This window comes from Homalodisca vitripennis, unplaced genomic scaffold, assembly GCF_021130785.1.
Source record: "Homalodisca vitripennis isolate AUS2020 unplaced genomic scaffold, UT_GWSS_2.1 ScUCBcl_402;HRSCAF=2325, whole genome shotgun sequence".
Classification (NCBI taxonomy): Eukaryota; Metazoa; Arthropoda; class Insecta; order Hemiptera; family Cicadellidae; genus Homalodisca; species Homalodisca vitripennis.
Genome location: NW_025776579.1, coordinates 17905 through 89993, shown reverse-complemented (window position 1 = coordinate 89993; position 72089 = coordinate 17905). Strand labels below are relative to the sequence as shown.

Below are 72089 nucleotides of genomic sequence, written 5' to 3'. Positions count from 1 at the left end.
ATATAATAATATTAAACTTATCTACAATAATATTAATATATCTCTCAAGTCAGCACATTGTGCACTTGAAAGACTCGGTACAATTAATTCCAAAATTCACACTAAAACCTAAAAGTCATACGGCGTAGCGTCTTTATTTATATTATTTAAATTGTAACCGAGAATCAAATCAGTTTTCGTGTAATCTCAACCGGATTTTTTTATATAAAACCTATTTTCTTGCGTAAATCTGCGCGGACTACTCAATAGTTAAAAAAATCTATAATCTGAAAATAAAAAACGCTGTTATAAATTATTTATGCCATAAAGTTCCATAATTCACAATGAATATTTACGGTTCTTTTCGTGTAGATGTATTTAGTCTGCGGTAGATAGCAGCACACGTGACGTAAACCGGGATCTCAATTCTCCAACCTAATAAGGGAGGGGGGTATTACATGGTAGAAGGGTGACGACCTGCCCAAGGACTGGCCCTAGTACCATGTAATGCCCTAACCTGGGTGCGCATAACAGTGTCACTGCAGTCATTGCTGTTGGTTCTAGTAACAGTGGTGGATGCACGGCAACTGTTTTAAGCACAGGCAGTCCCAATCCCTGCCAAGGTTGGTCATTTCAAGTTTTTAAAATAATATTTTAATAACCATTTCATTTGTGATATATTTTTAGGGGGCCTTCTTAATATTCTCACCAATCATAAAACAATCTGTAAAAAGGATAAAGTGTTTTTTATACAAGTCCAACATGGCCAAGCAAGCATGTTGCTTTCCTTAACCATTATACATTTGTTAATTACTTTTTACTGTGCTATGAGCAAATCTTTATACTACATGCAAATTAGTTCAGAATTTGTAAATTTGTGAAGAAATTCCTACATGGACAGACATGCCGCTTAGCTTGGCAAAAAATTCTAATTTTGCTGTAAAAATGAAAACAAATTCAAATTCGTGGTGTAATTTCTTTTATGGAATTCCTGCATGACGACCTGGCCTGTCATTGATCCGGCAACATGTATTTCTGAAACACAATTTTTGTATTAAATGTATATTCTCATACTGCTGTAAAAATTTGCACAAAATTCGTACAAAAAGTTACATACCTATATGTATATTTAAATAAAAAATAAAATTCCCATACGCCCGAGCCAGAGACATGGAAATCATTATACATTAAAGCTCGTTCTTCTGTTCGCACTGGAAAGGATATTTTAATTTGAAACTGTTGTCAGGATCGATTACAATCTGAATGCTTAAATCATTAAAATCTATAAATAATCGGTATCAATAAGCGTTACTTACTCTGCGGTACTGTCCTTCCTCTAGATGTAATTCAATTTTAATTTGCCCAACTTGAAAAAACTGTAACCTAAAGAATACTTACTAACGGTAAACAAATTTAAGTAAAAGATGGTGATTGGTGTCTGATGAAAGTCTAAAATGGGGTAAAACATTTGTAATAATTGTGGCCGGCAAGATGTGACTGTATGACCCTGTTCCTATCGTAAAAAAAGAATACCTTACGGTTTTTATACCTGCAGAAGAGGATAGAATTCAATCCTCGAAACGTTGGGTTCTATTTTTGTAACGTTATCTTTGGCGAATCCCTATGGTTATAGCAATGTATGAAAATATTCTTTTCACAAGCACTAGTGATGTGAGCATCGTTATTGTTGACTTCCACAAATCCCAAATTCCCTACGACATTGGTGCCATTCTCCAACGTCTAATATTTTATATTATATTTCTTATTTTATAGCTTTACAAAAGTTATAAGTAGCCCTTTTTAGACATTACCATACCATACTATACCAACCTTCCATATTATATTGTATGAAATGAGTAGGTACCATATCAAGATTGTGTAAGGCAAACGCTTTAAGACAATCTACATCACGTGGAAACAAATTTCTTGTAACGAATAAACTAGAAAGATTACAAGAACATAAAGTTAAACAATAACAAAACAACCAAATTCTGCAAGGACACCCAGGAACTATTTCCGATCAAACTCAAAGAGGCGTCTGTCTGTCTCTGTAAACAAACAACTGTTGGTGTGAAGCTTGCCATTATCTTACTGTAAAATACTATATTATCTAGTTTGGAATGTTGACGGAAAGTTAGAAAAATTCTAAAAGAAAATGAAACTTGTATGTTAATCCGAAACTACACTGTCACTAATGAGCACGTGAGTTGATTTTAAAACTGTTGGGAGACATTTGCACTGAGTAATGCTCTTCCCATCTTAGCTCTTCCTCCCCATTCCCCTCTACCTTATCTATGACAAAGAGTTTTAAAGCAAATATTTATGTTTTTGTTCTTAGTTTAATTTTAAGAAAGCTTCTTCGATGAACCGCTGGGCTGTCATTTGCTTTTATAAGGAAATATAATTCAAGGATTCCCAAATTCCAGTGCTTGGTAACAAGAATGTAAACATAAACTAAATGTGTATGTGACAGGTTATTTAACCATATTTGCCTTTTAAAGTTACTTGTATTCTTTTATGATATTTGTCTTTGTGAAATGTACAGTGAATTTTATATTCGGGTCCTTAAATACTCGCAGATATCGTTTACCAACACAGATTGTCATATTATAACTAACCTGGACAAAGTGGTTTTCTTTTTTCTTGAGGCCTTCAATCAACCATGAATTCCCTATTAACTTGTACGCGCTGCATGATTTTTGTGTCCGAAAGCGATAAAGGCATAAAGTGATATGATTGCGACAGATGGTTCCATTCTGAATGCGTTAAATTGAGTTCGTCTAACTACAGGCGCTACTCTAATTATACGTCATTGAAATGGCATTGCAACAGAGTTGACTGTATCAATGTGGGGAGAGCTCCCACGTCCTCTACAGGCATTTTAGAAGATATTCTGAAGAAAATGAACTGTCTAGCAACCAAAGCCGACATCGAGCCGATTTCAAACGACATTGCTTCCCTGAAAAACTCTCGAAGGTCATGGAGGATTTCGAGTCACGTCTATGTAAGGTAGAAGTCGATGTCAAACATCTACTTGAAGATGCCCAAACAAGGAAACATACTCCCACGGTGTCTGTTGATGAAGTTTACTCCGAGATGGTCGATCGCACAGCTATACAATCCAACATTATTATTTTCAATGCTCCTGAAGGCCAAAGCCCTCAGGTGTCTGTCAAGAAGGCTTACGATTTGGAACTAATTAAAAATATTCTGACGGCTGCTAACGTCTCTATAGACAAATTTACTTTCTATCGGATTGGGAAAATCCTCATCTGAGCATCCTCGTCCCATCAAACTCATCTTGAATACGCCAGCCAAAGCAAGAGATTTCTTCAAAAGATTTTCAACTGACGGATTTCAAGAATCTGATCTTTGCTTAGCAGAGGTCTCTATTTCCTACGATAGGACACCCAAAGAACGGAAGTATCTCGATGGGCTCCGTCAAACCCTGAAATCTCGAACTGAAAACTGTGAAAATGACCTCACCCTCAAGTACATAAATGGTACCCGACACATTGTTAAAAAGTCAAAAAACTACCTTCCAACGGATCAATTTACCTAGACATCTACTATCAAAACGTCAATGGACTGAGGTCCAAACTTACTGAACTTCGTCAATCGGTAGCTTCTTGCATGCACGATATTTTGGTACTCACTGAAACTAACCTTACACCGAACATATGCACAAGTGAGCTTGGCTTTCTTAACCACCAGGTGTTCACGAAAGATAGAAGTCCTGAAACCAATGAAAAGGCTAGTGGAGGTGGGGTTGTGGTTGCTATATCACAAAACATAAAGTGCTCAGAGGTTCCCACTGATACTCCTTTGGAAGCTGTCTTTGTTTCCATCCATCAGTGCCCTGGTGTGAAAATGCTTCTAGGTGGCATATATATTCCACCCAACAAATCCGCTGCGACTTACATTAGCTTTCTGGTGCACTTGAAGAGATTATTAACTCCAATGGTTTTCTACAACATTATTTTGATGGGTGGTTTTAACCCACCGAACATGGACTGGACCTCCTCAAATGTGAATGGCATTGGACCGTCACAACACTTGCGAAATATGGCGACCATGCTTGACCTTACGCAAATAAACTGTGTTCCTAATAGCAGAGGTGTAATACTCGACCTTGTGTTCTCCTCTTATCAAGATATTGCGACCTGTCGTGATCCTGATCCAGTACTTCCTGAGGACGACCATCATCCTTCACTGTCTTTAAAAACGTCACTGCCAACGTTGTCTTGTCCAAATGTCACTTACCACACTAATGTGAGACGCTGTGACAATGTGAAGGTCCTGCAAGAGCTACAGGACTTGGACTGGGAAATCGTCACCTGCCATGAAGACATAAATGTAGCTTTCAAGGAGTTTGTTGACACCATATCGGAGAGTGTATTGAGAAGCTCCTATCTCAAAGTCCGGTTGATCAGTCTTTCCAGCATGGTTCTCCAAGGAGCTCATTCATCTTACCATTCAAAAGAAAGTCCTACATAAACGGTATAAAACTTCTTTATCTCAGTCTAGTTATACTCGGTTCGCCATAGTTAGAGCACAATGCAAGACCCTATCAGCAACCTGTTTTGACCAATACATCAACAAGGTGCAGATCTCAATCAATGAAAACACAAAGGCTTTCTGGAGTTATCTGAAGAAAGTAAATACCACCTGCACTGCGACTACCATGCACCTTGATGGCAACTCGTCTCAATCCAATAACGTCATAGCAAATATGTTTGCTGACTTTTTTGCGTCAGTGTATTCTCTTGATGATAACACATCACAAATGGAATGCTCAAATTCACTTTCCCAAGACATAATATCCTCCTGCCACTTTAATACCGAGGATGTATTGAAGGTGCTCAACAGTGTCGACGTCACCAAGGGCCCAGGTTCAGACTCAATTCCTCCATCCGTAATTAAACACTGCGCAAAACCGCTTGTTCAACCTCTCACAATACAATAAATCTCTATCCTGCGGAGTTTTCCCTGAGATGTTCAAAATAGGTCATATAGTGCCCATTCACAAAAACGGCTCTTCCAGTGACATAAGAAATTATAGACCCATAACAATATTACCAATCTTGGCAAAGGTATTTGAGAGACTTGTCCTGAATAAGATTATTTTCCAAGTCAGAAATATGCTACATCCAAGTCAGCACGGGTTCCTGCCTAACAAATCAACAACCACAAACCTCGTACAGTTTCAATCCTAAATCATAGAGGCTTTTGCACAAAGACAGCAGGTGGACTCAATAGAGCTGGACTTCTCAAAGGCTTTCGACAGGGTATGCTACTCCATCTTGATCCGCAAACTTGAGGCTTATGGCTTCACAGGACCTCTTCTCTACTGGCTTCACAGTTACCTGCGTGGGCGCATGCTTCAGGTTAGATACAAGAATACCTTGTCCCACACCTTTCCAGCTTCCTCTGGCGTCCCACAGGGTTCTCACCTAGGCCCCATCATGTTCAAACTATACATTCATGATGTCGTTAATGCCCTCAAATGCAACCACCTGCTCTTTGCCGACGATATAAAATTATTCATGAAGATTTCTACCGACCATGATGCGGCTCTGCTGCAGAAGGACATCAACTTGGTTGTCCGTTGGTGTAGTACGAACAAAATGTCTTTCAATATCAGCAAATGCACCTCTATTACTTTTCATCGCACCATGAACCAAATCATATATGATTATTCAATCACGGATAAACCATTGGTCAGGGTTAGTGAAACCAAGGATCTTGGTGTTATATTTACCACCAATCAAAGTTGGGAGCAACACGTTATGACCACATGCAGCAGAGCCCTCAAAATTCTTGGTCTTCTCTTCAGAGTTTCTAAGCCTTTCTCCGACCTGCGCGTCTTTGAGGACGCTGTATTGCTGCTTGATAAGACCACACCTTGAATATCGTTGCGTCCCCTCACCAGTTGTACTTGAGGGATAGCATTGAGAGGGTGCAGAGGAGGTTCCTGAGAATTGCGGGAGTGCGCCTTGGATTTAGGTATCTGGATGTCCCAGTACAAGAGATTTCGTCTTATCTTAACTTACCTTCACTTGAAACAAGACGCTTCATCCATGACGTTCTCTTCTTGTACAAGCTGGTTAACGGAATCATCGATTTCCCAGACCTGCTACAGAAAATAAATTTCCAAATTCCCACTGGCACAAGATCTAGAGTCCTTTTTGCAAGAGCTTCGGTGACAACTTCCTATGCAGCCAACAGTCCTGTGATTAGGATGCAGAGACTTGGATGCTTGCTACCAGAACACATGGACTTTTTCTGCGCTTCCTTGGCTTCCTTCAAGAGAGCTCTATGTGATTCTCAGTGCTTGACCTTTCAACTATGAATTTCAAAACACACATGCGGCACAAACGCGGACGCGCACGCACACTTGTGCTCGGGTTTGGTTTTTTATGGTGCCTTTAGGGGACCATACCCATAAGTGCCTTATTGCCTGGATTTAGTTTTTTTTAGTTTTGTGTTAGTCATTGTTGCTTATTACTATAATTATAAATTATTATGCTCGCTTTTGTAATGGTTGATTCGTTGGAAATAAAATAAAATTAAAATTAAATAAGGGAGCCATATGTACTAGTTGGCCACTTTTTTCATTCCACGAAAACTATGCTGAATATTAGCCATTGCACACCCTTGCCGTAGGTCATAGTGTTTTTCAAAATGTCTCATTTTAAAGTAAAGAAAAACTTTGTTTAAAGTTTTGTATTTACGATTGATGATTTAAAAGGATAACAGGATATTGGACATTTGCCATCATTATATTTTACACAAAGTACAACACTTCGTTTCGAGGATTGAAATCTACACTCTTCTTCATGTGGAAAAATTCATGATCATTAATAAAAAAACAATTCGGTCGTGAACCCTTGTGAAGGAGATCCAATCTGTCGCAGATTTTATAACATACTATTAGTATTTCATTCACAGCTTTGAACAAATATAAACCAAATTTTAATATAATTTGGAAAATATTGCGTATTTTATTCAGTAGAATTTATAAACTTAAGGCAGTTCCATGAATAAACTTTATTTCATAAGAACAACTTACGAAAATAATTCCCTACGGTCTAACACTAACATTAATTTAATTTGACTTTCGCAATTACATTCATAATTATACAGAATCGCTGTATGGAATCATCAATTACACCGTATAAATCGTCTACGGTAACGAAGGTTTTTTTTAAAAAAAAAAGCAGCTGCAAGTTCTAAAAGACATTAGAGAATTTTACGCTTCATTGCCGCAAATGTAGTAGCGTAGCAAGAATCTTCAAGGATACGTTTACCGCTTTTTTTTTGTTACGTACTGTGTGGTTGAAAAGTCCCGCAATGAAATACCCATCACGTTAGTCAAACAATGAACTGCATTGTTCAAAAGTGTTTCTATAGAAACAAAATTTATAATTATTTCAGTATTTCGTCGCCTTTAACCGTTGTGACTTGTATTAATTTTCATAAAGGTCGGTATCCTAATATAACATTAAACGTATTTAAAATAATATTTCATACATCCCTCAAGTCAGCACATTGTGCACTTGAAAGATTCGGTACAATTCAGTAGATACATACAAGACAAAAACCTAAAAATCATACGGCGTAGCGTCTTTATTTATATTATTTAAATTGTAACCGAGAATCAAATCAGTTTTCGTGTAATCTCAACCGGATTTTTTTTATATAAAACCTATTTTATAGCGTAAATCTGCGCGGACTACTCAATAATTAAAAAAAATCTATAATCTGCAAATAAAAAAACGCTGTTATAAAGTATTTATGCCATAAAGTTCCATAATTCACAATGAATATTTTTTTTACGGATCTTTTCGTGTAGATGTATATAGCCTGCGGTAGATAGCAGCACACGTGACCTAAACCGAGATATTCTAATTCACCAACCTAATAAGGGAGGGGGGTATTACATGGTAGAAGGGTGACAACCTGTCCAAGGACTGGCCCTAGTACCATGTAATGCCCTAACCTGGGTGCGCATAACAGTGTCACTGCAGCCATTGCTGTTGGTTCTAGTAACAGTGGTGAATGCACGGCAACTGTTTTAAGCACAGGCAGTCCCAATCCCTGCCAAGGTTGGTCATTTGAATTTTTTTGAGTAATGTTTTAATAGATCTCTTAGACATTTCCTTCGTGACATATTTTCGTGAGATCGTTTAAATTTTTTTTCACTAATCAGAAAGATGTGTTTCGAAATGACAACCAGTAAAAAGGATAATTTTTTTCATGAATATTTAACATGGCCGAGCAAGTATGATGTTTGGACACAACATATCATTCACATTCGTTACACCTTTTACTGTTTTTTTAAGCAAATATTTATACTATATGCAATGTAATACCAGTATTAGTGTAGTATTATTATTAGTACATTAGTGCCATAAAGTAGGTACTAAAGATATCCCGACAAGAATGGCTAATTCTTTTTTTTAATTCCATGAAAACTATGCTGAACTTCAACCATTGACCTCCTCCGCCGTAGGTCATGGTGTTTTCCAAAATCTCATTTTAAAGTGAAAACAACTTTGTTAGTAGTTTAGTACTGAAGATGGTGATTTGAAATAATAGTCGAATTTCGGACATTTGCCATCGTTATACGTTACAAAAAAGTATAACAACGTTTCCAGAATTGAAATCTACCCCCCTCTGTATGTAAACAACTTTAATCAATTAAAAAAACACCAATCAATTTGATTTTTAGTTTATAAACATTTTTACTGTATCAGAGTTCAATAGGGCATTTAGAGCTTCGGAAACGTAACCAGAAGAATTTAGTCGTGAACCCTTATGAAGGAGATTCAAGCTGTCGCAGTTTTTATAATTTACTATTAGTATTACATTCACAACTTTCGAAAAAATGCAAACAGAACTTTAATACGATTTGTAAAATATGGCGTACTAAGGTGTGAAAGTGCTGTATTAAGTAGAATGCATAAACTTACGGCATTTACATAAATACACTTTGTTTCATTAAATCAATTTAATACTCTATAGTCTAATGTTAACATTAATATAATATTGACTTTCGCAATCACAATCATAATTATACAGAACTGCTGTATTAAAGCATTAATTAACGTAAGTGAGTAGACCTCCCGCGCGTTGAGCGCTAACATGGGCTCTTATGGAGTTATTTTAACACGGGCTCTTATGGCGATATTTTAGCATTGTCTCTTATGGGAGATACATTTCGGTGTTTCCTAACCACAGACTTCCTGTTTCCGGCGACTTATCTCAACCTAGACTTCCTGTTTGTCACACACCTCTGACTTTCCGTACTGCTTAACCACCCGTCCACAGATCCCGTGTCGACGCCTATTGACACTCACCTTTTTGAGTACCTGAGAGTCTTAACACCCGCACCCGCGTATCTGATGGCTCCTACCGGAGTCCGACACTATCCTACTACCCCCGTACTCGGAGCCTGGCGTAACGCCTATACCCGGATTTTGACCGCCTAACCTTTACCGGCCATGCACGACATATTCCGTCACCCATATTTTCGAGTACCGGAGTGTATGAAAAACTGCACCCACATTTCTAACGGCCCCTGCCCAAACATTTCAAATGCCTCCAATACTCTTAACCACATATATTGCCCACACTGTTATTTATAACACTCCACTCCAGGACCTAGCCGCCCATCTATACCCCCCGTCTCTTACAGACCCACACCTGAACAGTCCCTCACAGGGTTCCAACTTATACCCAAATCGGTACTCTGACCGCCTACCTCTTATCCTGAATGTCGACATACAAAATTTTAACCGTGTGCTTTCACCCTGCCGAGACCCTACACTTTTCGATTGCCTCCAGTACTCCTAGCCGAGCGTATCGCTCTTACCCGAATTTTGACCAATTTACAGTCCAATTTACCACATAAGCCTGCAATCGCTCGTCTCCTGGACCTGCACCTGCATTTCTAATGGTCGCTACAGAAACCTCACACTACCCTATTACCTCTCATACCTTGGCTCTTAACCACGGATATTGCACATACTACGATTTCTAACTCCCCGACCTTTACATGTGTATACGCCTACAGCCTCCCACCTCTCTCGTGTACCCAAGCGTCTTCGGCCCTCATCCGCACCCTGCCAGGGCCCCATACTTTCCACTCCTAGTCAGGCGTAACGCCTATACCCAGATTTTTTACCATTTTACCGACCAATGTATCGAGTAGGACTACAATCGTCCGTCTCCTGACCATGCTAAGACCTACGTTTCTAACGGATCCTGTAGAGGCTTCACACTTTCCTATTGTCTCCCATACCTCGGCTCTTAACCACGGATATTGCACATACTAAGATTTCTAACTCCCCGACCTTTACGCGTGTATACGCCTATAGCCTCCCACCTCTCTCGTGTACCCAAGCGTCTTCGGCCCTCATCTGCACCCTGCTGAGGCCCCACACTTTCCACTCCTAGTCAGGCATAAAGCCTATACCCAGATTTTGATCATCTACATTTTACCGACCAATGTACCACATAGGCCTGCAATAGCCCGTCTCCTGGACATGCTAAGACCTACTTTTCTAACGGATCCTGCAGAGGCTTCACACTTTCCTATTGTCTCCCATACCTCGGCTCTTAACTACGGATATTGCACATACTATGATTTTCTAACTCCCCGACCTTTACGCGTGTATGCGCCTATAGCCTCCCATCTCTCTCGTGTACCCTAGCGTCTTCAGGCTCTCACCCTCACACTGACGGGACAACACTTTCCAATTGCCTCCCGTACTCCTACCCAGAGGTATCACCCATACCCAATTTAGACCACCTACACATTACCGACTAGTATCCACAAAGTCCAACAGGCATCCATATAATATGTCGTACACCACGTCTCTTAGCCCTTACACATACTCCACGACTCCACACTTTAAAGTGTTTACTACGCGTAGCGTCACATTCGAAAATTGTCTTCCCACCATTAATACCCTGTACTGGTTCCCACACATATAGTTAACACCTTTACCGTATTAATCTCCATATACGAGTATTTACCGAGCATATCGCACAATCTTAGTTAGCCTTACCTTCGTAGGGTTCAAACTTGCATTTCGTTCAATTTCTAACATACTGAGGTCCCCATTATAAAACACCAGGCCTAACACGGCACTCTCATTTTACTGACAAATATTCATACATTACCTGAAAGTGTAATGCAAATATTTACCGAGTACTTTCCCAACAGGATATTCTCATCCCGAGGTCCTAGTCTCAAGCTAACAGCTTATAACACGAGGCGTACCTTCTGAGCGACTACTATTTGCCGATCAATGCCCGTGCATATGTTTCAATACCTGGACACCTAATGTCTACGAAGTACTTCATATACTCTTATCCCACGCAACCCATCACGGGACCCTAATTTCTGTTACCTTTCACTTGGACGTCTATCACTTTCATTCCGGGACCCAACTCTCAAGCAGACTTAAACGGTAATTAAAATAACCGTATTTCATTATTAACAAAGCACCATACATTTATTTCAACTACTGCTTAGACATTTAGTTTCCATATTAATCAAGTATTTTGTTTTCACTTAACCCACGCCTCCCTTTACGTCACTCCAACTTTTTACCACATTAAATCCACCATCACTTTCTAACGGCCAGGCTCTCATTTTCATAATATCAAGCGAGCGTAGCTTAATACGGAGTACCATCCCATACAATTTAAGCTTTACCGTGTGTAATTATATATGTCGCTTATACTTGGACATCTAAAGACCCATCATACCTCACTCTGGTTTCCTAGCTGTTCCCTTACTTTAATTTATTTATAAAGAGACGCATACAGAGGTATTAGTCCAATCGTCTCGAGACCGCGTTATACTAATGTTTATATTATAATCTATACTAGCACTTTATGAAATCTCGACCACAGTGACTTACCCATTGCACCGGCTCATGACACTGCTCGTAACGGACAGTTTGCGGTTTGCGGTTACCTGCATCCTCGGACTCTGATAATTCATTCTCTACAACAATATTAAAACTAATAACAATTATAACATCTTCAGTACAGCACGGGATATCTGCCATCCTGAATACAGTCGGAATAATACATAGGTACTGCATTCGGTGTGTAATAAGTTTTAATTTTTTCTCCCGAGTGTGATGTAAAGAGCTTTAACTTATTTATAGTCTATTTTCAAAAACGTATACCGCTTCGTATACTTTGAATTTAGTTAATCATACCGGACGCAATGATTGAGGTTTGCGGTTACATGTAAAAACCCAGACGAGTAACGGTACAGCTGCAACCGCAATTTTAAGAGACCTCATTGGTCGGAATAAACGCGTCTCTGATTGGTCTAAAATAGCCGCCAAGCACTCTGATTGGTCGGTGTTCTACACAGTCGGCAGAGATTTCCCCGTCTCGTCAGTCTGGAGGTGGACGTCAAAGAGGTAAGACCTATGTCGCTCTGTTCCTTGATATTGCACAACATTGTGTAAAAGTATCAAGACAATAAATAAATAAAAATTTTTGTAAATAAATAAAAACATTGCTTACCTACCTAGTTACCCAGATATTATTTTTTAATATATTACTGTTGCAATGGAATCTCAGCCTATTGAAGTGGTCCCAGAGCTCTCATTGGACGGCTCCCTATAATAGCGGCAACATTCTTCTCTCTCGTTAGTTTTTCAGTGGACGTCAAAGAGGCAGGACGTGTGTTGAGTGCTCTGCTCAGTGTTATCGAGTGGTTGAATTTTAAATGCTATATTGACGCTTTCTTAGAGTGAGTCAGCGGCGTTAGTGTGTTTTATATTTATTAAGTGCTTTTTTACTATCATAGTAATTTTAATAAAAGTAAATTAGCTTATAGGAGTTTTATTACATTTTCAATTTATTAAGTGCTTGTACTTTATTTAGCGATCACAGACATTAAACTCCTTTACACTGTGTGTGTTTTTAAAGTGTTTATAATATTGCTTCTTTAAATCTAATACAGTGTTATTGTGTTTTTCTGAAAGTGAACAAGTTGATTCGTTGTGTTACTGTGTTTGAATCGTAGTGACAAACCCAACATAGATTTCGTTCATTTATTTGTGTGTCGTATTTATAATCAAGTTTTGTGTAATTTATTTCGGTTATTACATCATACCACAGTGCACTGTAAAAAAAGTTTACTGCGCATGCGCAGCTCCTACACTTATTTAAGCGCGTAACGTTGTCATTCTTAGACGTGACGTTGAACAGTCAACACCTATTCCAAAAGCTTGTATCAAAGCTGCTTGCTGTATTATTTTAGAGCTAATTACATACAACATGGATCCCGTAAAAGTTTTGCATACCGGTGAAACCTACTGTAGAAGGTTTTAGAACATATGGGTCAGAAACAGTTTTCAAGTTTAACCCAGTACCCAAAGGAGTGTCCGAACTTGATTGGATTAAAAAGGGTTTTGGGAGTATTGTCGAAAAGGCGAAAGCCGGTACTACCGAATATGACTACCTAGGCTTCACTTTAGATTCTCTGAATTTTAAAACCAAAGATTCCGGATATATCGCTTATAGACCTGCAAATCAAGTTCACGGGGATATAATTTGGGATATATTTGGGAAACTTATCCAAAGTAATACGGATTCGATTAAGTCCATGGACACATTTAGAGTTAAGTGCACCCGCACCAATATTCCAGTAGGCAGTGGTGGCCCCAGAAGACCTGGTTTTTATAATAACTTTGAAGAAGAATGTAAAGCACGTAGAGGTATCGTAGTCATTAAGAATAGCGATAATCTGTGTCTGCCCCGAGCTATAGTGGTAGCAAAAGCCTATGCCAAAAAAGATCCTCAATTCAAGGCTATACGTGAAGACAAGGGTAAGCGACAAACTCTTAGAGCCCAAAAATTGATGACCAAAGCCGGGGTCCAAATTTCAGAACAGGGAGCTGGGATCCCCGAACTTTCAAAATTTCAAAACCACCTCAAAAAGTACAACATTACAGTTTATAATTACGATAATAAGGGTCGAGATGTGTATTTTTCAGGTAGTAACGATGATGCTTTGTACAAAATTAACTTGCTGTATCATAACCATCACTACAACGTAATCACATCCCTCACCGCAGCCTTTTCATGCCATTTTTTCTGCGAAGCATGCCATGTCCCTTACGACCACAAAGGTGAACACAGGTGTTCAAATATCTGTCCTGCGTGTCAGACCCTATCTCCACCGTGTAAAGAGGAGCATGGGGGAATTTTGTGCCCTGACTGTAACATGACCATGAAAAATCAGAACTGTTTTGCGGCTCATAAGACGGTGAACGTTGTAAGTCCGTAAAAAAATGCTTACAGTGCCAAAGACTTGTGTTTTTGAACAACCGTAAATCAAAACATGTGTGCGGTGAAGTCTTTTGCAAAATCTGTAACGAATTCATGCCCCCAAACCATCAATGTTACATGCGGGTCGACACAAACAAACCAAAAACCAAAGACTTTCTTTTCATTTTCTTTGATTTAGAGACCCGTCAAGATGAAATTTTAACGGAAGAATCTAGAGTTCATAAAGTTAACCTTTGTGTTTCTCAACAATTTTGTTGGAAATGTATTGATGGTAAATCTTGTGAAATGTGCAAAGACCGAACAAAGATCTTTGATAGTGATCCTGTGAATCAATTTATGAATTACGTAATGGAGGAGAGAAAAAAATTCAGAAATATATGTGTAATGGCTCATAAACGGTCAGGGTTTTGATTTTCAATTTCTGTTAAAGTACGTTCTCGAACAAACAAAATTCACTCCAGAGCTAATTATGCGTGGCACTAAAGTCATTCTTATGGAACTGGATAACGTCAGATTTATCGATTCGCTAAATTATTTCCCCATGGCCCTCTCTGCACTACCCAAAGCCTTTGATCTACCCCCAGAGAAGAAGAAGGGTTACTTCCCTCATCTTTTCAACACTTTGGCAAACCAAAATTATGTAGGCCCCATACCACCCAAGGAGTACTATTGCCCTGAATCAATGTTTGAAAAGACTTACAAAGATTTTGAAAATTGGCACAACGACCAACTTAACCAAAATGTAGTTTTTGACTTTCAAAAAGAGTTGGTCGAGTACTGTATCTCCGATGTGGAGATACTGGCGCAAGCGTGTATTAAGTTTAGAAACATGTTTTTGAAAGAATGTAATGTAGATCCGTTCATGGAAGCCGTCACCATTGCCAGCGCCTGTAATCTGGTGTTTAGACGGAATTTCTTAAAACCCAACACTATTGGCCTTGCTCCTAAAAAACGGATACCGTATGGTTGATAACCAATCGCCTATTGCTTTACAATGGCTGAGCTGGGAGGAAGAACAGCGTAGTGTCCGCATTCAGCATGCGGGGAGGGACAGAGAAGTTAAAATCGAGGGATTAAAAGTAGACGGTTTTGACGGAGAACGAATCTATGAATTTCAGGGCTGTTATTTCCATGGGTGCCCAAAATGTTTTCCATTTAATAGAGAAGAACCACTCAAAGAGGACCCTTCCGACTCCCTGCACTTAAGGTTCGAGAGAACCAAAGCTAAAATGGCTCGTCTCCGAGCATCTGACTATGAAGTAATTGAAATGTGGGAGTGTAAATTCAATCATTTAAAGAAAGAACAACAATTGGATTATCTAAATTTTCTCCCCATTCTAAGCACGCTCCCACTCAAACCCCAGAGATGCCTTCTTCGGGGGAAGGACAAGCAATGCAAAATCTTATCACAAGTGCGGGGACGGGGAAAACAATTCAGTATGTAGACGTTTGCTCCTTGTACCCGTTTGTCAATAAGTTTTCTCCTTATGTTTTATCCCATCCAAAAATATATGTAGGGGACAAGGAGTGTAGAGAAAGAGGCATGGAGGCCGAAGGTCTCATGAAATGTAAAGTATTGCCTCCACTAAATTTGTACCACCCCGTCCTTCCAGCACGCACGCATGAACAATAAATTAATGTTTGTTTTATGCCGTACATGTGGTCTAGAAATGCTAAACACAGACTGTAACCATAACATCGAAGAAAGAGCATTGACAGGGACATGGACAATGCAGGAAATGAGAAAGGCCGTAGAGAAGGGGTATACCATTTTAGAAATGTACGAACTTTGGGATTATAAAATTATTACTTACGAAGACGGTGGTCTTTTTACGGATTTTATTAACAAATTTCTCAAGATTAAACAGGAGGCATCGGGCTACCCCTCTTGGTGCCTCACTGAAGAGGACAAGGCTAAGTACGTTCAAAATTATTATGAACACGAAGGTGTCAGACTTGACCCTTTCAAAATTGAAAAGAACGGAGGTCTTCGCTCCCTTGCTAAATTGATGTTAAATTCCTTCTGGGGTAAATTTGGTCAAAGGGAAAATCAGACAAAAACATCAATCATAAGAGACCCTTTTGAATACTTTCAGTTGCTGTCCAACCCTGAAATAGATGTAAATACTACTCAAATTATTAACGATACTGTACTAATTGTCAACTGGCAGCATATTGAAGAAGCCGCAGAGGCCCTAAGGACAGTGAATGTTGTGGTTGCAGCATTTACAACGTCACATGCTCGATTAAAATTGTATGAACACTTAGAAAAGTTAGGGAGGCAAGTTCTTTACTATGATACAGACAGTGTCCTTTACGTACACAGGGAGAGTATGCACAAGGTCCCCACAGGGGACTACTTGGGCGAAATGACCGACGAGTTGGCTGACTATGGTCCAGGGTCATACATAGTAGAATTTGTTTCCGGAGGACCCAAGACCTACGCCTATCTTGTCTGGTCAACAAATAAAAACGCACTAGTTGAAGTTTGTAAAATAAAAGGCCTTACTCTAAATTTAAAAACTAGTGAAAAATTAAATTTCGAAACATTGAAAGCATTAGTTCTGAGTAATTCATTTGACTCAGTGGACATAGAAGAGAACAGAATAAGACGAACCAAGGACAAAGACATTGTTACAGTCAAAGAAACGAAGTCTTTTAAAATTACAGGACCCAAAAGGAGACTCGAAGGACCCTACGATACTGTACCGTTTGGGTTTAAGAAACAAAAATTAATACTCTAACATGTTTAAAAAAACTACATTTTCACCAATCACAACGTTAAAATTTCATTACAAATCCTGAGACATACATAGAGAGAAATTAAATGTAATTATAACCCACCACATCCGTTGGTTGTGACCGAACGTTCGTTAAACCGCTTCCTTCAGATGTGTACTAGTATTGAATTATGTTATGAGAGCTGACCACGAGTAAAAATTTGAGATTATTTTATTATACAGGTATTTCAATTACGTACAAAAGAACTTTTTAAATACTAGATAATTGTACTGTATTATTACAGCCATTACATATAATTTTGCACTCCAGACCCTTCTTTGGGTGGTTGGCCGAAAGTGCAAAATACAAGTGTTTTGAGTGTATATCTGCCCCCGTCATCTTTACCTTCAAATGTCACGTTAGTGTGAATGTTTGATCACCCTCGCGTCAAGGGAGCGTCTGCTTCTAAGGCCGGCGTAAAACCCGTAAGTCCTGGAGCAGTTCGACCTCTTTCACGGCCGGCTTAAAACCCGTAAGTCCGGGAGAGGTTGACCCTTGGACAGTGTGGAGGGTGAGCCTGATTCGAAGGAGTGAATGTGGGAACTCAGTAGGATGCGTGGACTTGGGCATGGAGATGAACAAGTCTATGCTCTGAACGGCTCAGCATGAATGAGGTCTCTAAGGCAAGCCTAAACCCTGTAAGTCCTGGGACCGTGATTGTGTAATATAGTGACCACATTGAATGTGTACTGATGATGGAGCCGATATACGCTGATTCTCCTCTTCTTAAGCCCTCTGATGCAGAAAAACTGTTAGATACGTCATTACATAGTTATTTGCTCGAATGTTAGCATTTTATATTATTTGTTTATTGTTTTTAATAACATAAATACCTTCCAGTCTACGGATAAAATCAATTATCACAAACATTTTACTATATCGATTTTTCTACCTCACTTAAATATGGTCTTATGTGTGATCTCAGGTCAACTTCAATACATACACGCTGACATATCCATCAAACAATATTCACTCTGTAATTTCACCGCAAAATCAGAAGGTCTATGAGCTTTAAGTAATTATGTCCCTTATGATAGTTTCCAAATATTGTGTAATTAACAGTACTAGTACTAAAACAGACTCTGTCATAGCGCATACGCATGTACACACACGCAAACACCCACATGCACTACACAACCTTACAGGTGGATACCAACAGTTTTATTTATAAATTTGTAGATGACTCGTCTCATGTTCATTCGCAAATGAGCACTCAGAGCGTTAACATGGCAACCTTCCTTAAGCTTGAATCTAGAAATGTGGTTAACAGAAGTGAGAGGTTTCGTACCACACGTGAAGAACTAACGTTTATACTGACCTCTCCCATTGACTCAATAGATTGGTCCCTGGCATTTTCAGAGTACATTGTCGATCATGTAAAAGACGGAGCCTCACCTACTGATCACTTTGGAATTACAATTAAACATCAAGGTATAGCAAAAGAAGGGATTATACCTTTTATGGCAGCATCTAAATTAACCTCTTACGTGTTTGATGATGCGTTTGAGAAGACATTCGTTAATGTGGAACATTGATAGGGCCTTTAATTGTGACAGCAAACTATAGTAAAAGTACCTGAGCAGTTTCTTCAGTAATAGGCATTTAGTATATCTCCTTGTATTATTAGTAAAGAGACAGAGAGAGGTTAGGCACTGAGTTGAGGATCACTTTGTGTTTGCTTTGAATAGGTACACGGAGGAGGAATAAAAATAAGTACAAAGACCCATTTTACGTTTTTTAGTAGAGTGAATTGAAAGACTTCTCCGAGTATAGTGAACTGATGAACTTGCAATGGATAAAAAATAAAGTATAAAATGTATCTCACCGAGAGGTGAGGTACAAAAAAAAAAAAAAAATATGTTGGGAGGTAGCAGATTTGTCATGGAATGGCTACCACCGTAAAGAGCGATGGTTGGGGCTCTTTACACACGTGGATAGGCCTACTGGGAAGGAGCCACGTAAAAAATCTCCTAACGCGCCATGGTCCTACGCCCTGGTCACGCGGCAAGCACGTGTGTACCTAGCGTGGTGGGGAAACGTGACCACTCGCCACAACACGGTTGTTAAAACATATAGACCTTACCGAAACATACGAGTATTTTCTAGGACGTCAGATGAACATATATAGCGACACCATTTAATATACATACCAATAGCATGTCTTGACTGGTTCATCATCCGAACCCTCATCTACACTCTGCGTCTAACATTGTTGGCAGTTTTACCTGTAGTGAAAATTATTGGTCTCTCTCAACATGTGTCGCAATAAACAAACGTTATCAGCTGTTACCGTAAACAAATAAATGTACATTTGATTTCACTCATCTATTTTACATTCATATACATCCAGCAGAGCCAGTATGTGACCATATCCAGGTCATAACGGGATCAGCTCGTGATCAGCATAGATATGGCAACATCATCTCAAATGTCATTTGACTATTTTAGTGCAGAATGTTTTAAATGCTTAAACAAATGGGTAAATAAAACAAACATTTCAGAAAATATTTTGACAGTAAAGAGGTCCTTTACCCGCAGGTTAGTGAGGCGGTAGAAGGCATCCAGCGAGACGGTGCAGTTGTTCATGTGCAGTTCCTAGAGTAGTTGCAACTGCTTCCGCTAAACCGTCTAAGCAACAAGGATGGGACAGTATTTGATCACCGGGCGACAACCAGTTACTTCTGGATTGGTTGTTGCCCGGTGATCAAATACTGTCCCATCCTTGTTGCTTAGACGGTTTAGCGGAAGCAGTTGCAACTACTCTAGGAACTGCACATGAACAACTGCACCGTCTCGCTGGATGCCTTCTACCGCCTCACTAACCTGCGGGTAAAGGACCTCTTACTGTCAAAATATTTTCTGAAATGTTTGTTTTATTTACCCATTTGTTTAAGCATTTAAAACATTCTGCACTAAAATAGTCAAATGACATTTGAGATGATGTTGCCATATCTATGCTGATCACGAGCTGATCCCGTTATGACCTGGATATGGTCACATACTGGCTCTGCTGGATGTATATGAATGTAAAATAGATGAGTGAAATCAAATGTACATTTATTTGTTTACGGTAACAGCTGATAACGTTTGTTTATTGCGACACATGTTGAGAGAGACCAATAATTTTCACTACAGGTAAAACTGCCAACAATGTTAGACGCAGAGTGTAGATGAGGGTTCGGATGAACCAGTCAAGACATGCTATTGGTATGTATATTAAATGGTGTCGCTATATATGTTCATCTGACGTCCTAGAAATACTCGTATGTTTCGGTAAGGTCTATATGTTTTAAACAACCGTGTTGTGGCGAGTGGTCACGTTTCCCCACCACGCTAGGTACACACGTGCTTGCCGCGTGACCAGGGCGTAGGACCATGGCGCGTTAGGAGATTTTTTACGTGGCTCCTTCCCCAGTAGGCCTATCCACGTGTGTAAAGAGCCCCAACCATCGCTCTTTACGGTGGTAGCCACATTCCATGACAAATCTGCTACCTCCCAACATATTTTTTTTTTTTTTTTGTACCTCACCTCTCGGTGAGATACATTTTATACTTTATTTTTTATCCATTGCAAGTTCATCAGTTCACTATACTCGGAGAAGTCTTTCAATTCACTCTACTAAAAAACGTAAAATGGGTCTTTGTACTTATTTTTATTCCTCCTCCGTGTACCTATTCAAAGCAAACACAAAGTGATCCTCAACTCAGTGCCTAACCTCTCTCTGTCTCTTTACTAATAATACAAGGAGATATACTAAATGCCTATTACTGAAGAAACTGCTCAGGTACTTTTACTATAGTTGCTGTCACAATTAAAGGCCCTATCAATGTTTCCACATTAACGAATGTCTTCTCAAACGCATCATCAAACACGTAAGAGGTTAATTTAGATGCTGCCATAAAAGGTATAATCCCTTCTTTGGCTATACCTTGATGTTTAATTGTAATTCCAAAGTGATCAGTAGGTGAGGCTCCGTCTTTTACATGATCGACAATGTACTCTGAAAATGCCAGGGACCAATCTATTGAGTCAATGGGAGAGGTCAGTATAAACGTTAGTTCTTCACGTGTGGTACGAAACCTCTCACTTTCTGTTAACCACATTTCTAGATTCAAGCTTAAGGAAGGTTGCCATGTTAACGCTCTGAGTGCTCATTTGCGAATGAACATGAGACGAGTCATCTACAAATTTATAAATAAAACTGTTGGTATCCACCTGTAAGGTTGTGTAGTGCATGTGGGTGTTTGCGTGTGTGTACATGCGTATGCGCTATGACAGAGTCTGTTTTAGTACTAGTACTGTTAATTACACAATATTTGGAAACTATCATAAGGGACATAATTACTTAAAGCTCATAGACCTTCTGATTTTGCGGTGAAATTACAGAGTGAATATTGTTTGATGGATATGTCAGCGTGTATGTATTGAAGTTGACCTGAGATCACACATAAGACCATATTTAAGTGAGGTAGAAAAATCGATATAGTAAAATGTTTGTGATAATTGATTTTATCCGTAGACTGGAAGGTATTTATGTTATTAAAAACAATAAACAAATAATATAAAATGCTAACATTCGAGCAAATAACTATGTAATGACGTATCTAACAGTTTTCTGCATCAGAGGGCTTAAGAAGAGGAGAATCAGCGTATATCGGCTCCATCATCAGTACACATTCAATGTGGTCACTATATTACACAATCACGGTCCCAGGACTTACAGGGTTTAGGCTTGCCTTAGAGACCTCATTCATGCTGAGCCGTTCAGAGCATAGACTTGTTCATCTCCATGCCCAAGTCCACGCATCCTACTGAGTTCCCACATTCACTCCTTCGAATCAGGCTCACCCTCCACACTGTCCAAGGGTCAACCTCTCCCGGACTTACGGGTTTTAAGCCGGCCGTGAAAGAGGTCGAACTGCTCCAGGACTTACGGGTTTTACGCCGGCCTTAGAAGCAGACGCTCCCTTGACGCGAGGGTGATCAAACATTCACACTAACGTGACATTTGAAGGTAAAGATGACGGGGGCAGATATACACTCAAAACACTTGTATTTTGCACTTTCGGCCAACCACCCAAAGAAGGGGTCTGGAGTGCAAAATTATATGTAATGGCTGTAATAATACAGTACAATTATCTAGTATTTAAAAAGTTCTTTTGTACGTAATTGAAATACCTGTATAATAAAATAATCTCAAATTTTTACTCGTGGTCAGCTCTCATAACATAATTCAATACTAGTACACATCTGAAGGAAGCGGTTTAACGAACGTTCGGTCACAACCAACGGATGTGGTGGGTTATAATTACATTTAATTTCTCTCTATGTATGTCTCAGGATTTGTAATGAAATTTTAACGTTGTGATTGGTGAAAATGTAGTTTTTTTAAACATGTTAGAGTATTAATTTTTGTTTCTTAAACCCAAACGGTACAGTATCGTAGGGTCCTTCGAGTCTCCTTTTGGGTCCTGTAATTTTAAAAGACTTCGTTTCTTTGACTGTAACAATGTCTTTGTCCTTGGTTCGTCTTATTCTGTTCTCTTCTATGTCCACTGAGTCAAATGAATTACTCAGAACTAATGCTTTCAATGTTTCGAAATTTAATTTTTCACTAGTTTTTAAATTTAGAGTAAGGCCTTTTATTTTACAAACTTCAACTAGTGCGTTTTTATTTGTTGACCAGACAAGATAGGCGTAGGTCTTGGGTCCTCCGGAAACAAATTCTACTATGTATGACCCTGGACCATAGTCAGCCAACTCGTCGGTCATTTCGCCCAAGTAGTCCCCTGTGGGGACCTTGTGCATACTCTCCCTGTGTACGTAAAGGACACTGTCTGTATCATAGTAAAGAACTTGCCTCCCTAACTTTTCTAAGTGTTCATACAATTTTAATCGAGCATGTGACGTTGTAAATGCTGCAACCACAACATTCACTGTCCTTAGGGCCTCTGCGGCTTCTTCAATATGCTGCCAGTTGACAATTAGTACAGTATCGTTAATAATTTGAGTAGTATTTACATCTATTTCAGGGTTTGGACAGCAACTGAAAGTATTCAAAAGGGTCTCTTATGATTGATGTTTTTTGTCTGATTTTCCCTTTGACCAAATTTACCCCAGAAGGAATTTAACATCAATTTAGCAAGGGAGCGAAGACCTCCGTTCTTTTCAATTTTGAAAGGGTCAAGTCTGACACCTTCGTGTTCATAATAATTTTGAACGTACTTAGCCTTGTCCTCTTCAGTGAGGCACCAAGAGGGGTAGCCCGATGCCTCCTGTTTTAATCTTGAGAAATTTGTTAATAAAATCCGTAAAAAGACCACCGTCTTCATAAGTAATAATTTTATAATCCCAAAGTTCGTACATTTCTAAAAATGGTTATACCCTTCTCTACGGCCTTTCTCATTTCCTGCATTGTCCATGTCCCTGTCAATGCTCTTTCTTCGATGTTATGGTTACAGTCTGTGTTTAGCATTTCTAGACCACATGTACGGCATAAAACAAACATTAATTTATTGTTCATGCGTGCTGGAAGGACGGGGTGGTACAAATTTAGTGGAGGCAATACTTTACATTTCATGAGACCTTCGGCCTCCATGCCTCTTTCTCTACACTCCTTGTCCCCTACATATATTTTTGGATGGGATAAAACATAAGGAGAAAACTTATTGACAAACGGGTACAAGGAGCAAACGTCTACATACTGAATTGTTTCCCCGTCCCCGCACTTGTGATAAGATTTTGCATTGCTTGTCCTTCCCCCGAAGAAGGCATCTCTGGGGTTGAGTGGGAGCGTGCTTAGAATGGGGAGAAAATTTAGATAATCCAATTGTTGTTCTTTCTTTAAATGATTGAATTTACACTCCCACATTTCAATTACTTCATAGTCAGATGCTCGGAGACGAGCCATTTTAGCTTTGGTTCTCTCGAACCTTAAGTGCAGGGAGTCGGAAGGGTCCTCTTTGAGTGGTTCTTCTCTATTAAATGGAAAAACATTTTTGGGCACCCATGGAAATAACAGCCCTGAAATTCATAGATTCGTTCTCCGTCAAAACCGTCTACTTTTAATCCCTCGATTTTAACTTCTCTGTCCCTCCCCGCATGCTGAATGCGGACACTACGCTGTTCTTCCTCCCAGCTCAGCCATTGTAAAGCAATAGGCGATTGGTTATCAACCATACGGTATCCGTTTTTAGGAGCAAGGCCAATAGTGTTGGGTTTTAAAGAAATTCCGTCTAAACACCAGATTACAGGCGCTGGCAATGGTTGACGGCTTCCATGAACGGATCTACATTACATTCTTTCAAAAACATGTTTCTAAACTTAATACACGCTTGCGCCATGTATCTCCACATCGGAGATACAGTACTCGACCAACTCTTTTTGAAAGTCAAAAACTACATTTTGGTTAAGTTGGTCGTTGTGCCAATTTTCAAAATCTTTGTAAGTCTTTTCAAACATTGATTCAGGGCAATAGTACTCCTTGGGTGGTATGGGGCCTACATAATTTTGGTTTGCCAAAGTGTTGAAAAGATGAGGGAAGTAACCCTTCTTCTTCTCTGGGGGTAGATCAAAGGCTTTGGGTAGTGCAGAGAGGGCCATGGGGAAATAATTTAGCGAATCGATAAATCTGACGTTATCCAGTTCCATAAGAATGACTTTAGTGTCACGCATAATTAGCTCTGGAGTGAATTTTGTTTTGTTCGAGAACGTACTTTAACAGAAATTGAAAATCAAAACCCTGACCGTTATGAGCCATTACACATATATTTCTGAATTTTTTTCTCTCCTCCATTACGTAATTCATAAATTGATTCACAGGATCACTATCAAAGATCTTTGTTCGGTCTTTGCACATTTCACAAGATTTACCATCAATACATTTCCAACAAAATTGTTGAGAAACACAAAGGTTAACTTTATGAACTCTAGATTCTTCCGTTAAAATTTCATCTTGACGGGTCTCTAAATCAAAGAAAATGAAAAGAAAGTCTTTGGTTTTTGGTTTGTTTGTGTCGACCCGCATGTAACATTGATGGTTTGGGGGCATGAATTCCGTTACAGATTTTGCAAAAGACTTCACCGTACACATGTTTTGATTTACGGTTGTTCAAAAACACAAGTCCTTTGGCACTGTAAGCATTTTTTTACGGACTTACAACGTTCACTCTTATGAGCCGCAAAACAGTTCTGATTTTTCATGGTCATGTTACAGTCAGGGCACAAAATTCCCCCATGCTCCTCTTTACACGGTGGAGATAGGGTCTGACACGCAGGACAGATATTTGAACACCTGTGTTCACCTTTGTGGTCGTAAGGGGACATGGCATGGCTTCGCAGAAAAAAATGGCATGAAAAGGCTGCGGTGAGGGATGTGATTACGTTGTAGTGATGGTTTTGATACAGCAAGTTAATTTTGTTACAAAGCATCATCGTTACTACCTGAAAAATACACATCTCGACCCTTATTATCGTAATTATAAACTGTAATGTTGTACTTTTTGAGGTGGTCTTGAAATTTTGAAAGTTCGGGGATCCCAGCTCCCTGTTCTGAAATTTGGACCCCGGCTTTGGTCATCAATTTTTTGGGCTCTAAGAGTTTGTCGCTTACCCTTGTCTTCACGTATAGCCTTGAATTGAGGATCTTTTTTGGCATAGGCTTTTGCTACCACTATAGCTCGGGGCAGACACAGATTATCGCTATTCTTAATGACTACGATACCTCTACGTGCTTTACATTCTTCTTCAAAGTTATTATAAAAACCAGGTCTTCTGGGGCCACCACTGCCTACTGGAATATTGGTGCGGGTGCACTTAACTCTAAATGTGTCCATGGACTTAATCGAATCCGTATTACTTTGGATAAGTTTCCCAAATATATCCCAAAATTTATATCCCCGTGAACTTGATTTGCAGGTCTATAAGCGATATATCCGGAATCTTTTGGTTTTAAAATTCAGAGAAATCTAAAGTGAAAGCCTAGGTAGTCATATTCGGTAGTACCGGCTTTCGCCCTTTTCGACAATACTCCCAAAACCCTTTTTTAATCCAATCAAGTTCGGACACTCCTTTGGGTACTGGGTTTAAACTTGAAAACTGTTTCTGACCCATATGTTCTAAACCTTCTACAGTAGGTTTCACCGGTATGCAAAACTTTTACGGGATCCATGTTGTATGTAATTAGCTCTAAAAATAATACAGCAAGCAGCTTTGATACAAGCTTTTGGAATAGGTGTTGACTGTTCAACGTCACGTCTAAGAATGACAACGTTACGCGCTTAAATAAGTGTAGGAGCTGCGCATGCGCAGTAAACTTTTTTTACAGTGCACTGTGGTATGATGTAATAACCGAAATAAATTACACAAAACTTGATTATAAATACGACACACAAATAAATGAACGAAATCTATGTTGGGTTTGTCACTACGATACAAACACAGTAACACAACGAATCAACTTGTTCACTTTCAGAAAAACACAATAACACTGTATTAGATTTAAAGAAGCAATATTATAAACACTTTAAAAACACACACAGTGTAAAGGAGTTTAATGTCTGTGATCGCTAAATAAAGTACAAGCACTTAATAAATTGAAAATGTAATAAAACTCCTATAAGCTAATTTACTTTTATAAAATTACTATGATTAGTAAAAAAGCACTTAATAAATATAAAACACACTAACGCCGCTGACTCCACTCTAAGAAAGCGTCAGTATAGCATTTAAAATTCAACCACTCGATAACACTGAGCAGAGCACTCAACACACGTCCTGCCTCTTTGACGTCCACTGAAAAACTAACGAGAGAGAAGAATGTTGCCGCTATTATAGGGAGCCGTCCAATGAGAGCTCTGGGACCACTTTCAATAGGCTGAGATTCCATTGCAACAGTAATATATTAAAAAATAATATCTGGGTAACTAGGTAGGTAAGCAATGTTTTATTTATTTTACAAAAATTTTTATTTATTTATTGTCTTGATACTTTTTACACAATGTTGTGCAATATCAAGGAACAGAGCGACATAGGTCTTACCTCTTTGACGTCCACCTCCAGACTGACGAGACGGGGAAATCTCTGCCGACTGTGTAGAACACCGACCAATCAGAGTGCTTGGCGGCTATTTTAGACCAATCAGAGACGCGTTTATTTCCGACCAATGAGGTCTCTTAAAATTGCGGTTGCAGCTGTACCGTTACTCGTCTGGGTTTTTTACATGTAACCGCAAACCTCAATCATTGCGTCCGGTATGATTAACTAAATTCAAAGTATACGAAGCGGTATACGTTTTTGAAAATAGACTATAAATAAGTTAAAGCTCTTTACATCACACTCGGGAGAAAAAATTTAAAAACTTATTACACACCGAATGCAGTACCTATGTATTATTCCGACTGTATTCAGGATGGCAGATATCCCGTGCTGTACTGAAGATGTTATAATAGTTATTAGTTTTAATATTGTTGTAGAGAATGAATTATCAGAGTCCGAGGATGCAGGTAACCGCAAACCGCAAACTGTCCGTTTACGAGCAGTGTCATGAGCCGGTGCAATGGGTAAGTCACTGTGGTCGAGATTTTCATAAAGTGCTAGTATAGATTATAATATAAACATTAGTATAACGCGGTCTCGAGACGATTGGACTAATACCTCTGTATGCGTTCTCTTTATAAATAAATTAAAGTAAGGGAACAGCTAGGAAACCAGAGTGAGGTATGATGGGTCTTTAGATGTCCAAGTATAAGCGACATATATAATTACACACGGTAAAGCTTAAATTGTATGGGATGGTACTCCGTATTAAGCTACGCTCGCTTGATATTATGAAAATGAGAGCCTGGCCGTTAGAAAGTGATGGTGGATTTAATGTGGTAAAAAGTTGGAGTGCCGTAAAGGGAGGCGTGGGTTAAGTGAAAACAAAATACTTGATTAATATGGAAACTAAATGTCTAAGCAGTAGTTGAAATAAATGTATGGTGCTTTGTTAATAATGAAATACGGTTCTTTTAATTACCGTTTAAGTCTGCTTGAGAGTTGGGTCCCGGAATGAAGTGATAGACGTCCAAGTGAAAGGTAACAGAAATTAGGGTCCCGTGATGGGTTGCGTGGGATAAGAGTATATGAAGTACTTCGTAGACATTAGGTGTCCAGGTATTGAAACATATGCACGGGCATTGATCGGCAAATAGTAGTCGCTCAGAAGGTACGCCTCGTGTTATAAGCTGTTAGCTTGAGACTAGGACCTCGGGATGAGAATATCCTGTTGGGAAAGTACTCGGTAAATATTTGCATTACACTTTCAGGTAATGTATGAATATTTGTCAGTAAAATGAGAGTGCCGTGTTAGGCCTGGTGTTTTATAATGGGGACCTCAGTATGTTAGAAATTGAACGAAATGCAAGTTTGAACCCTACATACGAAGGTAAGGCTAACTAAGATTGTGCGATATGCTCGGTAAATACTCGTATATGGAGATTAATACGGTAAAGGTGTTAACTATATGTGTGAGAACCAGTACAGGGTATTAATGGTGGGAAGACAATTTTCGAATGTGACGCTACGCGTAGTGAGTGTGGAGTCGTGGAGTATGTGTAAGGGCTAAGAGACGTGGTGTACGACATATTATATGGATGCCTGTTGGACTTTGTGGATACTAGTCGGTAATGTGTAGGTGGTCTAAATTGGGTATGGGTGATACCTCTGGGTAGGAGTACGGGAGGCAATTGGAAAGTGTTGTCCCGTCAGTGTGAGGGTGAGAGCCTGAAGACGCTAGGGTACACGAGAGAGATGGGAGGCTATAGGCGCATACACGCGTAAAGGTCGGGGAGTTAGAAATCATAGTATGTGCAATATCCGTAGTTAAGAGCCGAGGTATGGGAGACAATAGGAAAGTGTGAAGCCTCTGCAGGATCCGTTAGAAAAGTAGGTCTTAGCATGTCCAGGAGACGGGCTATTGCAGGCCTATGTGGTACATTGGTCGGTAAAATGTAGATGATCAAAAATCTGGGTATAGGCTTTATGCCTGACTAGGAGTGGAAAGTGTGGGGCCTCAGCAGGGTGCAGATGAGGGCCGAAGACGCTTGGGTACACGAGAGAGGTGGGAGGCTATAGGCGTATACACGCGTAAAGGTCGGGGAGTTAGAAATCTTAGTATGTGCAATATCCGTGGTTAAGAGCCGAGGTATGGGAGACAATAGGAAAGTGTGAAGCCTCTACAGGATCCGTTAGAAACGTAGGTCTTAGCATGGTCAGGAGACGGACGATTGTAGTCCTACTCGATACATTGGTCGGTAAAATGGTAAAAAATCTGGGTATAGGCGTTTACGCCTGACTAGGAGTGGAAAGTATGGGGCCCTGGCAGGGTGCGGATGAGGGCCGAAGACGCTTGGGTACACGAGAGAGGTGGGAGGCTGTAGGCGTATACACATGTAAAGGTCGGGGAGTTAGAAATCGTAGTATGTGCAATATCCGTGGTTAAGAGCCAAGGTATGAGAGGTAATAGGGTAGTGTGAGGTTTCTGTAGCGACCATTAGAAATGCAGGTGCAGGTCCAGGAGACGAGCGATTGCAGGCTTATGTGGTAAATTGGACTGTAAATTGGTCAAAATTCGGGTAAGAGCGATACGCTCGGCTAGGAGTACTGGAGGCAATCGAAAAGTGTAGGGTCTCGGCAGGGTGAAAGCACACGGTTTAAAATTTTGTATGTCGACATTCAGGATAAGAGGTAGGCGGTCAGAGTACCGATTTGGGTATAAGTTGGAACCCTGTGAGGGACTGTTCAGGTGTGGGTCTGTAAGAGACGGGGGGTATAGATGGGCGGCTAGGTCCTGGAGTGGAGTGTTATAAATAACAGTGTGGGCAATATATGTGGTTAAGAGTATTGGAGGCATTTGAAATGTTTGGGCAGGGGCCGTTAGAAATGTGGGTGCAGTTTTTCATACACTCCGGTACTCGAAAAGATGGGTGACGGAATATGTCGTGCATGGCCGGTAAAGGTTAGGCGGTCAAAATCCGGGTATAGGCGTTACGCCAGGCTCCGAGTACGGGGGTAGTAGGATAGTGTCGGACTCCGGTAGGAGCCATCAGATACGCGGGTGCGGGTGTTTAAGGACTCTCAGGTACTCAAAAAGGTGAGTGTCAATAGGCGTCGACACGGGATCTGTGGACGGGTGGTTAAGCAGTACGGAAAGTCAGAGGTGTGTGTGACAAACAGGAAGTCTAGGTTGAGATAAGTCGCCGGAAACAGGAAGTCTGTGGTTAGGAAACACCGAAATGTATCTCCCATAAGAGACAATGCTAAAATATCGCCATAAGAGCCCGTGTTAAAATAACTCCATAAGAGCCCATGTTAGCGCTCAACGCGCGGGAGGTCTACTTTAGTGTAATACGTAATAAGTAACTACGCCACACTTAGCTCAATTCGTGTATGCTAGAGTTATCGAGAGAGTATAACTCTACTGTAACCTAGATATTTGACACTTTGTACGTTAGCTCGCTTAACTTAGTCCCATGTATAACAATAGTTTTTGGGTGGCATGAAAGTTTTCACTAGGAAGAAAGGGTCAGAGCGCTATGCGCCTGGGTGGTATGTAATACACGCACTACATCGGGCAGATGGTGTTGCGGCCACCGGATTGAAGGCGCTCGCAATACCCGGGAAAGAATTACAGTTCCCTAAAGAGTAAAGACAGTCGTTTCGTTCGATACTTCATCGTTGAATGAAGTAACCAATTACAATTTAAATATACCGAATCTTCTAATTTAATCGCAGCTACAACTCATCACAGGTGTACCAACCTACACTACCTGTGTGCCCTAATCTAACAATGATTCGGAAAATACGGTTTGGCAGTAAAAGTTTTACTCCTTGACGGAAAAGATTGGCTTTATTGTAGGAAAGATATGCGAGGTGTGTGAAAACTACGATCGGATTTATTTAGCAAATATGTAATATGAAAATTCAAACTTTTAAACATATCACAATAAAATTACAGTTGAAAACATTTTCTATTACAATTTTGTGTGTGTTTCAATTGTATGAGATGTTGGAGCTTTATTTGAGTCGCAAAAAATATGTTTCATATGTATTAACTTTGTTTATAAGGAAAATCCAAAAATACTAAAGAAGATGGTCGTAGTGACCGTTATATTTAGTGTTAGGTACTCGTTCCTTACATTTTGAAACAAATAATACTAATTTACTTGTAAAGAAATCGCTTGCTTCTTTGTAGGGTGTGGGAAGGTATTATTTTTGGATTATTGTATAAACCAACCACTTTTTCTTTCTTTCTTTTTTCTTCTTATAACTAATACAGGCTATGTGTAAAAAAATTAATTCCTAGTATCACAAAAATGTATTCAACAGTCTGTGCAACTATAAGGCTATATAACTGTCAGTTGGCCTTATGACTTACCGCAAGGCTACACATTTTAATACTCGTACATCCATTCGAAACACACGAGTAAGTTTGCATCCCGTGGAGTCAATTCATAATTAATGACATTCATTTGGAAAACAGTTAAATAAAAGATTTTATAATAATAATAATACACGCATTCTGATATTCCTCATCCATGACGCTGTAGATGTATTGCAATGAAAGCAAAGTGAAGACTGTCTTATTTTACCAGGCGAAGTTACGGCTAAGAATCCCTTTGTAACACTTAACCTGGGGACCAACGGCTTAAAGGTGATTTCTGGACCACCACCAATGGCCGGGCAGGCGGGCTGCTTGCAAGGACAGGATCGCTTAGTAGTCACCCATCCAAGCAGCAGGAACGCTCGATGTGTGGGACGTCAGGCTTGATCAGGATCGGTGGGATAGTAAGGGTCAATGGGCAGTTTGCGTGGAACCAATAAACAAAGCGCGTGAACTAGTCACACGTCACATATTACACTTAGCCTATGACGTCACCAGTGGTCGGACTGTGACCAGTCTGACTTGATTCGAACTGTACAAAACTATGACTCTTAAAAGGCCGCTGAGAAGGCTTTGCGTCATTTTTCTCGTTTTTCTGTCTAGATTCCGAGGTTATCCTGAGACATCATTGGCAAAGTCTATCATTCGTGGCAGGGAAAAATTTATTTTTATCTGTTTGTCTGACCGCACGATTTATCGGAAAAGAACTAACCTAAAAATTTGAGTTTTTACATGAAGCTTCATGTCCATATAGACAACATGAGTTCGAAGATGGTGCATGACACTCCATGGAATTTGGATGAGCGTTAGCAAATATTTTTTACATTGTTCTTATGGTGGCAACGAGAAAATAGAATAAACAAATGTTTAAGCAAAATGGGTCTAATCGTATGAGATTTCAACGTGTCAGTTGTATTCACAGACTAAAAGAAAACTTAATAGAGAGGTCAAAGTTACAACTCGGTGATTTTATTTTAGCGCAACCTTTCGTTATAACTTATATTATTATTATTATATTAGCTCCAGTATGAAACCTAACTTTATGAGTAAAATGTGGATGCGAAATGTGGAAAGAAACGTCTAGAAATATTGCATCTGTAGAAAATAAATTTTACATGAAAATTTATTTACACATAGGCAAGAATGAATAATTTAATAATGGTGCCTGCCGGGGATGTAAAAATTTCTTTTTGTATGATTGTCTGTCTGTCTATCAGTCCGCTGGACATCTTGAGAATGACAGGATAACAGGATTTCGGACATTTGCCTTCGTTACATGTTACAAAAGGTATAACACAACGTTTCGAGGGTTAAAATCTATACTCTTCGTCATGTGGGGGAGGTATTAGTTCACACAAAAATACGTAAGAGGTCTACTAAACTATTCGTCCATCGATCTCACCCAAGACACTACTAAAAATCTGGTCTCATTGCCAGACTCCACCGCTTAAGTAACAATCTCCCTGTAGAAGTTGATCTCTTTCACGACAGTTTGAAAACAGTAAAAAAATAAGATTTATCAGCGTCATTAGATCGGTACGGCTGTTCTCATTCTCCAATCCAAGTCCATTCTAACCCAGATGCAGTATTTGCCCATTTTTAAAAAAATTTCTGCTATCTTGATTTGTTATTATTTATGACGTTAAAGGATTAGAATTTATGGTACTTTGGGATTATACCGACCACACACCCGTATGAAGAACACAAAAATATAAATTTATAGAAACAAACATGATAGAACGAAAAAACAACTCTTTAATTACAAAATTACAAGCATTTCCAGGTATTGTGATCGGTATTGTTGTCGCTGTTATCTTATCTTTCTCGAGAATCCCGATTACGGGAGGCCGCGCGGCATCACATGATTATTTAAGGTTTTTTGCACGGTACATAATTACCTTTCCATTACAATTTAATTTATATTTCTGATCAGCCCTTCTAGAATTTGATATTTTACTGATAGGTACGAGGGATGTTTTTCTTTCATCGGAGGCACTCGCATTTTGGGTGGCGGAGTGTGATCAAGAACGAAAACAAGCTTTGAGTGTTTTTTTTTTTAATAAAGAGTTTAGTTTTTGATTGGTAATGTTTGTTTTTGTTGAATTTTTGTATTTGGAGAGATGTACGGGTAAAACACGGAAGTACAAAGCGACGCACCAGCTGAAAGGGCTGCGAGATTCTGCAATCACGTTATCTACTAGACCGCTCGACTTTGACCTCTGTCTGAGGATGGGTAGGGGTTTGCGATAAGACAATTCCTGTTTTATATTGACGAAATATTGTTCTACGCTAATCTAGTAATCAGTAGAAGCAAAATGTCAAATAACGATTCATGTCTGGGTGTGGTCGGTATAATCCCAAAGTACCGAATTTATTATTGTTTAAGTTATTTTGAAACCCTTATGACCATTGTTTATCGTCAAGTTATCTTTAGGTATCATTGTAATTTATTATCTGTTTACACTAGTTTTAAGTATATCGTTGATATCACATCGATAGAATCTTGAATTGGCAATGTTATTCTTTTTGATTTGGTAGCACATAAAGATTGTTAAATTATTAATGTTTTTGCTTTCTTTATAGTTTACTTGTTGTTTTTATGATTTTCTAAGTATTAGTGTTCAATAGAGATCGAACATTACTTGTTATTGTGCAATAGAAGTTACTAAATTTGTCTAATGTAATGGAGTTTCCGTTGAGAGAGTTAAATAAATAACAAACGGAATTTGACCAAAAACACTATAGCTGAAGAATGGTCATCTCTTCTTCAGTTCTCTTCACAGCGCACTCGACCTAGTCTCTTAGTCCCTAGGCTCTCCAATAGACCTTGAAGTACCGTAGTTGTTTTAGGTGACAGATGGTGTGGAATGTTCCGGCTGAATTTCGCTTGAGCACTTTTCGTTTGTAAAACATCCAAACTGCGATGCTGCTCTTAAAAGGTTCGATCGACAGAAAACGCTCCGCCGGATCAGAAAAAACGGAAATGGAGACATAAATAAGGAAAAACTCGTGCAGTCTGTTGCTCGACAAATGGCGGTGGGATTTATGTTTTCTTTAATGCGGGCACACAACACAACAAAGGCGCGTGGAGAAGCGTGTGGTGTGTGAGAGTCGACCCTCTGGAGTGAGAGGGTGGTGTGAGACCAGAGCGATATTGCCAGTAAATAGTCCGCTGTCAGGACCTCACCCAGGCACTCTCCTTGCCGCCTCGCAACGGGTTATAAACCGATCTGAATCGAAAACGTTTTTGAATAAATCACATTACGCGCGCTTTTTATGTTCTCAACACATGCGTGATCAGAGTGGTACTGAGATTCGCAATTTGCTCCTGAGGGCGCCCGAGTTAAGTTCCCGCCATTTCAGTATTTTATCGTCTACGGTTCAGGAGTACGGCAGATTAGATTTAAAATTGTATATACACAGAGTGAAAGGTAAAAAATGCCGACATCGCAACATGTTTCTAAAGGGGGAATTTTATGCAATAAAACATTATTTCTTTCCAAATTTACCTGGAACTTTTCTGTCAAAAGCAGCCTTACAGGCTGCAGTATAATAAGCTAGTACCACGACAATCGAATTGACTATCGATTATTATTATCGAAACTATCGAATATAAAAAAGCATTTGATCTATAGATATTTATAATTAATAATTACTAGCTTTTTTATTTTACAGAAAAACAATATTGTTTAGTACAAACTTAAAGGCCTACAACGTAATTTGGTTCGACTTTATTATTACAAATTAATTCAAACAGAGTCAAATCATCTGTATGGCATTACAGTAATGGCCGACGGCCGCAAGTACAATGCCGATTTACATGTGTCACAAGGTGTCAAGGTCAAAATAGTAAAAGGTAACTACATTTAACCCTTGTTTTTTATATCTTATAAACTTGACATAGGCCTAGATAGTTTCTTATTCATCGCTAACTTATTAATTTTTAATATATAAAAACAGCCGAACTGAACTGTCATTTGTTAAACCCAACACGCAATTTGGTTCCAGTAGTTATATCGAAGATTCGTTACTCATAACGAATAATCATGAGTATCGCTGATTCGATTGTCTGTCGTGGTGGCCGCTTATTATACTGCGGCCACACATTTTTACTATTGATACTTGAGAACAAATAAATTCAGTAAATGCGTTTTAAAAAGCATTTAACAAAATAAATTTCAGTATTTCAATAATGATGACCTGGACAGGTCCTTCTTAAAATCGTGCTCTCTTTCTGTCCGCATGTACGATAGACAGGTTTGAGAGACGAAACCTGGTACATAGGTCTTGGTTAAAAACCTACTGATTTTGGTTTAATAGGTAAAAATAAAATAAAATTTTTACAATGGTGCTATGGGGAACTATGATGGTAACAAGGAGATCGCGGAATAAACAAATTAGTAAACAAACTGAGTACAATCATTTTTTACAATATAAAGTAGTAACCCATGTGATACAATTATTTTTGTTAGAATGATTGGTAAAACTTTTGTTACATTCCGTCGGGTCTTTGGGTCCTTCAGACTTAAGGTTTGATATCTTGACCCTTAAATCAATAGAGTTGTTCTTTGGACCAAGAGGAACCTTTGTACCAAGTTTCAAATCTCTAAGGTCTTTCTACCAAGAGTTATCTTATCGCACAGAAAGTCACATAGACAGACAGACAGTCTACCGTTTGACTCAAAAAGCAATACTGTTATTTCCTGGACCAAGAGGAACCTTTGTACCAAGTTTCAAATCTCTAAGATCTTTCTACCAAGAGTTATCTTATCGCACAGAAAGTCACATAGACAGACAGACAGTCTACCGTTTGACTCAAAAATCAATACTGTTATTTCCTGGACCAAGAGAAACCTTTGTACCAAGTTTCAAATCTCTAAGATCTTTCTACCAAGAGTTATCTTATCGCACAGAAAGTCACATAGACAGACAGACAGTTTACCGTTTGACCCCAAAATCAATATAGTTCTTTCCTGGAACAAGAGGAACTATGTACCAGGTTACTAGTTCTATTAGGAACTATCACAGGAACGGATAGATGACACAATTTTTAACAAACCATTCTAAAAACTAAACTTTATCGTTCTTTGTTTTACTGTGCCACGTAAAACTTGGACGATAGTTGTTATTTTATAAATTGACAAATTCAACATATGAATAATTGCTTTACACAGTTCAGGATCACCCGTAGAAATAAATTGCATACATAATTAATTACTATTAATACATCATGTGTTTCATGAAAATATTCTCTTCACGATCAGGACAGTATTCCTTAACTGTTTCACCCATTTGTTCTGATGTACATAGATATCACATCGTATCAGCCCTATCACTGCTGTAATCTCAACCATAAAAACGTCCCTGATAGTGTTTCTCCGTATACGTGCGTGAGTCAGTAAGATCTGATATTGTTCTGAGAATTCTGACAGCCCTATAGACCTTGCGCTGCTGTTCCCCTCATACTCGCTCCTGGGGAACCGCAATATCGCCAGTTTTATTATTTACCACGTGAGAGAACACATGTAAATGTCTCTATCTGCCATAAACATACCCTCTGCCCTCCATCATCTCTTTCACGTCACCATTGCTGTGGCAGAACTGTTCTTAGTTCAGTTCTATAGTTCAGCGAAATATTTGTTCTTAAAACTACCTATGAAAGGCATTAATAGCCAACAATATAAGCTTGGGATTTCACAATGTTTATTTTGGTAGGCCCAATTTTAGGTAGGTGAATTTCCAACTAATTTTCACCAACCATGTCCCCAAGCCCTATAAACCTATCCTTTTGTATGTCACATATCATTTACAGATTTCAAGCAGACGTAGGTTCAGTTTCAAAATTGTATTGTACGGACATCATTGAGCAAATAAGTCAAGAATTTTAAACATTCTTCTGTTTTACATCTCTTCTTTCATTCTCACACAATAGGGGTTAAGATTGTTGAATAAACTACCTGGATATACACTAAATGAATCCGCTGGATCAAAATTTAAAAAGAAATTATAACCAATTTTAATTACAATAGCAATTTACTCAGTGAATGTATTTATTGTTATAGCAACTTCTCTGCAATTGGTAGTAAAATATATGCATTCATTTCCATATTGTATCGTTCTCTTTAGATAAGTATAAAAAACTATTTTACTGGCTTTTTAAATTTTGTAAAAAAATAGTCTTGTTTGGATTTATGAAGACCAAAAATTAGAACTCAGTCGGCTTAATGTAAACCATAGGTAAATTTAGATTTTTTACAGTAATTAATTATTTAAAAAATTAATGTTACCTCTAGAAATATTTTTATATAATGTTTTCAAGATGGTAGTGGTTTGAAGTTTAGAAAAGGTTAAGCTATTATATAGTTGCAGGGCAAAATTAAGAAAAGTTTTAGAATTTTACACTATCTATACAATTTTTTTATGTTTACTGTTTCACAATTTTGAGAATTAATCATGCAGTAAAAATGCAGAAGCTACACATGTGACTAGCTTAGTTACCTATTAGTCAGCAAAGTATTGTAAATAGCAGAGTTAGTTCTTTATACATTGTTTCCCTTAATATTTCAATAATGTTCTCCTTTTATTCTAACCGGATTTGTAAAAAAATATTAATACAGATATCAAATAAACCATCAGAAAGCTTTGATAGTAAGTTTTAAGAGTGTAAAGTTTTAGACTTTTAAGGACAACACTTCTTAAATACTCTATACAATAATACACTTATTTATTATAAGACAATCTAATATATCAGGTTAAAATTTGCACAGATAAATAAATTGGGTCTAAAAATACACGCCGTCCTCACTCTAGCAATATTTACTCGAAGAAGAAGTGGAAAAAATTAAAGTCGTGGCCAAAGGGCATCTATAATATTGTTGTATTAGTATTCTGTTAACTGTTCCCAAATCTTAAACATTCTTCTGTATGCCATACACTATTCTACATTGTTAACGACTACTAAGAAACGGTTTAACGGTGTTATAAGAGAAACTAGAGTCAAAAATCTTATCATGTTATCAGTGAAGCTATCAGAGTCAAATTCTTATCGTGTTATCAGTTAAACTATCCGAGTCAAACATGTTATCAGTAAAACTATCCAAGTCAAACATCTTATCGTGTTATCAGTGAAGCAATCCGAATTAAACATCGTATCGTGTTATCAGTGAAACTATCCAAGTCAAATTCTTATCGTGTTATCAGTGAAATTATCGAAGTCAAACATCTTATCGTGTTATCAGTGAAGCTATCCGAGTTAAACATGGTATCGTGTTATCAGTTAAACTATCCGAGTCAAACATGTTATCAGTGAAACTATCCCAGTCAAACCCCTTATCGTGTTATCAGTGAAGCTATTCGAGTCATACGTCTTATCGTGTTATCAGTGAAACTATTCAAGTCAAAAATCTTATCGTGTTATTAGTTAAACTATCCGAGCAAACATGTTATCAGTGAAACTATCCACATCAAACATCTTATCGTGTTATCAGTGAAGCTATCCGAGTCAAATTCTTATCGTGTTATCAGTTAAACTATCCGAGTCAAACATGTTATCAGTGAAACTATTCAAGTCAAACATGTTATCGTGTTATCAGTTAAACTATCCGAGTCAAACATGTTATCAGTGAAACTATCCAAGTCAAACATCTTATCGTGTTATCAGTGAAGTTATCCGAGTCAAATTCTTATCGTGTTATCAGTGAAACTATCCAAGTCAAACATCTTATCGTGTTATCAGTAAAACTATCCGAGTTAAACATGGTATGGTGTTATCAGTGAAGCTATCCGAGTCATACTTTTTATCGTGTTATCAGTTAAACTATCCGAGTCAAACATGTTATCAGTGAAACTATCAAAGTCAAAAATCTTATCGTGTTATCAGTTAAACTATCCGAGTCAAACATGTTATCAGTGAAACTATCCAAGTCAAACATCTTATCGTGTTATCAGTGAAGCTATCCGAGTCAAATTCACTTATCGTGTTATCAGTTATTATCATCAGTTAAACTATCCGAGTCAAACATGTTATCAGTGAAACTATCCAAGTCAAACATCTTATCGTGTTATCAGTGAAGCAATCTGAATTAAACATCGTATCGTGTTATCAGTGAAGCTATCCGAGTCATACGTCTTATCGTGTTATCAGTTAAACTATCCGAGTCAAACATGTTATCAGTGAAACTATCCAAGTCAAACATCTTATCGTGTTATCAGTGAAACTATCCAAGTCAAATATCTTATCGTGTTATTAGTTAAACTATCCGAGCAAACATGTTATCAGTGAAACTATCCACGTCAAACATCTTATCGTGTTATCAGTGAAGCTATCCGAGTCAAATTCAAATCGTGTTATCAGTTAAACTATCCGAGTTAAACATGTTATCAGTGAAACTATCCAAGTCAAACATCTTATCGTGTTATCAGTTAAACTATCCGAGTCAAACATGTTATCAGTGAAACTATCCAAGTCAAACATCTTATCGTGTTATCAGTGAAACTATCCAAGTCAAACATCTTATCGTGTTATCAGTGAAACTATCCGAGTTAAACATGGTATCGTGTTATCAGTGAAGCTATCCGAGTCATACGTTTTATCGTGTTATCAGTTAAACTATCCGAGTCAAACATGTTATCAGTGAAACTATCCAAGTCAAACATCTTATCGTGTTATCAGTTAAACTATCCGAGTCAAACATGTTATCAGTGAAACTATCCAAGTCAAACATCTTATCGTGTTATCAGTGAAGCTATCCGAGTCAAATTCTTATCGTGTTATCAGTTAAACTATCCGAGTCAAACATGTTATCAGTAAAACTATCCAAGTCAAACATCTTATCGTGTTATCAGTGAAGCAATCTGAATTAAAAATCCTATCGTGTTATCAGTGAAGCTATCCGAGTCATACGTCTTATCGGGTTATCAGTTAAAACTATCCGAGTCAAACATGTTATCAGTGAAACTATCCAAGTCATACGTCATATCGTGTTATCAGTGAAACTATCCAAGTCAAATTCTTATCGTGTTGTCAGTGAAATTATCCAAGTCAAACATCTTATCGTATTATCAGTGAAGCTATCCGAGTTAAACATGGTATCGTGTTATCAGTTAAACTATCCGAGTCAAACATGTTATCAGTTAAACTATCCGAGTCAAATATGTTATCAGTGAAACTATCCAAGTCAAACATCTTATCATGTTATCAGTGAAGCTATCCGAATTAAACATCGTATCGTGTTATCAGTGAAGCTATCCGAATTAAACATCGTATCGTGTTATCAGTGAAGCTATCCGAGTCATACGTCTTATCGTGTTATAAGTGAAACTATCCAAGTCAAATTCTTATCGTGTTGGAATCATAACTATCACCCATCTCTACACACATGTCGTGATGCATGGTGATAGAAAAAACATGGTGAGAGGCTGTGATCTTACACAGGCACAACACAGTAGTGGTGCTTAAGTCTACAGTGTTCCAGCACACAGCCTAACGCAATATGAGGAAAAACCCAACATATAAAGTTATTGTATTGGTCAATCACTAGCAAGGGATCTGAGAATGGGAACAAACTGAAGACAAGACTACACACCTGGATCAGATCTAGAAACATTATGAAGACAAGACTCCACACATGGCTGAGATCTAGGGACATTCTGAGGACAAGATTCCACACCTGGATGAGATCTAGGAACATTCTGAAGACAAGATTCCACACCTGGATGAGATCTAGGAACATTCTGAAGCCAAGACTCCACACATGGCTGAGATCTAGGAACATTCTGAAGACAAGATTCCACACCTGGATGAGATCTAGGAACATTCTGAAGACAAGATTCCACACCTGGATGAGATCTAGGAACATTCTGAAGACAAGACTCCACACATGGCTGAGATCTAGGAACATTCTGAAGACAAGATTCCACACCTGGCTGAGATCTAGAAACATTCTGAAGACAAGATTCCACACCTGGATGAGATCTATTAACATTCTGAAGACAAGACACACCTGGCTGAGATCTAGAAACATTCTTAAGACAAGACTCCACACATTGCTGAGATGTTGGAACAAACTTAAGACAAGACACACCTGGCTGAGATCTAGGAACATTCTGAAGACAAGACTCCACACATGGCTGAGATCTAGGAACAAACTGAAGACAAGATTCCACACCTGGCTGAGATCTAGGAACATTCTGAAGACAAGATTCCACACCTGGATGAGATCTAGGAACATTCTGAAGACAAGACTCCACACATGGCTGAGATCTAGGAACAAACTGAAGACAAGATTCCACACCTGGCTGAGATCTAGAAACATTCTGAAGACAAGATTCCACACCTGGATGAGATCTAGGAACATTCTGAAGACAAGACTCCACACATGGCTGAGATCTAGGAACATTCTGAAGACAAGATTCCACACCTGGCTGAGATCTAGAAACATTCTGAAGACAAGATTCCACACCTGGATGAGATCTATTAACATTCTGAAGACAAGACTCCTCACATGGCTGAGATCTAGGAACAAACTGAAGACAAGACACACCTGGCTGAGATCTAGAAACATTCTTAAGACAAGACTCCACACACGGCTGAGATCTAGGAACATTCTGAAGACAAGATTCCACACATGGCTGAGATCTAGGAACTAACTGAAAACAAGACACACCTGGCTGAGATCTAGAAACATTCTGAAGACAAGACTCCACACACGGCTGAGATCTAGAAACATTCTGAAGACATGATTACACACCTGGATGAGATCTAGAAACATTCTGAAGACAAGATTCCACACCTGGATGAGATCTATTAACATTCTGAAGACAAGATTCCACACATGGCTGAGATCTAGGAACAAACTGAAGACAAGACACACCTGGCTGAGATCTAGAAACATTCTGAAGACAAGACTCCACACCTGGATGAGATCTAGGAACATTCTGAAGACAAGACTCCACACATGGCTGAGATCTAGGAACATTCTGAAGACAAGATTCCACACATGGATGAGATCTAGGAACATTTCGAAGACAAGATTCCACACCTGGATGAGATCTAGGAACATTCTGAAGACAAGACTCAACACATGGCTGAAGTGTTCTGAAGACAAGACTCCACACATGGCTGAGATCTAGGAACAAACTGAAGACAAGATTCCACATCTGGCTGAGATCTAGGAACAACAGAAGACGAGATTCTAAATCAAAGGCTGGTCAGGTACCAGTTCCTGATTCTAGAACAGCCGCCAAAGATCAATATCTACTTAAATACAACCTTTGAATGTATTAGTTACGCATTGCTTGTGTAACTAATACGATCAAAGATGCAATTGCCAACCTGATCCATTGGAAAAAAACCACCATCTAATCCATTATTGTTCAAAACTACCTAGTTGATGCTTTGATAATGCTTTTGATCAAGCACACTTGACCATATTCCATTTTGGAAAAGCCCCAATGTGTCATGGGAGATATCAATGTGAATTAGCTGAATCATGACATTAAAAATAAACACATGCTGGCAGTTATGATGTAACATCAGTGTTATTAATCACATATACAAGGTTGTGAATTGTTTCATAGTGTTAGTGGAATTAGAGCTTTAGAGCTTCTCTCATGCTTGGATATCTTAATATTCTTGCAGTCACTAAAGAATGACCTATATCCCCTAATAAAGAATCGTCCACTAACCGTGTAATACTTAAAAAAATTAGGTTATCTAGTGATTGTTCTGGTTTACTTAATAATGACATAAGATAATACAATTTTATGTCTAACTAGCTGTTTCCCGCAGCTTCACACGCTTTTTGTAAGCTTTGACCGTGTTTGAGGACTTCTGGTTCAAGGGAATTATATTTTCAACGCCGATGTAGAATTTGCCTTGTTGCCAAAACCAAAAAATCTGTCAAAAGTATTTGTATAGCCATTGTACACGTACATTTACTTTATTCTAAAGTGGTCTAATACTCAAACTTTAAGTTCAACCAGAAATATATTTTAAAGACAAAAATATACATCATAACTTAGCGCCTTCAAGTAGTGTTTGGCTATTTAATATACGTAGCTGTTTCGTAATTGCAGTTTATAATGTGCAGGCGCTTTGAAAACTTTTATCCTTTGCAGAAACTTTTAATGTATTGTAATGTAGATTTCAAATTTTTTAGATTTTTTAAAAAGGTTAACACTTTTGTTATTAAAGGAATTTCATTTTTGCAAATTCATTCCAACAGCTTTCTATCTTTATTGGTCTATAGTTATAGGTTCTATTTTTGATATTCAATATCGGGACAGTACTTTTTGGGGTTAGGGTAGAATGTTGGTTTTAAGAGGCATCTTATTATTAAGTCCAAAAAGAAAGAGCTGAATATAAAAATATATAATTTGTATGTTTTGAAAGAAGGCTATATTAACAGAATTATATTTAATTTAAAATATTCATGCTATAAAATTTACATTTTCAAATTCATAAGTTTTTCTTTTGGATGTTGTAATAAAACTGTCCTATTTTAACTCATTATATTCACTCTTGGAGAGATCTAAAAAGGTTTTCTACTTTTTCTGTCTTAAGGGAAGTTATATTGAAGTGCTTTGAGTTATAAATAGTAAAATATAAAACCAATAGCACTACCTTAGTCATGATAAATGTATATACTTTAGTTCCTTCATCCATTAAATGAATCAACTGTCAAATGCAGAATCAAGTGAGATGTCTCGTTTTAAAGATATAATTATAAATATGCATTCAAAGTGTTTAATACTTTTGATATTTTCGTTAGTTATTCAGAAAAAATTTTAAACTTTTTTATACTCCATCTTATATACTAAAAAGAGTTTAGTGCGTATTAATACTTTTAAACTAAGACATCTCCCATGATTCTGGAAAAAAATATTGGTGTAGAATTGTTTAAAGGATGAAACTCAAGATCATTTAAGAACCTATGAAAGAATAACAGGATTAAAGTCACTTGTCTTCACTAAGTATCACAATAACATGAAAATACTTTGTTTAGTTGGTTATTGATGATAGAAGGTTTGACAAGATAACAAGATTTTGGACATTTGCTATCATTACAGGTTATAAAAGGTATAACACAATGTTTCGAAGATTGGAATCTATTCTCTTCGTCAGGTGGGGAGGTATTAGTACATACAAAAATACAGAACGGAAAGAAGAAAAGGAGGGAAAGAAGAGGGTTCAAATATACCCAAAAGCTGCTTGGAGTCCAGTCCAGGCGTTTTATAAAATAACAATTATGGAAATTAAAAAACAAAATTGATCAAATGTAATATGATTTTTCTGCTCTATCGACATGATAGCTTGGTGTTGTAATGTATTCTGATACTATAAAGATCTTTATTTGTATAGTCAATACTCAATAGTCTTTATTTACTACAATTTCTTTGAGAAATGTGCTTGTGTCAAGATTCTTAAATCTAGGTACAAAGTCAAGTTGTGTTGGTTTCTCTTCTTTAGTCCAAAAATCCAAGGAAGGCAATGGTCAGAACGGTAAAGGCAGCCGCTTCCGGCTCTATTTTTTGGTCCCAGACCTTTGTGTCATGGATTCCAGGAGTCTTATTGTTACAGATGTGGAAGAAAGACTTGACACGGATTTTCTTGTCAGTCTCCCACTTTCACGTGTGCTGGTGTGACGTATGCTTGTGAGCTTGACTTCTCATGCTCGTGACTTGCATTCTGTGCAATAAAAACACCTGGACTGGACTCCAAGCAGCTCTGGAATGATTTTTTAATTTTAACCTAGATTGTAATTATGTGTTTGGTTAGTTTTCACAAGAGGTAAAGTTATTCTTTCAAACTTTCCAATGTCAATAATAAACTTTAAACAAAGAATATTGTTCGCGTTATAATTCACTTTAACTTCTTGATGTCTCTTTCTGGTAGCTAATAGGACAGTAGTGTAATGTTCTTAAAGCCCATATCACCTACTTTTTGAAAGAGTACAAAGTTACATGACTATAGAGTTGTATCTGCTTTAAGTTGGTCAGTCATATAACTATATCTTCAAATTAAAAACCTTTGTTTTTAAATTTTTTAAATGTTACGAGTGGTTAAATATACTGTGTAGGAGAATTTATACAAATTTATAATTTTCTACTAAATTTACTCTTTGAAAATAGAGTAAACACTTTTGCAAGTCAAAGTTTCATCGAATAGACACTGCGAAAATGACATTTTAATAATGTGACGTAGAGGAGGCACTATTTCTTCCTAGTAGTTTTAACCTTGAAGAAGAAAGAGGGAAACTGCTTCCATTGTGGTCATATATGGAATTAATAAGACAAGTATTTTAGAAGTTGATTATTTGTGAGTCTACCCAGCATTAAAAAGAACAGGCCATATTTGTAGACCAATAGTTGAAGTGTTCAGATATTTGAAAATTACCCTGAGTCAGAACTTCATTAACTAGAGAATTACGAAAGTGTTTCATTCTTCATTGATGCTACATTTGCATCTTTCATAATTTCTAACCTTAAAAATAGCCCTTTGATTGTTTGAGACGTAATAATTATAGTCCGAAGTTGACTGTTTTTTTTGACACCAAAGTCCTTTTCTAGCATCAGGTTCGGCTTGATCATCATGGCCAGTACATTCTAAGTACTAACAGTGCTTAGTCTTCCAAATCGCTCATAGCTGCTTTTAATTTTGATTTTAGTTTGGATAGAATGTTTTCTGCGAAATTGCAGATTTGAGTGAGGGTTTCATTAACGTAGTCAAAGAACTCTTCCACAAAAGGATGTCATAAACATTTTTCTACGTCTCTTAACTAAAACGGTTTAGTTATCCAGGTTTATCTGAGAGACATTTCTATTGGTTTAAGTGAACGTAGATTTTGTTTGTAATACTAACCTTATAGAGCTTAACTAAGTGATTTGATAGTCCTGTGATGGTTAAATCAGCTTAATTAAATTTTTTCTAAGGTTGCAGCAAAGTCAATTGGTGTTTTTGAATTAATATATTCCACTGGTTGGGATCTTTAGCTTAGTAAAGTTAATGTATTACTTGTGCATCAGACCATTTAGAGATGATTGTGAGCTAAGCAGTTTTAACTCTTCTTAGTGTTGAAGGAAATAAATACTACTACAAATAGTGTGCATGGAGTTGACCAACAAGGTGCTGCGTCTCCTGACTTAAGCATGTCACAACACTCTGGTATGATTTTTGTAATTTTACCTAGATTGTAATTATATGTTACATTAGTTATCCATCTAAGAAATACATCAGATTGCAGATCTTGAAATGTAGTGTTACCGATTTCTTGTACTCAAAAACTTCATTTGTGAAAGAATTAAATTTTAGTATTTTCTAATCACTCAGTCAAAAAGGGTATGTATTGAAAATTTGTTAAACTCTTAATGGTGGCTGAATGGAAATTAACAATAAAGGTAAACAACATTATTTTAATAAGAAAATTTTAATATCAAACCATACATTACATATAATGGTAGTTTTACGTATAAAATAAGGCACACTTAACAATAAAACATTTAAATACACCTAGACTAGAAGTGAAGGGTCAGGTCTCTGTAATGAAGGGATGTTGCAATGCGTCCTCGGCCGATATCCGAGTGTCAGGGTCGACGTCCAGGAGTCTGGCGAGCAGGTCGAACGCAGAGCGAGGGAAGTAGCTGGAGGACAGGTCGAGCCTACACTTGTCCTCACACAGGCAGCCGTGCTCGAGGGTGTTGGAGTGGTGGCAGTCCTGACACAACGGTTGGTCAGCCTTGGGTAGTTTGCCGCTAGTCTTGCGTTGTCTCAGGCTCTCGCACAAGATTCGCAAGTTCAGTGGCTTCCGCTTCTCACTGCAGACCACATTTCGACCTGAAACATCCATAACTCGTTAGTATAAGCTCACAAATTATTGACTCATTATTGAAATTTGTTTGTAGCATTTGTAGAGAGCAGTGGTGTAATTAGGACTTGGCTTTTTGGGCGAGAAATGTATCCGACAGAAGAATACACCAATGGACGGAGAAGGTTATGGATTGAAAGTGAGTAAAAGTAAATTTAATAGGCCTAATTCAAAACAAAATATTTAACTGCTGTATTTCAAACAAGTTGGATTGTTATTTTAAGAATATTTATATACAGGGTATTCAGTAAAAGTGTTCCAATACACTGGGATTATGTTCTACACATAAAAATGAGCAAAAATGTCCATATGAAGGTATGTCCTAAAACCTTTAAATAGGTTTTACCTTTTAAATACATCTTTTGAACCAGTTAAGATAAAGTTATGAAACTTGAGATTTGTATTAAACTTTGGTACATCTTTTTGAAAATAACATATTAACAAAATCCATCTCCCGGTTTCAAAATTGCGGACGTTAGTCGGTTGTGAGTTATTTTGATGGAATAATATAAACGTCCACCATTTTGAAACAGGTAAAAGGATTTTATCAATATTTTATTATCAAATAGGTCTACCAAATGTTAATACAATTCTCAAGTTTTGTAACTTTATCTTAACTGATTCAAAAACTTTTTTAAAATTAAAAACACATACAGACGGATAGTGAGAAAACTAAAGGTTTTAGGACATACCTTTATACGAACAAAATCCCAAAGTATTGGAACATTTTTACTGAACACCGGCTCTTGAAGAGGGTTCTTCCCCAATCATCTCCCTCCCATAGTTACACCACTGGTAAAGAGTAAGAATGAATATGTTTATAAAAATATTACAATGCAATCTGCCAAAATCTAATTATCACCATCAGTTAACACATTCATACAATAACATCTAACATTTCATAAAAGATGGTAGAAGCATAAAGGTAGTCTTAGATTATTAAAATAGTACATTCAAAAAAATTAACAAAATACCATGAAAAACAGTAGTTTGATAAAAACAAGACAATGTTGGCTTGACATTCCTGTATACTTCAGCTATGTCTGAGATTTATAAAACCCTCTTTTGTTGGACTAACGAAATTTCCAATTTTTGCTACTTGAACTCGACAGTGACAAATGTTGTAGTGGGGAAGATGGGCAAATGACTTCTGCACCCACCGCAGTCCAGCAAAGTGTCTGGCCATCATGGCGTGAAATTGGAGGTTGAAATATATATATTTTATGAATATGATGTCATTTGATGTACACCTATGTACTTTTATGAAAGAAGTTGTTTTCAATTTAATTGAATTTCTGAATGTTGGCAGTTTCAAATACTACATCCGTACAGGTTAAAACAACAAAAGACGCTCACTACTTACCAATCTTTTTCGCTAGAGTGGTTATGGCTGTCTTCCCGAAGACAGTGATGATCTCACACAAGGCAGAGATGTCGTCAGGTGAACGGAAGAACGGATAACAGCCGCTCAGGATACACAGCATGATCACACCTGCAGACCACATGTCCACCGCTGCAACATCCACTTGTGTAAGTCACATGGGGAAAACATTAATTACTTGCACGATTAACTAATTACTTGTGTCTGAGAAAGTACGACTATTTCTAGAGAATTTGTTTTTAATCAGCTGCGAAAAAGGATAAATGAATGATAAAAGCACTCAAAAGATCACACTGTGCTAGAATTTGAAAAAAACCAATAAAATTACGATATTGAGAGTATTTTGGCCACATTTTAAGCAAAAGATTTTAAACAGAAACTGATCTGACTAAACTTTGCTCTACACAGTGGGGCTGAAATTTTTCCCAGATTGTAACTATTTTGATCATATTTAGACACATTGTAAATCGAAAAACTTGCATGACAGCTATGGCATCAACCACAACAACAAAAGGACTAAAAAATTAATAAAACCCTTAAAAAATATAGCAGAATTACTCACAATGTAACACACTTGTGCTTGGAACCTGCTATATTTCAACTGAAGCTCCATTTACAAAACATATTCAAAAACTATCCATATTGTGCTGCAGTTTACAGCAATGAGTGTTATATAGTGTACCATTGGTGGCGATACGCTTTACTACCTTGTACCACAAATGGTACAAAACACATTTTCAAACAATAAGTATGTGCCACAAGGACTTTTACTATACTACTTTTATATAATTCAATTTGATTAAATAATTGCCTCTCAGTTAATGATGGTTTTAAATAATAATTTAAATTATAAAATTAACCGATATTAATTTACATGATACTTTTTGTACATATTTGTGAATAAACCATTTTAAAACGCATTTCTGTAATATCTTAAGTATAAAAAATTATGCCTATAACTCCAGAGAGTTTATATATTGATAAGTTTATTTTTTTCATTAATGTTAAAAGTACAGATTCCACCGTACCGGTAAGTCGGCTGTAAAATACTCAAGTACATTGTGTTCTGACCTGTGGTTTGCAGTGGGTACTTGAGCAGGACTTCTGGAGGACGGAAGCCTGGAGTGCCTGCTCTCGGAGCGAACTGCGCCTTGCGAGTCAGACAGATGTTGCAGATCTGCGCCTTGCCCGTACACTGGCACCTGTCCTGACGCGAGGAAAGCACCGGCACCTTCGGCCGCGGAAACGTCGTGCTGAGCTGTACCTGCCACATCCACAACTTTAGCAACAGAGAAGAGGAACAACATTCTTATGTAGGTTACTGAATATGATTACATCTTTAGATACTTGAGATGGTCTTGTATATTTTGCTTTTGAGTTATTATTAAATTATGCAGCGCATTAAAGATCTAATGATAAAAAATATTTTGAACATTATAAAATGTGCACAACTTACAGTTAATTCAATATATAAGTATAAATTCAATCAAGTTTTTCCTATCAGTCATTTAATTCATTCCCCTTTTCTATGAATGTTCATCTTTAATTTCTCTCTCCAAATTGAATTTTTTTTGTCAAAAAGACAGCAGTAATAACTGTCACATTCAAAACGATAACCCAGACACTAATGAAGTTCACGAATGCCGTACTTCCTTCTTCTTGGTGTTAGTTACATGTTTCTTTCATAATATACACATAAAAAACCCAGGTAGTCCAAAAATTTGAAGCTAAAAGTAACCAATATAAATGCCTCAAATGACTTAAACAACATGACATATCATTAAAACAAACAAAACGTTAAGCCATTCCATCTCTGTAACCCGTCCAAATACTACTCAGAATTTTTCTCTCCAAAATAATTGTTCACGAAGGTCATTGCCTGCTCATTTTACAAAAATCTTTGTCTCCGAGTGCAATCTTTTCATGAGAGAACAAAAAGAAGTCGCTTGGGGCTAGATCTGGTGAGTAAGGTGGGGATGGTCAAACAGTTCAAACCGTAATTCGCCAATTTTCGCCATGGTAACTGCTTAGGTGTGAGACAGGATTGTGTGTATTGAAGACCATTGTCTTGGTGAAACAGGATTTTTTTCCCCACAAATGTGGCAATTTCTGCCTTCAGCTTGTCAAGTAATGATGCATAAGTATGCTCCTGTAACGGTGTTTCCTTTTTGAAGATAATCGATTAAAATAACTTTCAAGCCAAAAAAACCGTTTTTCTTTTTTAGAGTCGGTTTCCTTTTTGCGGTTGACTGTATTTTTGTTTTGGACGTATAATGGTGTATAAAAGTTTCATCTACAGCAATTAATCGACACCAAAACTGGGATTTAATTTGTCTTAATTGCATCAAAAGAGCGTTGGAAATGTTCATTCGTCACGTTTTTTATCTAACACTAGCAAACGCAGCATTCAACGCTTTCTCATGCCTAAGTGTTGATTTAATATGTGACTAACACATTCTTTTGACATGTATATAACCTCTGCCATCTCTCTCAATTTAATTTGACGGTTGTCTAGCACAATTTGGTGAACTTTGGTGATGTTTTCGTCAGTAGTTGCAGTGTTTGGATGTCTTGAACGTTTATCGTCTTCAAGCTCTTACAGCCACATTTAAATTCAGCAGCCCAAAATTTTATTGTAATAAATGATAGTTTAGAATCCCCATACACAGAATCCAACTCATCTTTGAATTGCAAAGGCGTATTGCCTTTCAAAAAGAAAATTTGATGACAACTCGATACTCAATTTATTCACTTCCACAAAAAAACTCAAATGAACTCACTCAAACAAGTTTTACATAAAAATTGTGTGTCCAAAATAGCTGATACTTTGTTGAGTAACTGTCAATAGATGAACAACGAAATTGAGTAGCTTTTATTTACGAGTGCTTCCATCTTCATGTTAAGGTCGGAAACACTTGTAAATTGTTTGAATTTCGCACAAGTATAGAAGATGTTACTAACAAATAACTATTTACTATTATTAACAAATAGTAAAGCAAATTGCCAGGATTGCAATGATATGCCATCCTTTAATACATTTATGGGCATATTTTAACCAGTAAACATATTAAGATATACACTGCATAAAAGCATTTTTTATTTTTATTTTTTATTAATTTCTTTTTAACACGTAATTTTACAGAATCTTGTACCCAAAAAGTCAACAAGACTTTTTGGTGAGGTCCATAATGAAACTTACAAAAAGCAAGATACAAAATTCCATTAAGTTTGAATTGTTTGCTTCGCTTAGTTTAGTTTATACTTTTAAAAAAGGTTTTATATTGCTCTTCGTGTGGTTGTGGTGTTTCTATAAATCCAGATTTTTAAACATTGGCATTGTATATTTAACATTATGGGGCTAATACATACATTATCCAGAGTATAAATAGATAGTAAATAATATAATTGGATAACAATAAATAAAATATCGCCCATCAACAAACAGCATTCTATAAATAGTTAAATATAAGCAATATATCTCTGAACATATAACAACATCATAATCAAATAAATATGAAAGTTATGAGTATATAAAAAAGTTACCTGAGAGTTCTGGACACGCACAAAACTGGTTTGAGCATTGGTGGACTTTACTTTCTGCGGCATCAAGTTCTGGAAGGATTGCTTCTTGCCGTACACTTTCTCGGCAGTGTTATTTATCACATTTGAGGAGTTGGTTGTCAGAGGTCTCTTGATGGTATTTGTGGAGAGAACGTTGGAGTGCTGAGGTTGCTTGGCAAATCCACTCAGATCCTGTTTATTCCCGCCCACCTGCTCCAGAGCGCACCGCTTTACCCTGGGGTTCTCTGCATTTTCCAGGTCCTGTACAAACAAATACAATCGATTAACATATCATACCTTCTTCAGCAATCTTATTCTAAACTCTCTTGTTCTCTACCAAATGCTCCAGCTACTATACTGCTATGATTCAAAATCTAGACTCATACAAATGAGACAAAAAGGAGCAAAATATTCAATTCCTTCTGACAGCCAGGCTGCACTGTAGGCACTTGATACCTGTTCGTTTGATTCGAAAGCAGTCTGGGAATGCAAGAATGCTCTGGTAGAACTGGCTAAGAAAAATAGAGTTACACTCGGTTGGGTGCCGGGCCACGTCATTCATGGAAATGAAAAAGCAGATACACTCGTCAAAAAGGGAGCGGAGTCGGGTTGCAGGATAGCTTTCTCCTACAGCCAAACTCTTGTAAAAGATTGGGAAAAGAGGACAAGATACTTTAATTGGAGTAGGGCCCAGAAATATGACAATAAAAAATGTTTATCTTTCCTTATGCTAGAGGGTGGGCATCTCTCCTAGATCAGAGTAAGGAGGATAATAAGATAATAGGAGAATATAAGAATAATAATAGGGATGCTGACAGGACATGGCCTCCTTAGAAAACACCTCATGAAGGTGGGCCTTAACGAGACTCATGAACGCAGACTCTGCGGAGAAGTGGAGGAATCAACGGGGCATATTTGGCTAAACTGCCATATTTAAAATTCGGAAAAGATTCCTGGGAGCATATCTCCTCAGCTCCAAGGACATCAGAGAACAGGAGCCCTCAAATCTGATCGGCTTCTTTTCTCAGATTCTGAGGATAGAAATATAAGTTACGGAGGCGCAAAGGTCCTTTTAGGACTAAGTTCGGAGACAATTGTCTCTTTCTCTCAGGAAAAAAAAAATATTCAAAGTGATAAAAGAAACAAATAGTGTTAACTATGAAGACAGAGAGCAAATTATTTAATAGTTAACTACATGACGAATTCAAGGTATTTATATGAGAACAAATATGCTCAGAGTGAGTTTGAAATAAACACTAATTTACTGCGATAAAAAGTAACTTAAATTAACAGATCTTGTTGTATCATAATATTTAAATAAGCCAGAGGCAAATAAACATAAACTTTATTTACACATAACGTAGCTATACGAAAAGGAAAGCATTGCATTGGGAGGTGGAAAGGATTGCTTCAATTTTAATGTTGAGTTAAGCTCCAGTTCACCATACTAATAGTGCATCGCCTAGAATCTGATGCTGTAACAAAAATTTACTCCTGGAATCTGGAGTAATATCAGTCTGACGAGATCCTCCCAAAAATGAGACAATGAGAACATCTCTTCACCCAGATTACACCTTATTTTGTAATCTAGGTGTCTCTGATGTCAAAACAATGCAAAGAGTTCGATTTGAACTTCTTCATCCTTTGTCGTTTATATCTCTTCTGACTAACTGACTCCAGATTCCAGGAGTCAAGTCTGCGACAGCTGCACTAAGTAGAAGGAGAACTGGAGCTAAACTCAACATTAAAAGGAATTTATTATTGTACAATCAACCAAAGAGCATACTTGATACCTTCACTAAAGTTGCAATATTTACATTATTTTTCACTCAATTTATTTACATGATATGTCGTTAGTTTTATAATTAAATTTAAAAAAAATTCATCTCTTGGAATACTAGTACAACGCTTGTCTCCACTTTGAATCAAAGTTTTTATATGGCTGCCATCTTAAAATGGTTAAAATCGATATTACATTTTAATTGTTTGATGTATTATTAATTCAGAATAAGGTTATGAAACATCCTGTAATTACTTATGAAATGTATTATAACATTATATTATACCTTTAAGGAGTTTAAATTCTATTTTTAAATACTGGATAATACAAACTAATTTTGAGGGAAGAGAAAATTTGAAATCTCTTCTTCACAGTAATATACTTCTAGAACAAAATTTTGTTCTTCAAGCATGTCGTTCATGCAAGATAGGGTCTCCAACACTAGATCAGCACCTCAATGGTTAAGGAGAAAAATATATATACACAAATAGAAAGAATATCCCCCCCCACATAAATGTATAATTAATTGCTCTACATTTATTTACATGATGAGCCTTCTCTGTGATTGTATGATTAAACAGGGCCGGCAAAGACAAAAAAAGAAATAAAATAAAATAAAAAAAACTAAAAAACTGAAAAAACTTCCAAAAAAACCCAAAAATAAAAACCTTCCATTATTTTCTCAATTTGCAAACCACCATTAAGACTCAAAGCTTTTTATCTGATAAAATATATACCACTTAACTGTCTGTAATTTTATGTAAACAGTTTAAAACTTTCCAGTAGCCCAACAATAGTTACGAAAGGATTGTCAAAAATGTGTTTGTATTGTTTAACAATAGTTTACAAAATATACTTACGTCATCTTCTCTTTTCCTTTTCATAATCGGATTACGCAGAGAGTTTTCATTCTCATTGACCTTTTGTGCCAAGCCAAAGTCAACCAATAGGAATCTGAAAAATTATAAAGAATATTAAACCATCATTATATTATTGAAATATTGCTATACCATTGAACTCTTGTTTTAGATATATGCATTGAAATTCTACACACTGCAATCCCACTTACTGTATAATTTTCATGAGGAATATTTTAGCCTACATCTTTTCTATCGAAGTTCACAAATATTTCACCATAGCAAAAAAACTCCTAGTTCAATATTTTTGTACTGATATGTTTCAATATATTTTGTAAGCTTATGGTTTATTTTTGGGATGTATAAATTGTAATCATACTCAACCATAACAGTAGCCTACTTTTTTTGTCTCAGACAATTTTGATGTGCTGTTCTCCCAAGAAAACTTAAATTATTGTTACTTTCCATAAGCACATTCCCTGCATGAATGAAACATTCCTTAAATCCAGCCTACAAGCCAACTGGATATACCCTGATTTAAGATTTATCAGACAAAGTATTATGATATTTATTACGTTCAAATTCGTATAATTTAATTTAAGCACATTTTACTGAAACTGGTCTTTTTAGCTATCCCTCCAAGATAACATAAAAAATAGAGGTCCTAATATAGATCCTTGTGGCACCCCTATTCAAAAACGTTTATACCGTGTCCCGTAACTCTCTGGCCAAAGATATATGGCCCACATTGAGGTTCTCAGTGAATAGCCAACAATGTGAAACTGAATAAACGGCAGTTATCAATGTGGGCCATGTCTTGTCACAGTAAAACAGCTCTAAATCAGTTATTTATTATTCGATTTAAATAATTTTGGTGTCATTATATTTGTGATAAAATCCTCTAATAACTGCTATTCTTGTAATTCTTGAGAAATATTTCTGGTTTTAAGATATTCAAAGTTTAAAACTTTTAATGGCCGCCGTTTTTAAAACACCAAAAATAATTTCATGATAGTTTTCAGTAACTGATCTTGTTATTGTAGACATTTAAGCCAAATTTTATTTATTATTCTTGAAGATATTCATATTTTATATAAAACATATAGACAGACAGATGGGGAACTATGCATCGGAGACCTATGTCCATATGGTGAAATATGTTTGTCTTGACCTGAGCAATAACACGGTCCAGCGAGTTACAAGGACACCCTGTATAGTCAATGATTTTGAAACATCTATTACAGAGCTAAGATTAAATGCTATGATTTTTTATAGTAATAAGTATTACTCAGAGTTAAACTTTACTTACTGCTTGGTATGCCGATTGTATAGAAAGTTGCTTGGTTTAATATCTCTGTGAATGATGTTAAATGAATGCACTCTTCTCAAGGCTAAGAGCAGGTTTCTCATGTAGAGTTTTGTCTCTTTCACTGTCATTTCTAGCACATAGTCCTGAAAACAAAGGGTCTTTTATAAGATTTAACTTACCACACAAAGGAAATTTCACTACGGAGGGTAAAATATAAATCTGAAAACAATCGTTATCATATTGTATAACGAGATACACTATACAAACTTGTTACTCTGGTAATGCAGACTTTACACTGTAAGAAAATATCTGTCAGAGAACTTTTCTGGGAGATTGAAATAAAGAAACTGTCTTGATAAAATTTTAAATCTAATAACTGGAAAACACATTTCTTAAAATGTTTTATCCCTCTTCCTTGTAAACTCTTCAAGACATGAACGCTTTATATACTATAGATTTTGTTTATAACTGTGTATGAAATGTTTTTCTTGGGTATATTCGGACGTGGTAATTTTACCATTTGAAACAACTTTGAAACATCACAAGACCAATACGTGTGGTGTGATGTTTATGACGTATTCATTAAATTCAGAAGTTACACTTTTTAGAGATTTGATGTACTGGTAATGACGTTACCAAGCAGTTTGAACACAACTATACAAATCTGGTATGCCTGGATTGACTAGGCAGTGTTATTCAAGCCTTAGAGAGTGTGACAATTTATGAGTTACCTTATCAATATACAATTTATTTGATTGGATAATTAAATTTGGATAATAAACTGTAAGTACATCAATTTCTTTAGCTAATTTTAAAATGTAAATTTGAAAGCTGATTGGACAATTGTTGACAATTGTGAGTTTCATCCTATAAGAACCCTAGAAAAGTTTTAACACTCGAATTTTTGGTTGTAGAGTAATTTGAATCATAATAGACTTCACAACTTGTTGAATTTCAACTGCTTTCACAACTTTCGTACAAAGGAAACAAATAACACGTACTTCACAGGATTCTCATTTGACAGGGACATTCGAAATAAGTATTCGCACATGTAAAAACGATAAATTTGTGCTGTAATAGCATCTTTGACTTTCTAACAGATGAAGGTAGACAAGCATGCAAAACTGATCGCAGCGGCAGATTTCAAAACGGTACTTACTTAAAAGTATGCGCTTCATACATTACGCTCGTTACCACAGCCGAATGGATTTAGGAACGCTTTGATAACAGATTTATCCTCGCTCACCGTGATAGGACAAAACAGTCTTATTTTATGGACTGCACGTGTATTTCATTGCACAATAAAAAAGGGCATATAACAGTTCAAAGCATTTTTACTGTATGACCCACTTGATATGGTACATAAATATCTATCTATATATACTTATGTTATACAAACGCTATACTCACTGCAAATTTTTGGTGTTTCAGGTAAGGCATGACGAACACCACACAGTCGGCCTGTCTCATTGTCATGTCACATGACACAACATTGTCCTTGCCCCTGAAACCAGAACAATTATTACATCTTTGGTTATCCAACCCTCATTACAAACTTATTCATATAATACAATTCATTACAATCACATTAAACTCTGTTTCAAATAAACAAAAGCCGCATTTCTTGAATACTCAACATATTTTTACCTCATCTAAAGAACAAAAACAAACATTTAGCTCAGCTATTTATTTATTTGTAAGATTTTAGATATGAGACAAACATGATAAATCTCACTCAATTTAAATTTAAATACTCTACAATAATTTCAAAGCACAGATAAGTTTTCTTGTACCCTATAAAGCGAGGGTCTGTTTTATTAACTTAGTAGTATTGAGATTGTTAAAATACAAATCGACCAAAGAGCAAAAAATATGTTATTTATAGTTTACCACATTTATTTAATTATGAAAATATTTACTTCAATAATACATTTATAACATATGAAGGCAAAATACATTTCATGAACCCTTTTGCATCGGGGTGCAACGTGGCGGGGTCTTCAAACCCCAATACATGAGCCAAGTCAGCGCATCCACGTAGCACTGCCTGATCCACTTCCTGTCTTCTAATAATTTCGGATCAGCTGAGCTGACTGACTTCTTTGGTATCATCCATCATTAACTCATTTTCTTTTAGGTCTACCCTCATCTTTCAAGGAAACGTTCTCCCAAAAATCTGACTCGTACTATTGATTCTTTACTTTACTTGACTTAATTTTCTCTGCTTTCCAAGCCAAGGTGGAACAGCATATACTGAGTGCTGTATGATCAAGGAAGCACTTGATCTCTAATATGCGAACTCTGGATACCTGACAACCTACAGTTTAAACATAGCCTTCCCCAGGGAGAGCAGGCCACTGCTTGGGGTGACTTTTAGTTCTCTGCTACTCGTGGGAACACTATGCTCTAGCAGCTCTGAAAATGTGATGAAAGTTCACGAAAAACAGTGGAATTAGTAATGGGTGTATCTAACCCTTGCTATCCCGAACAAACTAAAGAGGCTTGCTTCCCAGAAGAAGTCCTGGATCTCCTGATTCAGTATTACATTCACACTCATTAATAGTATTAATTATTTCTATCCTGTAAATAATTGAACTTTCCTTATAACCTGAAATAGGCTATCACATGTTTATTAACAACTAACAGCAACAAGTAAATGGTTCAATGAGTACAGGCACACCAATAATGAACAAAAATATTAACATTAACATAACTATTGGCAGATAATTCTACATACCCAATCCGATTGAGGCAATCCAACTCATACTGCATTCTCTTCGGGTGGCTGGTGGGGATGAGGTGTTTTATTGCGAACTGGCGGTTACTAGTTACGCATTTCAGGGACGCCAGGTACACGTTACTGAAAGTCCCTTCTCCTATTTTCTCGTGAATGTGAAATATACTATCTAGATCTGGCAGTTTACTTAGGAGGGAATCTTTGGCCGATTTTCCACCTGCAAACATTTTATAATATCAATACACATAAACATGTTTGACTATTTGAGGACCAGGTGGCAATATATTGCCACTACGTTCTTTTATAATGCATAACGTTTTTACGTCACACAACTTTAAAATTAATGTACGTTTTAACACATTGAATAGTTGGTAATTTGATTAGCTTTCAGTTTGTTGACTATTTTGGGACTGTGAATTTAGTGTTATTTTTTTCTACTACAGGAAAATATTACACAAAATACCTAGAAACAGATGTTTTTTAATCAGAATGGTTTACTCAAAGTGCAGATAAGGTGGAGTGTGCATGACAAACATGTTCTGCAAGTAAACCTTTTTAAGACCATAATCGTAGCAACTTTTTAAATATTATACATATATTTTTAATTACTACATGCTTCTATAAGCCTCCCAATATGAGTATCTCTTGATTTTTTTTCAGGATTGTAGTTGTTGACATGCCTATGCATTTTCATATAAAATAAGAAGATATCCTTAACCTACTCATGGCATCGTTTCACGTTTTTACAACTTCAGAATAAAATTGTTGTTTATAATTGTAATGTTTTCCAGATTATATCCATTTTTTTAATTTCTTACATATGAACTATGAAGTATAAAATTTTATTTTAAAATATTAAATACAAATATTAATAAATTATTTTAAATTACTTACATTTTAACATAACTGAAATATTTATTTTATTTATAATATAAAAAGTTTATGTTACAATGAACATAGACTTATTGCTTGGTTTTGTGAAAATCTAATTAAGTTCTCACTGACATGAATATTTGTTCAAATTTTTGTTTTTAGCCTGATATTTTCAGGTTACCTGTCAAATAAATGGCAGTGAAAAAACCTTTCACAACACAAACAATATCTGTTCCTCAAAGGGTTAAAAACTAGACAAAAATTGCATTTAAGTGAGCCTGATAGAAAAATATTTGTTTTATTAATTACATCTAAATTCGTAAAGTAAATTGTAAATACAAATACGACATGCTTTTAACGGTGCTGTCATGCCTTTAACTAACCTATGCCTTTAACTAACCTAGAGTTAAAAAAGGCATAAAAACATAATTACTGCAATTTAAATAATATGCCAAAATTCTTCATTTTTATCTAGCATATATAATGTATATTCTTATCATAAATGTTATAACTGATTAGATATTGCAACAAGAGTGTCAATTATATAAGTTTTTTTTGGCAATAAATTGCATTAATGAACTATTTTAACAGCAACAAAAAAGTCCTTCCGGCTAAGTTGTGACAACTGAAATATAATTAATTTATTCTCATGGGATTTACATGCACCCTATATCTCGAAAACTGCTTGAGATACAAAAAAAAATGTTTATAGCAAATAGTTAGGGAATTTTTTAAGCATTACAAAACAGTTTTAGTTTTTCTCTACGTTCATAAATATGAAGTTTTGAAATTTTTAAAAGTTAAACAGCCGCCATATTGTAACGAAATAGTGTAACAACTTGCCGATGAACTTAGATTTGTAAGATCAATTTTTGTACTGTTTTAACTCGTATGAGCTATTTTTGGGATAGTTATTGTCTCCGTAAGTCATGTTATATAGCATGTATAGCCATATACGAAAAAATTTTGAATTAGGAGTGGTTTTGGGCTCCACCCATTCAAATTTCTGTACAAGTTGTGCAGAAAGTTTCCTTAAGTGCTACCATTAAGGCAATGGTATGAAATAGGTGGATTTTGATATAGAATCTACCTAAAATATGTTATATTAATGCCACTTTATAGTAAATAGTTCATATATCAATAAATAATGTAGTCATTAAAATATAGTTGTTTATGAAAAATAATGTAACGACAAACATTAAAACTGCTTGGAACAGTGTTTTATGGGCATATAACCCAATTTGACCTAGTATGAATATACCATCTAGTAACCACTTACTTGAGGTTTTCGACGAATCTTTTTTCTTACAGATCTCATTACTATGTTCAGGAACATCATTCTTTGTACTTTGAGGTTGTTTGTGCATTAAAGATACACACGCTTTATCAACGATGGCCTTACAACATCCAAACATATTATTGTAATACAGCTTAAAACTACATAGACTTAGGCTATTATGTTCAAAATAAGGTGTTATGGATATAGGACTGAAATCCTTCCGGGTAATTAATTAATACATTATAATTTGGGAAGAACATTTCATAAAAGAGTTGTTAACAAGAGTAAAAATCTGAGCAATTAATGTGATGAAAAGCAAACTATTAAAATATATTACAAATCAGTTAGGACCAAAAATTCTTCGTTGATGAACTCCTGATAAGCAAAAATTACATTAGTGTTGAGCAAAATTACATTGAGCTTTTACATTCCACTTTATACTTGTAAAAATCTTAAAACTCAGAAATGCTCCTCAGTCTGTAACGTATTTAATTAATTAAATACAATACAATTTGAACTAAGATAAACTGTAATTTTGCTGGATAATGAAATAATTTTAATTGTCACTTCGATATTATATATATTTTAGTTTAAAACCTTTTTAAGTATACAAGCTCTTAACAAATTTTTAACACTAAATAAATATAAAATCAAAGTGACATTTGAATAAATTGATTTAATTTTCAGCAATTTACATTAAATTGTATCTAAATTTAAAATAACGTTTATCGTAATTAATTAAACATACTATTCAAATATAAACGGTAAAAAATATGTGACTTATTTTATCATCCCAATCTAGCCAGAGATTAAAATGAGAGCAGAACACCTAAAGCAGGATTTCTTTACCAGGCCGCAGTCGAGCGATAAAAGAGTTCCTACATTTATAGTATAATGCAAAATGCTAGACTGTTACCATGCCGTTATTCCCAGGAGGAGCTAGGGTAAATTAATAAATTGGAAATTTCCGCCCAAGAGAGAGGTAGACTTATATTCTGTGCAAACCTACAGACGTTTGCTGATATGGAGAATCTGTGTATTCTTGAAGAAAGTAAATTAGGTAAATTAGGATAGTCTCTAAGCTGAATTCCAGCAGCAAAGATCTACTGCTAGCATAAAATATAAGTAAAATCCCCAGGGAACTGGTAGAAATATCATAAAAACCAGATACCATCATAACCTTACAACTACATGTTAACAAAGCGGAAATTTTGTGTTCTATTTCTAATAAAACATACAATGTAGCCAAGTATCGTTACCAAAACGGAAGTATGTCAAATAGTCAACTACTCCGTTTCCAAAAGCGATATTTTCCAAAAAAAAACTTGTAAATAGGAGAGTGCCGAAACAACAATTATTCTCAGATGGTTTTCCCCAGCGTGCAAGCAATCCTAGGTGCGTCAGTGGAAAGGCATCGATATCTGTGTCAGGCTTGATAAATGTAAACACGGCTATAACTAAACATATAAGGTTGACAATCCTTGCTGCTATAATAAATAATACTTACCAGTCTGTATTACTTCATACTGGAAGCTTAATATCATTAAAAAGTAAAGATAGGTACGAGTTAATTGTAAGAAAAAGACTTATAAAGTGTTGCCTACTAATACTATATGTGATATGGAAAATTATTATTTAATTATTATCTTTAAACATTTTGACATAAGATAAAGATGGTGAAATTGTCTTGGGAGGCAATGTTTACTGCAGCTGAGTAGTTATCCTGGCCTGATATTTTGGGAACTGGTTTTATGTTAGTAACAGGCATGGTTTTTAACATACAATAAGACTTGTGTTATTTCAGATTGAAGCCCAAATAAAATTATTGAGTTTTTGAAAATAACAACTTTATAACAAGTAACATAAATCTGGGGATTATAAAATGGTGTAGTAAAGACAAAGGTGAAACTATAAAAATTGTGAATGATCATCCAAAGTTGTAAAAATGGAAAATCTCTTCTGAAACCTTAATTTCAAATATCCAAACCAACTTAAATTATTTTATTTTAAAAATTAAAGGACTTGAAGTTAGTGAAGATGTCAAAGTTGAAGATTAGTATGGTTTGTTAAATTCTAGTGTGGAGAAAGAAGCCTCTGAGATCGAGATTAAATATAAATCTTCAACGAGTTTACGATGGATCACTAAAGCTTCAGGATATAAGTAATTAGTGCGCATGTGTGACTCTCCGATATTCCTCAATTGATACTTTCGGAATTTTATATCGAAGAAGGATTATAAAAGTCTTACACAATATTATGTAAATTTGGTGCAAAGGTTCAGAAGACCAGATAATGCTCCGTATATAAAAAGACTTTAGATTTTCATTTCCACCAATTTTCAGGAGTTAAATGAATAATCTTTAATCAAATTTAAGATACTGAGTTGTTTTACATATTATGTTATGTGACTCATATGACTCAATGACTCATAATCATTGTTTATGTGTGTTTGTGTTTGTGCAGGCTTTGTGCAACTCAACGTACGGCGTATATGTGTTCCGTTTAGTAATGATCGCTTGTTACTGTGCTTGATGTAATAAGAATTAAAATTAATAACTTATTTTTTAATTTGAGAACCATTGAAGTTTAATTTTTTTAGTAATAACCGTTATTTTATTACCCATTTAATGCGCTACAAGTAACTAATAATAATACTTTTTCAGTATGGGCAATAAAACATGCAGTTGTAAAGAGGGCTTTCTCTAGGATTAGCGTAAAGAACAAGACGTAGAGAGGAGAGGCGAAAAAGATGAGCTAATTTGTAAGCTCCCTGTAAGTCCATTAGTTACACCACTACACTTTATACATCCCAGACTTTGCTGCAAAACCGTTTATTGAACTTATGTCAATTAGAAATATGAATAAATGGATGACTTTATGCAGTATTGTTCACGCAATTCAGGTCAGTAGCTTAATCCGTTCTCGAAATATCCCCATAAATGATAGGCAAAGATATTGTTCAGTTAATTAAAGTTCCAGTTTCATATGATTTCATATTTATTTCAGTGTTAATGTTCAAGTCTAGAATTCATTCAATCCAACCATACAAGTAACTTTAATTCTACAATAGATAAAGACAGACTCCTTTTAGAATATTTTCTTCTCTACTATTCTACAATACCATTTTGTGATTTGTTCTCTATTTTCAGCAGAGTGTAGTGCTCGGTTATCAAACAACCGAATACACGAGATTAGGTTTTGATGAGTCGGTACATTTGTAATAATTTATAGGTTATTGTGAGAAAAGTTATAATTACTACTGATCTTTAATACATCCTGATTTTAACTCCTCTAATCAGCGAACGTTACCATTTATAGTGATATTTCGATGCAAGTCTTTATTCTTTTTATCGACTCCTAAGTATTGAGTCCAATAACTTGTTTCAACTATCATCTACTACGTGTTCAAAATCAACTAAATCTTGTCACTACAAGTATTTACAAAAAAACAAAGCATTTATAATTTGTGTGAAAGCTGTTTCATAACCTCAAAACGCATTACATCAATTACAACAAAACATTCATTTGGGAAAACTTGCGAACGGAGAAATAATCTATTACATTTAAAGGAAATACTCAAACACATAATCCACAACACGTTTTTTGTCCAGTTTCTTTGATGGACTGTCTTCGTTCATAACATCCAACATTTAGCTGTTACTTTTGTAGTTCAAAAAACTGTTTTGTGTAACAACTGTTTGGTTTTTATTTTGCTTTAGTCGCTAGCATCCTTTACCTTTTGTACGTTGACATTGTTTCTGCGCATTAATTTTAGAGCAAAGTACTGGGAAAATAAAGAATAAGTAGACCATGCCTGAAACATATGGATAGAAAAGTCTGCAACATCATAAAACAATATATATATTAAAAGCAACTAACAGTCAGACACAGAAATAAATGTCAAATCACCGTCAGACGGAAAATAAACTATAAAGGAAATGTATAAGAGATCTATTAAAATGTTATTTAACATATTTAGAAGACCAACCTTGGCAGGGATTGGGACTGCCTGTGCTTAAAACAGTTGCCGTGCATTCACCACTGTTACTAGAACCAACAGCAATGGATGCAACGACATTGTTATGCGCACCCAGGTTAGAGCATTCCATGGTACTAGGGCCAGTCCTTGGGCAGGTCGTCGCCCTTCTACCATGTAATACTCCCCTCCCTTATTAGGTTGGTTAATTTAGATATTTAGGTTACGTCACGTGTGCTGCAATCTACCGCATACAATATGCACTTTCGCGACAAGACAATAATGTAGATCCGTAAGTTCTCACTGATGCGTATTGAAATTTTCAGTTTTTATAATTAATTATAACAGCGTTTAAGGTATTCAGGTTATATATTTTAAAATTATTTGTCTAGTCCGAGTAGATTTAGACAAGAAAATATAACTTTCATGTAACCAGCCGGTTGATATTAAAATGAAATATATTCTATTCTCGGTTGCAATTTAAGTAATATAAATATAGAGCTTACTTCATATGTTCTTCGAGTTAACACATAATTTCCTCGCTGCTTCTACCAAAGCACTCAAGTGCACAATGTGCTGTCTTGAGAGATGTGTAAATATTATTTATTATAAGTAAGTTTGAATATTAGGATTTGATATGATAAGAATTTTACTTCTCCTGGGTATAAAACGTTATGGTGAATGTTAAACATTGGAGGAACCTTTTAATTAAGATTATAAAACGGTTATACATGACTAAATATCGAAACAATTATGAATTTTGTTTCTATAGAAACTCTATAACAATACAAATTAGGTTAGAATCTTCCTTTTGCTACATATTCTTAATAATTCATACCAATAATTAGAAATATATAATTTGTAATTAATGAACAATTTTCGACATTATTAAATTTTTTCAAAAAGAAAGGATTTACCCAAAGATAATCGGTTGGATTAATCTAATATTACTATGATTTGATTAACCCTAGACGTGAAAAAAGTCCCTTTACTTGTCTTTTTGATGTGTTTACATGTCAGATAACTACCCTGACAAATGCTCTGTTAGAACAATATACGCAGTCTGAAGCAAGAGACAAATGGGTCAGCACTGACTCCAATTAAATACTAAAAATTTTTCAGAAAGATTTAAAATGCAAAATTTTGTACAATGACTTTTTAAACATTTATTCGTCTTTTCATTCAAACAGTTTACCACCAAAAAGTCAAAACCTATGCATATCAGTTTAAAGTTTTATATATATATATATATATACATACATACATAAATGTGTGTAATGCATATATATATATATATATATATATATATATATATATATATATATATATATATATATATATATATATATATTAGAAGAATTAGTTTCCATTTACAATTTCGTATTATATAACTATTTCAGTATTTTATTCTCATTATATATATATATATATTTTTTTATCTCTTCTTTATGTTGAATAATATTTATAATTAATACATTTTTTTTAGTAGTTTTTAACAGTTTTTAGATTTACTTACTACTTTAGTCTACGTTTGTTTCTAATGAATAGATAGCAAGCCTTTTATGATATTGTTAAAATTCTAGTTTGTTTGTAATGTGCCATTTTCTCAAATGTATATTTGTGTCATACTAGAAACTATATAATTAAGAGATTATAAGAGGAGGTCTACAATAAGACGAGCAGATAGCTATTTTAGTTATTTATACAGTAGCAGTATTAATATATTTGTTATACGATTTGATACTTTGCAATAATTTTAAGTAATGTATTATACTTTTGTATATTCAACGTAATAAAAATTTAAACCACGTCCCTTAATTTATCGATTATAGTTCAAACGTTTATTAACATAACAATGAAAATTGTTAGTAATTAACAATATTATCGTTTTGTCCCAATAAAATAAAGCTTGGAAAACAAGAGCAAATTGCGAGAATACCCGAGAGTTCCACGCACTTTGCAATTAATATATCCCAAGACGGATTGCAGTGAAAATTCCATCCTTGTGGTCTGTCGGTTTTGAGTTATAGTTTGCGCAGATTGATAAATAATTTTCCTTGGCTGGCGTCCCCGCAGGAGACTCCAAAATTTATTATGTTGCAGGACATTTGTATGCCAAATACGTGGACAGGATGAGGGGCGTCCTATAAAGTCACCAGCTACCAAAAAATATCAGAAGTGCAAGACCGAACCTAATCAGTAGTTCAGTACTTCCCAGGAATAAAATAAATTACAGCTCCTAGAACACGAGAAGTTGGGAACAGGAACGTTCTGCTGACATCTCCACGCTCTCGTTGGTGCACAGGTCTCTGAGGGTGTGTGAGGGTGTACTCTGTGATGCTGTGTTGGAAGTTATTTCGCGACACAGGCAGTGGAGGCTACTACCATTACCAACACCTTTATTGAGGTCTATATGGATAAACACGCTGAGGCAATAAATTGATGACGTCAAAGGAGACGGATCGAGGATTGACTCGCGATCGAATATTTATTTGAATTCCAGCAGTGGAAAAAGAAATTGTGTGTGCTGATATCGCAGGGAATTTAAAAACCAAACCGTGTCTGTACGCCTTCAGAGCCTCGGAAAACAAGCAGTGGGAACACTAGTAGCGGCTAGTAATCTCGTACTAGTGACATTCCGCCGTTTCTTTATCACGAACAGCTTTTTCGTTATGACACTGGGACAGATGTGCGTATATCCAAAATCTCTGCTACAGAGAAAGTTGAGGACCAGATGTGAGCACTTTGCAGCAAATACACATGCACTCATCCTACGGTTCATGACGAATGTAGTTTTTAGACTCACGTAACTCTTTATGTGGCGTTTAATGGTGTCTAATGTAAACCATAGTTAAAGTAGAATTCCTGTTCCACTATGATGACCTAGTTAATGTCCAATGAAAGTCTTCGGTTGACAAAACAACCTCGCTTTTGGCAAGTGTCTATACAGCTCGTTGCAGTATGGTAAGTAGTATTAAGTAGTATAACACACCAGTTGATGTTAAAAGGAAATGTATTCTTTTCTCGGTTACAATTTAAGTAATATAAATAGAGGTTACTCCATATGTTATTCGATTTGGCACTTGGAATTTCTTCACTGCTTCTACCAAATCACTCATGTCCACAGACGTGAGTGATGTATAAATTTTATTATAAATAAGTTTGATATAATAATAGGATTTAATATGATAAGAACATTACGTTCCCAAATAATAAAACGTTAAGACGAAAGCTAAAAATTAGTCTTTTAATTAAAATTATGTTCAAAACGGTTAAACACGACTAAATAATATTGAAATATATATGAATTTAGTTTCTATAGAAACTTTCTAACAATGAAAATTACAGATTTATTAACCTCATGGAATATTTCCTTTTGTTACATATTCTTAATTATTTACTGCAATAGTTAGAAACATGTTGTGTCCATAAATAAAACATTTTAGTCTATTAAATTCTTCCAAAAAGAAAGGATTTAGTGAAAGATAATCGGTAGGATAAATCTAATATTACTATGATTTGACTAACCCTAGACGTGACAACAGTCTTTACTTGTCTTTTTGATGTATTTGCATGTCAGATAAATTCACTGACAAATGCTATGTTAGAACAATATACCCAACTTAAAGCAAGGGACCAAGGGGTCAGCACTCTCTGCCTCTTATTAAATACTTACATTTTTTCGGAATGTATTAGAATGCATAATTTTCCCCTTATACGAGTTCCTCCGTTAGATAAATTTTACAATGAATTTATGTTGATTGACTTTTTAAACATTTATTGGTCGTTTTATTCAATTAGTTTTCCATCACTATATCAAAACCTATACGTCATATCAGTTAAAAAAAATATATATATATATATATATATATATAATATATAATATATATATATTTGTGTGTATATATATATATATATTAAATTGTATAAATGGCAATAGCCTTATTTAATTTCAATAAACATTGAATCACAAAAAGTACTTGCTCCGCCGGGAGTCGAACCCGATCACTCACTTACGGTGTGAATGTGCTACCATTACACCACAGAACGCTTACTTTTTCCGATTCAATTATTTTGTATTAGGCCGTATCTGTCACATATGCGTTTAAATAACCAAACTAACATATGACCTGAAGACCAAATACCTGTCAAACGACTTTATTTACATTACATTGTATAAATGGCAATTAAATTGTAGCGGCTAGTAATCTCGTACTAGTGACATTCCGCCGTTTTTTATCCCTAACAGCCTTTTCGTACTGATAAAAAAACATACTTTGTTCCAGAGATGTGCGTATATCCAAAATCTCTGCTATAGAGAAGGTTGAGGACCAGATGTGAGCACTTTGCAGCAAATACCACATGCACTTATCCTACGGTTCATGACGTTGAATATAGATTTTGGACTCACGCAACTCTATGTGGCGTTTAATGGTAGCTAAAGTAACCTATAGTTGAAGTAGAATTCCTGTTCTACTATGATGACCTAGTTAATGTCCAATGAAAGTCTTCGATTGACAAAAGAACCTCGCTTCTGGCAAGTGTCTATACAGCTCGTTGCAGTCTGGTAAGTAGTATTAAGACGGAAAATGTACCAGTCCTTCTGCATATTCCCAGCTATTTAATAACTCTCACCGGACCTCACAATGCCCTCAGGAAAACCAGCCTGACCGGTCAAACTCGACACACGGCACTACATGAGGACTATTGATGGCTACCAGTATAGCTATAGTTAGGATACGTCATCTAGCTTATGGTAAACTAAAATAGACATAGGTGGTTAAAACTGGAATTTCCAGACTTTTCTAGATCACCTCCCTTCTTCCTGCGTATTATTCCCAACAAAGTCTCTGAATGAAGACCACGTAGAAAAAACTAGACTCTGACCACTAACCGATTCTCAACATCTGGGAATTACCATGCCACTTGGCCTCTGTGAATCCCTTTAATTACCTTAAGACTTTGCAATGCAGCGCAGAGGCTCCAGCTATTCATCCATTTAGGGACTGGTTCATGCTATGCCGCCATCAACGACAATTTTGTGGCATGAAGTCCAAAGTGACAGCATTGGGAACATATAAGCCGTACTGTTGTACCTCAACCGTAAAAGGGAAATTTAAAAGGTAATGCACACATTTTCTGGACAGATAATGGAGAGTAATCATTTTAGGTCTCTAAGCGCAGTCTTAGTGAGGTAACATTGTTGACCCATTAACATCATAGATGCTTCTCTGGATCTTAGTTGTCAGGTTTGGGAGCTTTTCTGCAGTACACAAAAGTCGATGCATGGCATTTGGTGTCCTTATTCCAAAAGCTTAGTCCTTTTCAAAATAAATACAGCGCCTACGATCAAGAGTTGACAGCTAAATACCTGGCTGTCAATCACTTTGATATACCCTAAATAGTACATAATACATTGCTGACATTATTCCCAGTTTAATTTTTTGATAATTTTACACACAGAAATGCACTATGGGACGACAACTTGTAATGTTTTAATTGAATTAAAATTTAATTGTGGTATTGTATCATATTCAGTGATTGAAAATATCCCGTATATTATCCATGTAATAACTTTCTGTTAGTTATATCTTATATAAAATGGTGGAGGCAGCTATGTAGACTATACTGTAGGAGTAAGTAGTATTCCGGAACTGAAAAACAGAAATAGAGACTTTTTAAATCTATAAAACTCTTCAAATGTTCTGCATTGTTCGGATCCCACACATTTTGTGTCATAGTTTATAAATCTAAAAAATTCCCTTCCTGTCTCTGGGTTATCATATTTTCTTCCCCGAACACAACTCAAGTCTAATCGACCCTATTCATTAATTGGAGTTAGTTATTTTCTTCTATAAAATATGATAAAAGAATCCCATTGCAAATAATGGATATGTACGGATGCGTATAAAAAACTAACTTAATGGACCAATTTTTATTAAAGAACAGAATTATTCTGACCACTATGGAGAAAGAAAAGTTTGTTGCACACACACACACACACACACACACACACACACACACACACACACACACACACACACACACACACACACACACACACACACACACACACACACACACACACACACACACACCACACACACACACACACACACACACACACACACACACACACACACACACACACACACGCACACACACACACACACACACACACACACACACACACGCACACACACACACACACACGCACACGCACGCACGCACGCTCGCGCGCACACACACACACACACACACACGCACACACACACACACACATATATATATATGTGTGTATGATCATAAGTTTAACTCCATAACTTTTTTGAATATAAAGGGTGTTTTAGACTACTCTTACAGTATTTAAAGCAGAAAAACTAACTACACTACATAATTGGTTTCAATGTTTTCATGGTTTCAATATCCCCATTTTTGGCACCAAAATAGAAATAAAAATATGTTTACACCGACAAATTTCCCAACAATGCAATTTTTTTAATTCGTTTTCGTTTTTAATACAGTTTTAAAATATGAAAATACGTAATGTGATACTTTCTATCAAAATAAGACATGCCGTGAACGTTTTGGAGGAAAGAATATTATGTTTATTTGTATGTATAGGGGGTGTGACAAAATGTTTATAATTTAGGAAATAAATGTTTCACCAGTAAATTCTGCTGTCTGCTTTCCCTCTAGAAATAATTATTTTTGGTATGGTGCTTCTAATATACCCCATCAGGAAATATTAAATTGTGTAACTTTTAACTTACTTTTGAAATATCATTATATATTAATAAATTTAAAAAACCGAATATCCAAACATGTTCAATAAAAAAAATATGTTGAAAAATACATTGCGAAATTCACATAAATGCAAATCTATTTAATTATTTTTTTTATATCTCGCGCCGTCTTATAATAGCGCTTAAAAACTTATTTTAATATATTATAATATT

The 72089-nt window shown here is 36.4% G+C and overlaps 1 protein-coding gene across 1 annotated transcript; it reads right to left on the bottom strand.

The window, feature by feature from the left end:
* Positions 1-46929: 46929 nt before the first annotated feature.
* LOC124370719 (cell division cycle 7-related protein kinase-like) lies at positions 46930-61274 on the bottom strand. The gene is made up of 9 exons (XM_046829019.1): positions 61155-61274; positions 59003-59219; positions 57676-57769; positions 56266-56408; positions 54960-55053; positions 52302-52580; positions 49830-50022; positions 48741-48890; positions 46930-47346 (listed from the first exon to the last, which is right to left on the bottom strand). The coding sequence occupies exons 1-9, from the start codon at positions 61240-61242 to the stop codon at positions 47042-47044; spliced, it is 1563 nt and encodes a 520-aa protein (XP_046684975.1). The 5' UTR covers positions 61243-61274; the 3' UTR covers positions 46930-47041.
* Between the last annotated feature and the right edge of the window lie 10815 nt (positions 61275-72089).

Coding starts and splice junctions, on each gene's coding strand:
- LOC124370719 (XM_046829019.1), bottom strand. CDS start 61,242: ATGCACAAACAACCTCAAAGTACAAAGAATGATGTTCCTGAACATAGT. Junction 59,220..61,154: donor AGATTCGTCGAAAACCTCAA/GTAAGTGGTTAC, acceptor AAATGTTTGCAG/GTGGAAAATCGGCCAAAGAT. Junction 57,770..59,002: donor GATTGCCTCAATCGGATTGG/GTATGTAGAATT, acceptor TTCTGGTTTCAG/GGGCAAGGACAATGTTGTGT.